This window comes from Chelonoidis abingdonii, chromosome 4 (genome assembly GCF_003597395.2).
Source record: "Chelonoidis abingdonii isolate Lonesome George chromosome 4, CheloAbing_2.0, whole genome shotgun sequence".
NCBI lineage: Eukaryota > Metazoa > Chordata > Testudines > Testudinidae > Chelonoidis > Chelonoidis abingdonii.
Genome location: NC_133772.1, coordinates 26,759,592 through 26,830,856, shown reverse-complemented (window position 1 = coordinate 26,830,856; position 71,265 = coordinate 26,759,592). Strand labels below are relative to the sequence as shown.

At 46.6% G+C, this 71,265-nt stretch overlaps 3 protein-coding genes across 4 annotated transcripts in view; 1 reads left to right on the top strand and 2 right to left on the bottom strand.

Annotated features, from left to right (window-relative positions):
- GNAT2 (G protein subunit alpha transducin 2) overlaps positions 1-9,999 on the top strand; it is an 18,008-nt gene extending 8,009 nt beyond the window's left edge. Inside the window, exons 5-8 of the mRNA XM_032799653.2 lie at positions 1,004-1,132; positions 1,479-1,608; positions 9,121-9,274; positions 9,809-9,999. Of these exons, the coding sequence (XP_032655544.1) occupies positions 1,004-1,132; positions 1,479-1,608; positions 9,121-9,274; positions 9,809-9,999 (604 nt within the window). The remainder of the gene's footprint in view (positions 1-1,003; positions 1,133-1,478; positions 1,609-9,120; positions 9,275-9,808) is intronic.
- A 4,141-nt stretch (positions 10,000-14,140) lies between these two features.
- Positions 14,141-47,976, bottom strand: GNAI3 (G protein subunit alpha i3). Its single transcript, XM_032799630.2, has 9 exons — positions 47,686-47,976; positions 30,233-30,275; positions 29,975-30,116; positions 27,683-27,840; positions 20,355-20,483; positions 17,366-17,495; positions 16,518-16,671; positions 15,437-15,635; positions 14,141-15,335 (listed from the first exon to the last, which is right to left on the bottom strand). Exons 2-8 carry the CDS (start codon positions 30,235-30,237, stop codon positions 15,445-15,447), a joined length of 909 nt encoding a protein of 302 aa, XP_032655521.2. The 5' UTR covers positions 30,238-30,275; positions 47,686-47,976; the 3' UTR covers positions 14,141-15,335; positions 15,437-15,444.
- Positions 47,977-57,898: 9,922 nt separating this feature from the next.
- Positions 57,899-68,296, bottom strand: GPR61 (G protein-coupled receptor 61). 2 transcript variants are annotated; one of them, XM_032799658.2, is made up of 3 exons: positions 68,222-68,290; positions 67,803-68,143; positions 57,899-62,465 (listed from the first exon to the last, which is right to left on the bottom strand). In XM_032799658.2, the coding sequence occupies exon 3, from the start codon at positions 62,040-62,042 to the stop codon at positions 60,693-60,695; it is 1,350 nt and encodes a 449-aa protein (XP_032655549.1). In that variant the 5' UTR covers positions 62,043-62,465; positions 67,803-68,143; positions 68,222-68,290; the 3' UTR covers positions 57,899-60,692. The 2 variants fall into 2 exon arrangements, with proteins under 2 accessions (XP_032655549.1, XP_074922097.1); XM_075065996.1 differs by lacking the exon at positions 67,803-68,143 and having other exon boundaries at positions 68,222-68,296.
- Positions 68,297-71,265: the final 2,969 nt, after the last annotated feature.

The window sequence follows — 71,265 nt, the reverse complement described above, 5'->3', positions numbered from 1 at the left end:
AGCCCATAAACACCACTGACATGCGACTATCACTGCTTGCTGCAGTAGGGGTGCCTGCCCCTCGTTACCAGCCTAGTTCCTGTTGCCTTAATTGATACCACATGCCAGGGTATTTCAGGCATTTGAGCACCAACCTGCCTCATGTGCTATTACAGGCTGCATTATTTAAGGCAAATGAGATATTTCAGACTCTGGTTTTCAGTAGCCTCAACGCCAAATGCTGCTTCTGCTCCCAGCAGTGTAAATCCACTGAAGACAGTGGTTACTCCAGACACATGCTGGTGTCAACACCATCGCAATTTGTCCCTTAAGGTTAGTTTAACTTAGTTCTCAAGGGCCCAGAGCCATGGTCTGGCACAACAGCGGCAGAGCAGAGGCACGGGCACATTACAGGGAATGCTGCAGGGAATACACTTCATTGTTTCACCCTGTTGATCCAAACATGGCCATTCTCTGACTTCATAAACCCCGGCCTGCCATGCAGCTCCCTCGTAGGCTGCAGCAGCTGCACAGTCTCATTCAACAGCAGAATGGAGGAGCAACTGTGGATGCTGGAACTTAAGGTTACAGGCTTTCCATACCACAGCATTAACAGAGCTGCTCCATCACCTCCCACCAGCAGGGTCCACCTGTCTGCCTCCATCTGTCGTCTCTTGCCTTGTTGTTAGATTGTTAGTTCTTTGGGCCATAGCAGACTCTGCTTGTTCAGCACCTGGCTCAAGGGGGTCATACTCCAAGGTGCTGCTGCAATGCAGGTAAGGTGGCTACGTGCACACTTTGACCCTGATTAGTTATGAACTGAGATTTTCTTGCTCTACAGTTAGGCTAGAAGGACATCTCCTCTCCCTCAGGCTAGCGGGATCGCTTGGACCTTCCCACTGTCCTCTCCTACGATTGCTAGCTCACTGATAACACCTTACCCCAGACCTCCTTCCCCATGCCCGATAGCTATATGCCCTATCACCTAGGACTGCCCCCAACAGCTCTCTGCATTCCTGCCTAGCTACCTGAACCAGCTGGATCGGATCACAGCCCCAGATTACCTCCCCAACGAACAGGATGTACTACGATCTCGAGTGAAGACCACGGGGATCATAGAGACCAAGTTCTCTGTCAAAGATCTTAACTTCAGGTGAGTGTATATGCACGTGTGTCCCTCTCCCCTTTTGTGGCATCACTGACCCAGGTATCCTGGTCAAATTCCAAACAGGCTAATGAGATTTATTTCAGTTGGCTGGGAGAGCTTGCCTCACATCCCATCCTAAACGGCTGTGTTTCTTGGCTGGTGTAAATCTGCAGAGCGCCATTGTGCTGTTGGTTTACACCAGGTAAGGATCTAGCCCTCTGCACTCATGTAAACAGCTGCCACAGCCTAATTCGGTGGGGGCTGGGTTTCTGCGATGGGTGCTAGGACTGCTTGTGTGTTCAGTGCTCTGGGCGGGAAGGGGCTAACAACAGCAGAATTATTCCCTCCACAGGATGTTTGACGTGGGAGGACAGCGGTCAGAGCGCAAAAAGTGGATCCACTGCTTCGAAGGCGTGACCTGCATTATCTTCTGCGGAGCCCTCAGCGCCTATGACATGGTGCTAGTAGAAGATGATGAAGTGGTACGTTCTCTCTCTTAATCCTTATCTGCTGATGGCACTGGGACCACTGCTCCTTTGCCACCAGAACACAGCTAAGTGGCTACTCTACCCTTTTTCAGAGCACCCGGAAATGGAAAAAAACTCCTAGCTCAGCTGGGCGACATCTGGGAGCCACCGCCCAGGTTTTAAGAAAATAGCATCTCCCTAGCACAGAGAGCGCTAAGGAGAGGGGTGAGCACCAACTTTTGCTTGGTATGAAGTGCCTGTATTGCCTGGAACACAGGGAGGCTCTGGCAGGCAACAGAGCCATGAATACCCTTGAATGGCAGCTTGCGGTTTACACTGTGCTACTCAGATGCAAATCCAGGAAGCAAAATAGCACTTGCCTGACATCAGATTAACCCATGTCTGAAAATAAATGCCTGCCTTCCAGCTAGTACAGCTAGCACCTAAAGCTAATTCACATAGCACAGTGACATCCCGTGGCTGGTTAAGGCAAAGGATATTTCAGGAGGCTGCCCCATGGCCTGCCTTTCAAGAGGGCACGAGAAATCAATAGGAGAAGGAAGATGGGCTTGTGGTTAAAGCACGAGGTACGAGAGCTGGATACTGTTCCCAGCCTATGTGACCTTGGACAGAGAACTGACGCCTGGATTTTCAGAAGTACCTGCACTCCCGGCTGATTTCGATAGGCATGGCGGGTGCACAGCCCCTCTGGAAAAAAACACTCAATTGTTCTGCAGCGTCTGTCTCTGTCAGTGAGGGATCGTAGCACCGACCTTTCAAGGTTAGCATGGGGCTGAATTCAGTGGAACATCTGTAATGGCGTTCTCATCCTCAGCCCTATCTCCCTGCTGCAGAGCAAGTGCAGAATGTTGGCACATCGGTTTCAGAACCTGTAAACGAGGAAGCGAAGGTGGAAAATTCAGAGGAAAAAAATCTGGAATGGCTCAGATGTGAGCCACAAGCATGGAAACCTGCTTCACAGCAAGAAACTAAAGACCCTCAGTCTGTTTAATTTGCCCGAGAGAAGGTTAAGAGGTGACTTGATCCCAGCCCAGAAGCTCCTGAGCAGGAAGTTTTCCAATGGCAGAGAATCTTTAATCTAGCAGACAACGGCTGGAAGACCCAACGGCTAGACTCATGCAGACTAGATAGAAGGTGCACATTTTTAGCAGCCAGAATGTTTAACCATTAGAACAACCTACCTGGGCACGTGCTGATGTGGGGGGCTTGGAGATTAAGCACTGCATCAGGAGAGCTGGTAAGAATGGGATTCACAGAATCCAGCAACCTGAGCAGGGAGCCATCCAAGCCGGCCAGTAGAAGAGCAGAGGCCTGGCATTGCCTCAGTGATCTAACTCCATGGGGTTGGGGTGCCATCCCCAATAGGCATATGGGAGATCCAGCTTTGAATCCCCGCTCTAATCTGGAGCAGGAACTTGGACCCACATCATCCATCTCCCAGCTATGTGTCCTGAGGAGGTGTGTTCCAGGGCAGGTCTCTCTTTACTTCTCCTGCTGAAGCTGTCCCACTTTGTCTGAAACACTTAAATTGCCCTTGGAGCAGGGACAGGACCTTGGGTCTCCCAGGAGGTGCACTAACCCCTGGGCTATAGTCTCTCTCTCCAGACCAGTGACTGTTTCAATATCCCACACAAATAGCTTCGCCAGAAGAAATGGAGACACCTGCCCCAGAGTATGCCAGAACCTGGCAGTCAGGGCACTCAGTTGAGGTGGGGGAGATTCAAGTTCATGTCCCTGCTCTGAACCAAGCAGAGGGGGATTCAAACCTAGACCTTCCAGCTGAGTGCTCCAACCACTGAGTGACTGAGTACAGAGTGAACCCGCACCATGTTTTGTGTGGGTTAGTGTGCTCCAAGCATGTCTACAGGATTGGGCACAGCAAGCAAGACAGGTGGGGTAACACCTCGTTTAAAGATCAGACCAGGCAGCTCAGCAGTCTCAGGAATTAGTGGCTTTGCACATGTCCACCAGTGGAAGCAGAGGTGCCAAGGAATTTAGGCACACTCAGGGTTAAGCAGCAGGTGAGCAGGGGATTGAGGATCTAAGTTCCTTTGTGGGTCTAGCCTGGAGTCTTTAAATCAAAATTGGGTCTCTCTTCCTAAAAGCTCTGTGCTAGCTCAGTCACAAGCTATGGGCAGGGTGCAGAAATCCCTGGGTGGGTTCTCTGGCCTGTGCTGTGCAGGTCAGACTAGATGACTTCTTTTGTTTTTAAAATCTATGTAGCTATGTCAGAGCTAGAAAAAGGACAACAGCCAAACAGCATGGCCAAGACTGCAGCTTTGAGAAACCCCAGGAGAATTACCACATCCTGTGTGGGGACAGTACAGGTGAAATCCTGGCCCCACTAACGTCAATGACAAAGCTCCCGTTGACTTCACAGGGCTAGGCTTTCCCCCCTCCAGTCAGTGGTTGCCCTGGTTGCTGAAGGTCAGATGTCAGCATAGGGAGGAATTGAGTCTTATGACAATTAAACCCACAGGAAGTGATACACCTGTAATGAACGTATGTGTATCAAAGAGGCAGCGATGGCTTGCAGAACTAGCCAGGCAGCAAGCTGCAGCTGAACAGCTGTGCCCATAGCTGAAGAAATCCCTTAGAACAGTTTGCAGTTTTACCATGAAAAACTGTTCATAACTCTGCTGCTTATATGTGCAGTTACATAACTGATGGATGGAAAAATCACTGTCCATTCACCCACTGCTTGCTTGGTGTAGCAATGCAGGGGAAAGCAGCCACAGATGGGCCTGATCCAACCCACCACTCTGAACCTGGCTCTCAACTGAAGCTGGAGCCCCATCTCCAAGGGGCACCCTTATTACACTAGGAAGCAGAGGCTGAAAAAGATTTGTCCACCACAAACCCCGATTGGCTGCACTTGAGCTCCCAGTGCGATGTTATGTCCAAAAAGGCTGATGCGATCCCGGGATGCATAAACAGGGGAATCTCAAGTAGGAGGAGAGAAGTTATTTTTCCTCTGTATTTGGCACTGGTGGGACCAGTGCTGGAACCCTGTGTCCAGTTCTGGAGTTCACAAATTCAAAGAGGATGTTGATAAATTGGAGAGGGGTCAGAGAAGAGTCACAAGAATGAGGGTTATAATGACAGACTCAAGGAGCTCTATTTAGTCTAAAAGAGAAGGTGGAGGGGTGACTTGATCAGTCTATAAATACCGATTTGGGGAACAAATATTTAATAACGGGCTCTTCACTCCAGCAGACAACGGCCTACCACGAGCCAGTGCCAGGAAACTGAAGCTTGACAAATTCAGGCTGGAAATCAGGCATAAAATTTTAACAGTGCAAGTAATTAACCATTGGCACAACTGACCAAGGGTCACGGTGGATTCTCCATCACTGACCATTTTTAAATCACCAATGGGCTGTTCTCTGCTCTAGGAATGATTTGAGGCAGGTCTCTGGCCTGGGCCCTACAGGGCATCAGGCTAGCCAATCACAATGGTCCCTCCTGGCCATCGAATCAATGAGTTTGTTGCCCAAGCAGTTCCCTTGACCTTCAGGACCTGCACATAGCCAACTCTTAAGGCCCACTAGATTTGAGGTGGGGGAACACTACAGGCTCAGCTGGGTCCTTATCTGCACATGTGAACCTTCTATTAAGATCACCAGGAGTGATCTTATTTTCTTCCCCAATCTACATTACTTTGCACTTATCAATGTTGAATTTAATCTGTCATTTTGTTGTCCAATCACAGAGTTTGTGAGCTTCCTTTGTAACTGTTCACAGTCAGCTATAGACTTAATTATCTGAAATAATTTTGTATAATCTGCAAATTTTGCCACTTCACTGTTCACTCTCTTTTCCAGATCATTACTTAATATGTTGACTAGCACAAGTCCCAGTACAGATCCTTGCGGAACCCCGTTGTTTACCTCTCTCCTTTGTGAAAACTGATCATTTATTCCTATCTTTTGTTTCCTCTCTTTTAACCAGTTACTGCTCTATGAGGACCTTCCCTATTATCTCACACCTACTTAGTTTGCTTAAGAGCCTTTGGTCAGGGACCTTGTCAAAGGCTTTCTGAAAATCCAAGTACCCTAGATCCTCTGGATCACCCTTGTCCACATGCTTGTTGACTCCTTCAAAGAATAGACTGGTGAGGCATGATTTCCCTTTACAAAAGCTGTTATGACTATTCCCCATGTTCACCGGTGTGTCTGATAACTCTGCTCTTTCCTGTAGTTTCTACCACTTTGCCCAGTACTGAAATTAGTTTTATCAGCCTGTAATTGCCAGGATTGCCTCTGAAGCCTTTTTAAAATTGGTGTTACGTTAAATCACCCTCTGTACCGGATGACTGGAGGATAGCTAAGCACAGGTTACATACCTCAGTTAGTAGCTCTGCAGCTTCATATTCGAGCTCCTTCAGAACTCATGGGTGAATCCCATCTGGTCCTGGTGACTTATTACTGTTTAGTTTGTCAATTTGTTCCAAATTTCCTCTACCACCACCTCACTGTGGGACAATGCTGAGATTTGTCACTCAAACAGGGCCCAAAGAGGACTAAAGCATATTCTGGTTTTGGTTTATAACAGATGAAGCAAGAGCAGAGAGCCTTCCTAAAATCAGACCACCACCACTCTTGGGATGATTTGTATTTCAGTAGCATCCAGCAGCCCCAACCAAAACCAGGGTCCCAATGGTGCTATATGCTGCACAGACCGACAGTAGAGACAGCCCCTGACCCAAAGTGCTAATCCTTTGAACAGAAACAGCACGGTGGAAATAACAGATCATCCTCTCCCTTGCACAGGTGGGGGCCTAAGACACCAGGGAAGAGACCTGCCCAGGTTCACACAGGGAGGGAGTGTAGGGCAGAGCACAGAACAGAACCCACATCTCCTCAGTTGCAGTCCAGTTCCTTAGCCCCAGTGTCTGATATTCCAGCTCCATCAGACACTGATGATCTAATGCCCCCCCCAGCAGGGAGAGGGTTTTATCCATCTCTGACTGCTGGAATCCCACAGAGCATCCATCCAGGTCAGTTTGCTCTGGGACGTCCATAAAGAGAAGACAAGAAGAAGAGAGAGTGAGCTCTAGGATCCAGGCTCGTTCCTGCAGTGCCAGCCATTTGGTTCCCGCAAGTCAATCTGAGGGCCGGTGGACTTTCACAGCAGCTCCCTCCCTAACATGACGCTCAGTCTCCAGCTTCCTCGACCAAGATTCTCTCCAGAGCCCCCATTTCATGTACAAACAGCATCAAGGGGAAACTGGTGCAATGCAGCCTGTGGGGAATGGTTTGGATACCACCAGTCAGGCATAGGGGCTCTCAGCCTCTCCTTCAAACAACACACGGAGGGTGAAGAGCAGAGAAAGCTGGAGATAAGGAGGCAGAAAACAGTAACACGATGCCTCCGGTATTGTCTTCTCCTGCTAGGAGCAGCCCTCTAAGGGAAGCCAGCTCATTAACACAACAGCAGCCCTCCTGCATGCAGATAGTTGTCCTTCAAACAGGGCACCCGCTTCTCTTGTGCCCTCAGGATGGATTAATGCAGAAGGGCTCCTTGGCCCTGCCGGTTATTAAAACAAATGCTTTGGAGGAGATTTGCAAATCAGAGAACATGCTCCACAGCTGGTGGAGAGTTCTCTTCTCAGTAGACAAGAGACTATGGACAGGGGAGACTGAACTCCTCCCTCTCTTTGGTTGGACTCAGAGGACAAACCAGGGGGCAGCATTTTAGACTTTCACAAGATGCTGGAAAAGTCCCTACTCTGGTACCCCTTCAGACAGGCAAGGGGCATGAGGGAGACTACACAGTCAAGCCCTTCAGAGCAGGAACAAGAGCCAGGAGGAGGAAAGGCCTAGTGGATAGGGCATGGGAAATTTGGGTTCAGTTCTCACCTCAGAGTTCCTTGTGTGACCTTGGGCAAGTCATCTGATTTACCCTCTGGCTCAGTTTCCTCTATACAGTGGGGATAGGACTTCTCTGCCTCTGGGGTGTGTTGTGATCCGTTAACATTTGGGAGGTGCTTATACTACCAGAGGTTAGAGTTGGAGGCTGCTTGTGATAGTCCCATAGCAGAGATTTGGGCCAGCGTGTACTAGTTCTTAAGGAAGATAGTCCTATCACAGCTGACTTGCAAACCAAGAGGTTAAGAGATTGATCTTGCTTTGTGAAGGGCACTGTAGTGATCAAAGAGGGTGATTTCTGAAGGGTCTACCTATCCTAAAGCACCTGCAACTCCTCTTGTGGCTGCTGCAGGAAGACCCATAGGCGATGGCTCCTTAGAGAGCTAGAGCACATACTCTCTGCCATTGGAATGCTATGGGAGATAACTGGCCATTATTTTAGTAATGGGGTCTCAGCTCAGTTATTTAGACAGTGACTTCTCACATCTGATTCTTCCCCACACGCAGCCTGCCTTGCAGCAATTAGGAATCTGGCATTAGTGTTCTGACATGTGAGGGTGCAGAGTGACAGAAGTCCTTCACTCTGGACTCCCCAGTAGCTGTTGTGACAACCCATAGAAACAGCCAGCTGCCTACAGTGTGGCAACGGAAGTTAGGGCTACCGAGCTACCTGGCTTTGAGGAGCAGGAATGTGAGGATTCTCAAGGCAAAAAGAATCCAACAACTCTAACCAAGCAGTTCAAGACTTCCCTATCGTTCGCCATTTCGATAAATATTCTTCCATAAAAACCACCTACAACCTTCTCTTTGGCAACACATGTGCTTGTTACAGCAAAAGAACAGGAGAGTTTGCAAAAGACAAAAGGTAAAATCAACTTGCTGAAATGCAGCTGGTTTGGCTGCTGTTTTCCAGCGGCTGTATCTGTACTTTCCCTCTCGCTGCTGGCAGTACTTTAAGTTCAGCAACAGTAAATCTCTCCTCAATGCTTTCCTGTGTCTCAAAAGAGCTTTATTAGTGGTATTATGGTAGCAGCTGGAGGGCCTTGTAACGGACATGGGCCCCCACTGAGCTTGGCAGAGAAGAGTCTCTGCTCCAACGAGCTTACAGTCGAATGAATTTGTTCCCCTTGTACTTTTTCAGTCATGGCATCATCTGAAAATTGGAGGCCTGTTGAAACTGCAAAAAAGCCACCATGGAAGGATGCTGATTTGCTTTGTTTGAAATCCAGTTGGTCTAAAGCTTCTGGCTAACACAGAGTCCTTACCTGGGCTACGACAAACAGGAAACATCACGGCTTTATGACTAGTAAAGGCTTCACCATTGTAACAGTATAAAGTGCTGCCCTCACCTTTACAGCTGCAAAAACTGTGGAGATCGAAAAGCAAGTACAATTAGTGCAGCTCAGGCAATGCCTGTTGTAGAGCCTCAGCCTGTTTGAGGAACAAGCTTGAGCAGGAGTCGGGACTTGCATGTGCTGGCAAGCCACAGAAACTTGAGTGGGGGAGAGCTTTCAGTATGTGTTAAACCAGCAAGGACCTGCCCATCCCTTCTTTCTGAAACCAGAATGAGTAGGGTCTTTACAACACACCCACCTCTGAAATTTCTTTACAAGTGATGTGGTCTTTTTGTCTTCAGAACCGCATGCATGAGTCTCTGCATCTGTTCAACAGTATATGCAACCACAAGTTCTTTGCTGCCACCTCCATTATTCTGTTCCTCAACAAGAAGGACCTCTTTGAGGAAAAGATCAAGAAAGTCCACCTCAGCATTTGCTTCCCAGATTACGATGGTGAGTTGGTCTAAAAACTTTACCTCCCCCTTCCCCCCTTTGTGCTAGTGTTTAGGCCCAAATTATCCTCATCCGAGTCTAAAAACAAAACAAAAAAACAAATCAGAGTAACGGGTAGGAAGAAGTGTGCAGCACAAAAGCCATGAAGGAATAGAAAATGGTTGTCTTGGGAAAAGTCATTAGGATCAAACTAGGCCTCTGCAGCTAGGAAAAGGACAGGATCTGTATTAAGCATTACCACCTTGGGATGATTTGGTAGGAACAAAGAGGTTTTGACTCAAGGCTGAACCATCCCAAGAGAAGATCTGCTTGCTCTTCACCTTGCGTAGAAAGCACATGTCACTGCCCAGGGCAGTCACTCCAATCTTGTTCTTTGCCATGTTTTGGGAGAATTTAATGCATGTTAAAGGATCACACTTCTTCTGCTGGCCAAAGATCCAGCCTAATCATAATGGGCTTTGAGGAGTTTCTAATTAGTGCAGTCTACCTAATCAGCAGCACTTAGCAGCAGAGTTATTTCCTTCCCCAAAATAGGTCCCAATACATTTGAAGATGCAGGAAATTACATCAAGAATCAGTTCCTTGATCTCAACATGCGAAAAGATGTGAAAGAAATTTACAGTCATATGACCTGTGCCACAGACACACAGAACGTTAAATTTGTGTTTGATGCAGTCACGGATGTAATCATCAAAGAGAACCTCAAGGACTGTGGTCTTTTCTAGAACTCCAACTTTCGCAGGTACTGTAACTTCAAGCAGAGAACTAAATGCCTATTGTAAGTCACAATTTAGCTACTTTACTACTAAATGGGCATTGTGAGAGATAGGAGACAACTGGTCTGACTCCTCACCGATAGTTAGGGTCCTACCAAATTCACAGCTGTGAAAAACAGGTCATGGACAGTGAAATCGGATCTCCCCAGTGGAATCTGGCTATTGTAGAGGGGACCAGATTTCACAGCACAGGGTGGCTGGAGAGCAGCGGCTGCTGGCCAAGAGCCCAGCTTTGAAGGCAGAGCTGCCACCACCAGCAGCACAGAAGTGACAGTATCATATGGTACGGTACTGCCACCCCTACTTCTGTGCTGCTGCTGGCAGTGGCGCTGCCTTTAGAGCTGGGCGCCTGACCAGAAGCTGCCCTCCAGCTGCCCAGCTCTGACGGCAGCAAAACAGAAGTAAGGGTGTCAATATCGTGACCCCCCTACAGTAGTTGTATGACATCCCCCCCCTCCCCCCCCCCACACGACCCCGTTTTGGGTCAGGACCCCTGAGTTACAATACTGTGAAATTTCAGATTTAAATATCTGAAACTGAAATTTATTATTTTTAAAATCCTATGACCATGAATTTGGCAAGGCCCTACTGATAGAGCAGATTTTCCAGAGTGCTCGGTGCACTTTTTGCCCTTGTAAACAGCTATATTACCACTAAACCACTGGTTCTTAACCTTTTCCCCTCCCGTCTTGGCTGTACCCTCCTCCTTTTTCATAGTATGGGAAGGGCAGGGTGATTGCAAGCACTAGCCACCCTCTTGAAGAACCCAAGAAACACACTACTTAAACCCTGCCAGCCCCAGCAGTGGTTGATTTCCCTACTCAGTGCATAGAAGGGGTTTTTAGCTGAATCTGGTATGCCAAAGTGGGCTAGAGGATCCATTTGGGTAGTAAAGTATTGTTTTAAGGCACTATATTACAAAACTGTTCAGCCTTGTCCATGGAGATATGGTGCCTATTGTAATACAGACCTGGCCCTGTGAGTCAGGCAAGATCAGGGCACTACACTGCCACAACACAGTATCCTTGCTAGTCTGAGGCAGTCTTATAGTCTAGTCCATAAAATTATCACTGCTCAGGGAAACAGGTCCTGAATCCTGCTCGCACTAGAGCTTAAACAGAACCTAGCATGACTAGTGTGGGCAGGGCCAACGAGATGAGCTTTGCGCAGTGTTCTGCTTTAGACAGCCTTTTAGCTATAGCCACCATGATGTTTTTTAACAAACGTGAATGTTATTTTCAGTTTGTACCAACTGCCCAGAAAATCTCTGAAGCATTCTCTGCCCATCCCTTACCTCCAAAACATCCAGCCAGCATCCTCCAACACTTTGTTTCCTGGGGAGCAAAATGAGCAGTCTTGGAGCTTTCACTTTCCAAGCACATGCATAGGAAAGCAGGGAAATTAAAAGCCGCCAGCCAGCTTCTCTACAGGCATAAAGTAGCTTGCAGAAGGGCAGAGGGACAAAACACACTGATTTCACCTCTGCATTGTTTGCTGCAAAACAAAACAACTTTCCAATCAGAGCACACAGCAGTCTGTGAATGCAGGAACGCTCACTTTACACATAAAGGAAGACAGTGTGTCATGACAGTAGCTTGGAAGGTTTAGCACTGTATTGGCAATACAAGCACCAACGAACACAGCTCCTCTAGTAGCGGTTGATTAGATGGAGAATAATTCTTGTAAACTTTACTACCACCATTGTATTTTCACACTTTGTTTGCTACTGTCTGAGTCAGATTCTCATTTAGATCAAGGCATGTTTATACAGCTCTGGCGTTCGCATAAATCAGAATCTGGCCCCTCAATATTGATATTCTGCAGGGATTTACGCAATAGATTTATGCATTGCATTTTAATTCTCTTAAAATGTCCTCCTAATTTTAAAGTTGTAAAAGTATTTAACTTCCTTTTCTCTCCCCGATACCTCCCTCAAGAAAAGAAAATGACTTCCACTTAGCATGACTGTTCTGCAGAGTCCACACTCTAATACCTGCCCCGCACACGGCTGCACATCTCCAAGAACAAGCCATCCAGCGAGGCTAAACTTCCTGCAGCCCAGCTGTCTTCCAGGGTAATTTCCTCATTTTTAATAAAATAAATAGTTTCTCTGCAGTCTGTGCGCACTTTAAAACTGCTGCTTACAAGAGATTCAATGTGATCTGAATCCAAAGAGTCATCAGGACACCAAATGGATAACTGATACTGAAGTTTTACATCTCTGCACAGCTGCATGTAAAAAACGTATTACAAACCTACATGGAAAAGGTGAAAGCAATGTTTTGTGGAATTCTAGAGAAAACCCCCCTCAATTATATTTCATGGAAATCAAAAAAAATCTGTAAGTGATGTGAACTGAAAGCGGACAATGGAACTGATTTAATTTTAACTCAAATGTTAACTAATCCCTCTTTCCTTATGTTTTAAGAAACTAACCAATTTACCAGTTGTAAATAAGCCCCCCAAAATTGTGAAATTTTCAACCCTTCCATTGGAAAAAAATTAACATTTACAGTTCCTGCAACTGGTGCAATTTGTCCCCACAGCCTTAAGTAGCTGATTGACTATTTCTGGAATCCATGAGATAGCCTGGAAGGCTTATGAGTCTAGACCCGTTCTTTCTATCCACACAGTGTAGCAGTACTGATCTCAGCTCAGACTGGGACTGCTGAGACTTTTGCACATGCTGTCTCATTGATGCCTACTGTTGAAGATCACAGGACAGTGAGAGAGAGCGTTGAATTTTAGAATTTGGCAAACATTTCACATCTAGAAGGTGGGGAGAAAAGGTCAGATACGAAGAGGAAATGGTTACTTGAAAAGATTCTCATTCTGCTATTTAGAGCTGTATCTGCTCTCATCTGTAAATAAGTTTATGCTATTACTGTAGACAAGGTTTCTTGTATCTTCTCAATGTTTACTGCAGAGAATCACGTATATGGCTTCAATTAAACTGTAGTAAAACCAAAATAAAGAAATGTGCATGGAATGGCTGGCTGTCATTTGTTCTGGGCTAGCTGCTTTTAAAATGATGATTCCTCAAAGCACGAAAACATGAACCACAGAGCTCAGAAGCAGCAGCCATACTGGCCCTTGTCCTGTAGCAGCTGCACACACAGATCTCACACTGCAGCCAACAAGCGCTCCATGTGCACAGTGGCCACAGAGTCAAGCCAAGTGACTGGTCTGGCCATGCTGTGGAACTTCCAGTCAGTGCTGCCTTGGCTGGTTGCATGGGTGCCATTTACAGTCAAGTCCCCCGCCTTCCCCCCCCCCCGACTTCACTTCACCTTTAATAGTCTGAAGCTGCAAAGTGCTGAGCATCCTTGGTCTCACTGAAAGAAGAAATAAGCATTTATAGGCACAGCCCCTTGCAGGATCAAGCCCTAATGCCAGCTTCCGCAGTTCCTTCAGGTGGCACAATGTTGGCATACAATGTCACTGGAGGGGTCAACATGCATGTATGCTTTAAGAACGGAGTGAGCTACTCCTGGCATCACTCTGAAGCTGTAATGATTCCTACAAGGTTTGGTTAAAAGGAAAGTGTGAGATATACACTGACAGTTGAAGGGGATTTCCAGGTGAAAACGAGTTGTTTACAGCTACTGAATGCTGCCACTTGTTGGAAATGTTATGCAAGGCATAGAGTATGGGGTAATGACAACTTGGACCAGCTGAGGTTTTTCCCCCAGAGTTTGAAGTGCTAGCAGGATAGTGGTGCTGTACTTCCAGGCAAACTTTCTTCAAGCTGACATGTATCCACCTATTGTAACAGGCTGGCTTTGGACATTTTTTCCATTGCATTCAAGTGAGGAACTAGGACTCTACCAAGAGACTTGCTACCAGATGTGATGAGCGATATAGGATGTCTGCTGATCTCTATCCAAGCCACTGGCAGCAGAAGACAGTATTGTACAAGACACCAGTAGGTCTAGAGGTCCTGTAGTCAAGAATTAGTAGATCTCTGCTTAGTCCCACCTTATTCGCTACTAGCTGCGCATCTTATTTGTGCAAAGAGAGCGATGTGGACAGACCACATAATATAGGAGCACATTTCCAGAAATAGTTGGAATAAACTAGAGAAAAAGACTAAACTGTTTACTCACCATTTTAATACTGCCAACAACTATAACAGGTTGAATCTGTACACATGACAAATTGGGAGAAGTATCATAATGCAATGGTTTCAGCAAAGAAATGCACTGACTTGTTAAGAATATTACTACAGTAAAAACACAAGGCAAACAGGAATTTGGCACCACATTTACAAAGTAAAGGCATGCTGTCAATACAGTTTAGAAGTCTCTGAACAGAAAAGGCCATGGTAAAATGCAGAACAAGGTACATCTTTTACAAGATTCCCCACTGCTTTAGACCAAGAAAAAAAAAACAAACAAACAAAACATACAAGGATCTAAGTGGTTGATTTAGTAGCTTTGTAGCAGCATGTATGCTCCATCCAGTTTGGAATTTAGCAATTTGTCCCTTCAGATGGAAGCATTCCTAGGTAAATCGTCACCGAAGAAGCTGTCTTTAAAGCTTACTACCCTAGTACAAATCTCAGTAATCTGGTGACTAGCATAGCCCAGGTAAACCCCAACCACAAGTTAAGACATGTTATCCTGCTGCAGAAACCTTCACTACCTCTTTTAAAAGCCTTAAGGTATCTGTAGCAGGATGGTAACAAGTTACACATCAGAAGAAACTGAAGCTATAGTCATAAGAGTTCTATGGATCTTTTAAAGAGTTGCAGAAATATTAAACTCTGACCATACCAAGCATTAAAAACAAAGAGTTCCTACTAAGAGGAATACTTTCTGCATGATCTGGTCACATCATGTGCATAGTTAAGTGATTTTTTGTTTTTTTAAAATAAGATTCATTTGCAAATAAAGAAATAAAATTTAGTAAAGTTATATAGTTTTCTTGATGGAAAAAAAATCTTAAAAACAGACTAGTAGTGGCTTGTTAATCAAAGAAAGAGAAAAGCTACATACTGAAGTTCTGGAATTTAGTACCTCAGTTTCACAACAGCTGTACACACTTGAGATTATGCAATCCAACTGCTGCCTGAATGAGCAAATCACACTTAACAGTTGTTCCATTTTGAGATCTTTAACTTCAACATCCCAGATCAATAAAAAAGGTCCTAATAAAAGAAGATTGTGCTAAGGAATGCAAGAATTTTGCATGCTGTTTTCATTCCCCTGGTCCTGTTCACGCTTGCAGCTGTCCATGAGGCAGCAAAGAAACAGTCTGCTTCTCAAAACACCACATCTTAAAAACTGAAAGAAGAACACGAGTGTTAGCGAAAGCACATTCCAACCCCACATTGAGTTGTCAGTGTAATACCAGAACTCAAAGCAGTTAGATAGCTCAGTGTTACCTTCCTCCTTAATAGAGTCCACATTCCTTCAGGTTGTTTTTAATGATAACATCCGTAACAGCATCAAACACAAACTGCACGTTCTTTGTGTCAGTGGCACAGGTGAAGTGGGTGTAGATCTCCTTGGTGTCTTTTCTTCGGTTCAGATCTTCAAACTGACACTGAATGTATGCAGCTGCCTCCTCGTATGTATTAGAGCCTTGAAAATAGGACACCTGACTTTAGCCAGCAGCTTGCAGGAGAGAGCTTGATTCAAATCCTTGAAGCAGAAGTTAAGCTTCTTGCAACCATATGGTTAAGCAAGCTACAATCTTATCTTTTGCTTCTTTGTGTCAATGGTCACTAGTACTTAATACCACTACAGCTTCACCCACTAGATTAAACTTCTAAATTGAAGTAGGATGAAACAAATGACAGGTATGAATGGAGGCCCCATCAGTTGGGCTATGACTAGACGTAACCCCAAGAGGATCATGCTAGAGGGCAGATGTGGGTCTGACCTTTAAAAGACTAGGCACAGAGGGATAGATTAGGGAGAATGACCTGCCTGCACACCATTTGGAACAGGGAGGTGGCTGCAAAGTCTACTCTAGTGGAAGAAATGGGGACTTTCATTGCTAGGGCAAATGAATGCTCTAGCATTCACCAAGATTCCTTTTATCGTGTCTCCAGAATTTCCATTGAGCTGAAACACAGTTATTCTTACACCACCAGTGAGATGCAAAGGGACCCAACTTTGGGGAGCACATGAACGGGTCAGATATCTGTTCTATCCATACGCCAAGTCATATGAAAATGTAGATAAGGGTTCCACATGGAGCTAAAGCTACTCAGAAGAGAACCAGTGCTGACCATGCCCCAGATGACCTAGCCCTTGCCCCTTCTGACCATCTTTAAATCACTAGCCATGTACTGGCCCAGCACAAGACAGAACCCTCTCCTTGCCTGTATAGGAAGTCCAGAGGACGGGAATGGCAAGGAAAAACAGGCTCAAGTGAGCTTGGATTTCTTAAGCATTTTAACTGCTTGGCTCTAGGAGACACCTTCATTCTATTTCTTCATTCCTGTTAGCCCGGCTCACCTGTGTACTCTGGGTAGCAGATCGTTAATGGGCTCCTCTTAATCTTTTCCTCAAACAGGTCTTTCTTGTTCAGGAAGAGAATGATTGATGTGTCTGTAAACCATTTGTTGTTACAAATGCTGTCAAACAGTTTCATACTCTCATGCATTCGGTTCTGAAAAGTAATTAAAAAAACAATGCATCATTCCAGCAGTAAGTTGGGAGGAGGGTTTTTCTTTGATGAGATTTAGAACAAAGCTACTCGTGTTCATAATGTGGCGTGTCACTGCTGCACAACCACACAAGTGTTAGTCGTGCTGCGTAAGGCAGAGGTCAGGTAATTCTGCACTGTGCTTGACCCTGCATTTCCCCACTCCATAATCTTTCTGAGATTGTCAGGGAGGCACGGGTTCTGAAGATAGTGTGTATTTGTAGTGGTTGTCACAGCAGCTGATAGGTCCTGGAGAAAAATCTCACTTCTTACACTGAAAAAAGAAGTCCGGTGGCACCTCAAAGACAAACGGATTTAGAAGTGGGTTTTTTTTTTTTTTTTTACTCACAAAAGCTTATGCCCAAATAAACGTTAGCCTTTAAGGTGCCACCGGACCCCTTGTTGTTTTTGTGGATACAGACTAACATGGCTACCCCTGATACTTGACTTCCCACAGTGTTTGTTATTATGTGCTCGAGAAGCTCATTCCCTCCACAGTTCTACTGCCATATGACTTAGGGGAGAGACTGCTTTCTAACACCATCTCAAACACATTACTAGCACAGAACAAGTTATGGTTAGAGTCCCATAAACTTGGATACAAAGTCTGTCAGGCAGCTTGAAGCCAACTTCCATGTATTAGTAATGACTGACATACCATTTCTTCATCTTCTGCAAGGACAAGGTCATAATCACTGAGGGCTACACAAAATATGATCGCTGTCACACCTTCAAAGCAGTGGATCCATTTCTTTCGTTCTGATCGCTGGCCACCAACATCAAACATCCTAGAAGAGTGAAGGGAAAGTGGCTCAGATGTTATGCAGCACTCACCTTCCTACTCACAGGAAATGGTGAAGAAAAATTTTTCAAAGTACTTTCAGCAAGCAGATTGCAAGGAAAATGTAGAAAGATATAAAGCCTTTCCATCAACAAGGCCAGAAGAAACTCAAATCCTCCAGTTTAGGGGATCCGAATTATTTTTTCTAAAACTCACGTTTTAATTTAAATATGAAGATTCTATGCCTTCCAGTTGGAAACAACAGTAACTCAAGTGGAAAAAATAGAACCTGCTGCTTCACCTTGGCACTCTTCCTTGTTTGTTATCTCACATTCCCTGTAGCAATAACCCATTGGCTTCACTGGATGCAAAGCACCCACTCTGCATAGGTCAGTTCTTCCAATTACCTGTGCTTGGTTCTCTGAGGTAACATGACCTGGACCTGCCATTGGGATGCTGACAGAACTTAAGAAATTGGGTGTTGCAGCAGTTTAATATATAGTTAATGAGCTACAGCGGTTTAAAAGTTTGGGGAAAAACATTTCTAAATTTTGCTGGAAGATTTTTGGCTATAAAACAAAGATATGCAAGTTTCTTAGAAAGATACAATGCCCTCCTCTCCAAAGCATTTTGAAGAGAGGCAGTATTCTTTGCTGGTTTCCCGCAATCATTAATTACACTGGGTCAGATACAAGTCAATATCCAAGAGGTACAAAACCAAAATCCAAGTTGACAATCAGAGCAAACAGGTAGTCAGACAAAGAGAGGAACTATTCAGTGTGTGCCAACAAGAACACAATTTAATGATTCTGATCAAAAGGGCCAGAACTGCAGCTCAGCAACTCCGTGCTTTTATTTAAAACACGCTGTCCCAGTGGATCACACTACGAAAGAGGGAATTTTGTATAGAGATATAGGTTATTTAGTTTGTAAAGCTCTCCATTACTTTTAGTATTATCGCAAAGATATCTGAAAAAAGAACAGTGCCTCTCAACCCCACTTCTCCAAGTTGATCCTGAATTCAGTCATGCCTTTAGAACATCTCAGCCCAGTAGGGAAGTGCAATCCCAGACTCAACATTGGGATTTCATTGCAGGATGAAAGGAAGCTACAGTAGGTTGCAAGAGAGAAGACTGCTGCTTTGTGTTTAAAATCTGTTTAAGCATTTCCCTAAGCAGGCCTTTCCCTTGAAATGAGACGCCTTGTGTCTCAGTTTCTATGGATGCCCAATTAGCCTAAGCAGGCCTTGTTAGCCCTGTATAAGCCAGTCTCCTAAAGGGAGGTATGAATGCTCAGCCTTAATGATCTAATTTAAAAAAAACACAAACCCAAAAACTTATTTAGCAATATAACAACTCTCTATCCAAGTCCATATGATCTGAAATTGCCTCTTAGCCAAATCTTGGCTGGGCCCTTCTACCCTCATCATGTACCTACTCTCATATCTATATGCCATTCATATGGATACACAGAGGGATACAGTCGTGATTGTAGGCCCCAACAGGAAGTTGGGTGAGGGCTGCAGAGCCTTAGATAACATCTGCTGCACAGCAGATAGCTGGAAACTTTCCTTATCTTCCCTATTCATAGAAATGGTGAAAATAAATGTCTGCTACGCTGATCTCAGTTTCCCAGGAGTCAGAAACAAGTGGCTTTTTAAAACAAGCACTGCACAGCATAGCAATGTTAATCCCAGTACATAGTGATGGAAGAAGACAAGTTTCCCCTGAGCTTACCAACAGCCATAAAAATAGCTCTGATGCAAAGTGCACAAGCATTTTCTGTTAACAAGTCACCGGTTAGACAGCTCAGAAGCCAAGGTGCCACTATACCCCCAGAAGTGTGCAATGAGTCAGATTTCATACACAAGTGTTTAGACTGTTCCTATGTCCCATTCAAACCTGGTTACACAGAAGGATCAAAATCATAGCTGGCAAATTAATGCTTATTTAAAGTCTTATGTAACTAAAACTTAACAGAATTCCAGTCAGGGAAGAACCTGGTCCATAATATAAACAGTAGTTTCCTAGGACAATGTTACACAGCACTAATGTCCACTGCACAGAATTCTCGCCTGTGTGTCAGTGAACACGCTCAGAATCCAAAGCAAGGCTTAGCTAGAAGAGTAAATAGGAAGCTGTGCTAACCCTACCCTTTCCCCCCCCACAACAGCTTGTATGGAGGATAAAGAGGGAACTCTGATTCATCGTACTTCAAGGGACACTGTCAAGGTTAGGCTCTGTATCTGTACCACTTGAAAGGTTTTACTTGTATTACAACACAGGGCAAGTCCCTGCCCCTGCACTCTTGCACAATAAAGGCAGCCATTTTTGCCAACACTTATGCATGCCCCCTGCTGTACTACTGTATCTTGAGTTTTGCTAAAAATGCCATGCAGGCCAGTCAGAGCCAAATTAATTTCAGCTCCCTTAGAAACACAGGAAAACAATGCACTGCAAATGACAGAGACTAAGGCTATAGGGAAGGGCTCTTATCTTATCAAATGAAGCGGTTAAATGCAAACTAAAACCAGTAGCCAATAGTGTCCTTTTAGTAGTTTTTGATCCTGTAAGCAAGCATTCAGTACCTGTGTTTGGGATTCCAACAGAAAAGCAGCTGAAAAGAACAAGAGAATGTAAATAAAAAGTCAGCAGTCCCCCAAGTGAGCAACTCCAGTAAGAACAGAGTAATTAACGGGTCTAGTCACAATTTACTTGAAAGTGCTGAATGAGAACAAGACTCCACAATATGTGCATGAGGGAAAACTGGATACCAGTCACCACCAAGCACCAGTGCACTCAGCAGAAGAAGGCAGTGCAATCTGCAGGAAGGAATGACATCCTGCAGTAGCCTGCACCATACTCACTTGAAGTACAGGTCCTTGAAGGTGAAGTGAGTTTCCACAATGCCTGTAGTCTTCACTCTGGTCCGCAGAACGTCTTGCTGAGTTGGAATGTAGGTCTGCTGGGATATTCTATCCAAGTCATTTAGGTAACTAAACCAAAGAGACAATCCAAGACATGAACCTTTTATAAACTGCAGAAGAAAGTCATGGTGAAGTGCATTAGTTCTGTTAGCACAGCCCAGACCTCCAACATACACCTCTATTCTAGGGTTTCCTATAGCCGTATACTATCCAGGCTAACATAGCATTGGTCAGTAACAGATGGTGCTCAACTAGTCAGAAGCTCAAGCTGGGCTATAGAATAAGAGTGTGGAAGACAGAGTGCAGAAACAATGATCACAGAACTCCCACTGTAATTAATACCCTTTGCTAAAGACTTACACTAATGTACCAGAAGAGAAGTGAATAAAGCCCAGGTTTCTGCTCATTGTAAAGGGTAAAAGGCAGAATGTGGCAAAACAGTAAGCCACGTTCATAGCTCTATCCAAAGCATGACAAATCCAGCCATCCACTAATGCAAAAGCAAGCAGGAATCTTTCCCTGACAACTTGGGGCCCCTTACCCACCAATGTCTGGAGAACAAACTCTCAATCTCTAGCTATTATGGGGCAAAAATACTTATGCGACCTGATGCACTTCTACCTTCCAGTGCCTCCAGGCCCTCTGAGACCAGAATTCTGAACTGCCCAAGGCCCATCTCTTCGCTCAAGCACCCCTTCTATATAGCTGTGCTATGCACTGGAGCTCCTCAGAGGCTGGTGGGCAGAATCCTTTCCTCTCTGCAGAATCACAGCCACTCTGCAGCAGCGTCACCACTGAGACCACCTTCAACTCTCAGCTTCATACAAATATCCCCTTTAGAACTTCAAGGCATGTAATGGGTGCATCTCTTCTTGTCTGGACCCACAAATCCTGTTCCTGCCTTTCATCCATTTCAGAGGAGGTGTTAACCGCAAGCTCCTCTATCTTTGGCAACCTGAGAGTAATCTATAACTGACTTTTGAACTGGCAGGTTTTAGCCTTTGCCCCTACTTCTAGCCCTGCCAGTCCTTGGACTATTGGTAGATAAATTTTCTGGCTAGACGGTCCTTCCCCCCATTGGATAATTTGTCATAATTTGGTTCTACACAGTCCTTCTTTCCACTCAGTAGCATAACAGACAAGTTGCCAACTAGTTCAAAGAGTAAACTTCTCAGCTGTCTACAAGATATGCCAGGGCACAGAATAGGGTATTATTAATGAGGTTTTAGAAAAAACTATATAACTGCATTTGGTGTAGGTAGTGTCACCTTTAACAGACTTGTGATAAGTGTATTTCTGATGAGAAATAAAGATCCTGGGAATTTCTAGTCCAGATTAGCCTAACACCACAGGAAAATGTAACTGCTCTAATCACACATACCAGAACACAGCTAATTTAGCAGCAAAGCACTAATGGAAAAGAAGCTACACAAACCAGACAGCAGAGCAAAGTGAATTAAGTAAGAGCACTGGCAATAAGTAATAAACTCTAAACCAGCTGTGTCCTGTTGGTAGAAGAATGCAAGTGCTACCTCAAGAGCTGGCACTGTAACAGCTAGGCTTTGATAACAAGCATGTGACTAGCCAGTGAATTATTTAAACAGTTGCTCTGCTTCCTCCATTAGCACACTTGTAATCTACTCACTACATTGTCAGGTTTCAGCACAAGACCTATTGGAAGCAAAACTGGTTTAGTTCTCTCATCAGCTCTTTCTACAGCAGATGGAGGAGTTAAATAACTTCAGTCACTATCTATCACCAAATGAATTCAGAAATCCCACACATATGCTTAAAACACAAAGCTACTTTAGTCCAGTAAGCACCTTGTTTCCATTAGTGATTGAAGTTTGACTCTTAATGATCAAACAAACCTGGTCCAATTGACTGGGGAGAGAATCTACAAAATACTATATTAAGACTCCATGAAAGATCTTAACCAACTCATTCGAAAAGGTGGAAATGAACAGTGCTACAAGCCAATACTCAACTGAACCTCCCTGATCAGCAGAAATGCATTTTAAAATGATCAGAACACTGGCAGCATCAAAAGGACTCTCCTGACATCAGGAAGTAAGCCTTCGCTTTTCAGTTTTCCCCATACGCAAGCAGCAACAAAAGCTCCCTCATTGCACTTCCTTATCTGGCATCAGCTGCCCATGACTTGACAGATGTCATTTGCTCTCTGCAGGAAGTGGCTGCAACCACACCCATGCAGCACTGTCCTGCAAAGAAGTCCTTTCTACAGAGGGAAGCTGCAGAATCCTAGTCAGTTACAAGCTGCTACTAGAACTGTGCGCACAGCTTCTGTATAGCACACCATGTAAAAATCTGTCAGCCTGAAAAAAAGTAGAAATGCAAGAAGAGAAAGTTGGGGACAAGAGAATGATGCAGAGACCACATTAATAATCCAGTTTTCCCACTACTATGTGGGTAAAAGTTAAGACAAACTAAGACAAGACAAATTTATCTACCATTCAAAGAACAGATGTGTTTATCCTAATATATGAGAGTCTTTCTATATCCTACCTGGTTTAACAATGTTCCCTTCCAGGGTGAGCACCCAGGGCTTTCCCTCACCTTGTTAGATAATTTCTTCACTATTTTTGACACAAACATTTGCTCCCTACCCCCACACCCTATCTTGTGGAGGAAGCTTGTTTTCATGCTTCACTATCCCCTGTAAAACTGGATGTCCTAAAATTAAGATTTCAGCTACAGAGGGGGTGAAGTTTTCATAATTAAGCCCAGGACTTGGCTCACCATTGAGGTTTCCCAGGAGAACCCATACTAGTTTTGGGGCAGCTCCAACTTGAAATAAAATAAAATCTGGCAGCTTCAAGTTACTCTGAATCCAAAACTCAGGAGGAACCTCATGGTACAAAGCAGAACATTGATTTCTCAGAGCTTCTCAGGAGACAGACAGGTTTTGGCAGACAACATCAATGAGTTGGACAGGATTCAGCTGGTGGCTACAATAGGCTCTCCCTCCTCCATATGTTCACATGAGCACCAGGGTGGTATTTTCCTAACAATGCAGTCATGTTTCCTTTAACTACTGGGAAGAACAGTTACAAGGCCAAACAGCTAAAATCTCAAAGATTCATACAAAACATTTATTATGGAAGAGGCTGTAGGATACTGAGTAGTCACAACTTGAGCTAAGGGAGGAATTGTCACTAACAGATCTCTAGGGGAAAGCAGAGAACACAAAAGACTGCCTTCTGACTCCACACTGAGGAGAGGGTATAAGAGGGCATGAAATCCCCATGACAGTACTCAGACAGTTCTGTATTTGGGACCACTGAACTACAAGCTTTCTAGAAAGGCTGTACCAAAAGGCCAACACCCATAAGATACAAGAACCAGGGAGGTACAGTATCTTTCAGTGCCTAGGTAGAAGCTCTTCTTCACAGAAGTCCTAGATATTGCTCTAGTTATAGCTCTTCTTACTCACAATCAAAGAATATCCATTCATCCCTTCCTATGCAGTCCTCAGAAGCCAGTCCTTCCTGAACTGAAGATAATAGTCAGGGAAAACAGCCCCTGACAAAGTTCTGATAAGCCAGGCATTGAGATAGAAGATTGAATTCCCTGTATGCAGAAATAGGCTGTGCCTTCCCTACTATGGTTAACTGAAGTTAGGAAGCTGTTGTGGCTAGGTAAAAGTAGAAATGGATGCACCAAACTGAACATGACCTTCAGCACCCCCAATGAAGGGAAGGTCAGATTTTATTTAATTAGTTTTTGTCAAACTGAATATGTCCCTTCAACTATCAGGCCCAGCTGGGAAGGGGTCAGGAGTTCCCTATAAAGGGCAGGGACGGCTCAGGTAAGAGGAGCTGCAGGAGAGAGGAAGGGTTCATGAAGTACGCCCTGCAGCAGGGGGAACGAAGGGAAGCTGTGTTCTCCTTTCAGCACCAGGGGGAAAGCCCTTGGGAGCTGGGTGGAGGATCTGCTTTTGTTTCACCTACATTTTCTGTATGAAGAATAAAACTGCGTGACAAAAAGGATTTGGATGTGGCAGCGAGTCCTTCCTAGGAAGGTAAGGTGCATGAGTGAGGGGAAGCAGAGGCAGTGAATAGCCTGGCACCCAACCGGGTAAGGCAATAGTGCTTCAATGGGCCTCTACACAATACAAAGCCCATTGTACATGAAGCACAACAGCACAAGTAGAAAGGTAGGAACATGCGATTAGCAACCACCTCTGAAAAGCCTGGGTTAAGTGACTTGCCGAGCATCACACAGGGACTCGGACACAGCCTCATTCACTACACATCTTTCAACTTCTGCAACAACTGAAGCAGAGGGCATTACAGACACCCACTTTTTGCTGGAAAGATTGATCCTGTAAACTGAATGAGACTGAAGTGTAGAAAATAATACCATGTGATCACACAATCAGATTGCACCATAATGCATAAGCACAATGGGGCTGGATTCAGACTCCACAGGTAATCTTAATTCTGGCATTTCCCAGCTTTGGGGTGATTAACTTTGCAACACTTACAAGAAACGAATGCTATTTTTCTGTGTAATTTCCTTTTTTTTTAAATGAAAGAACAGGAATTCCATCACATGGGATCATACTGACACCCACAGAGATCATCAGCAGGGTTGGAACCATTAGATCCACCACACAGACTTCTGACACTTGATAGCTGGACTAAATTGTCATCAGCTAAGCCGACCAGCGCTAGAGAAGAATGGGACACTGCCATTTAGAGGGCTTCCAGATATTTACTGATAGCAGATGAATGGTGAGACTCCGGAGGGGAGTGAGAGACTTCAGCTCATTTCCTCTCCTCCCACCCCATCCCGGCCCTGTCCTCTAGTTCTGTCTCTTCCCCACCTCGGCCAATCCTACTACTCCCCACACCTCAGCTTTTCAGCCAATTTCTCCCCTCCCACCCCCATCTCCCTACCCAGACTTCTCATCTGCTCTCATAGTAGTCATCAGCCTCCCAGCTCCTTGTCCCGCTCTTTGCCCAGCCAATCCCAGCTGACCCCTAGCAACCTGGCTCCTCAACAGATCAGTGTCATCCCCTTTCCCCCTCTCCCCAAAAACACACACTTCTTCTCCTGCCCTCTCAGTTCCAGTCACTTCTAATCACTACCCCCCTCGGCAACTCAATCTCAGTGTCTCCCCCGCCCCCACCCAACATACCGACTCAGTTCCCTTGCCTTCATCATCTGTCTTCCCCTCAACTCTAATTCCAAGTCTACATCCACCCCACCTCTTTGTCCCAACCTACTTCCCTGCCATTCCACCCCCCCCCGCCCCACCACAATCCAGCTCTAGTCTTTGAATCAGGCAGCTTCTTCCATGGTACACTGGCCCTGAAGAGGAGGTCAATGAGTGTACAGGAGAGAGAAGCTCCCTGCTCACAGGAGCCAAGCATGATCCCCAGCAGCCCAAAACTGCAACTGCAGGGAAACTTCTACTCAGCATGGACAGAATCTTCAAGGAATTTGCTGCCTGAAAGGAGTCTAGTGAGCATGTGCAAACTGCAATTTTTCAAAGGTTTATAATTTGGTGGATTTTCGATGTATTTTCACAGGGCTGGCAAAAGCTACATCCCTGACACAAAAGCCAGATCCCTGCCAAATTTCAAGCCCCTGCAAAAAACAAGGGGGCAATAGAGCTTTCCAAAGAAAAGGTCACCAAAAATTCCAGGCATCCAGCATGGAGAACTTAAACCCAAACAGTTAAAGTTTGGCAAAGTTGTAAGCAACTGAAAACAGGTTCTCTTAATGGGAAGTATTGGGGCTGCCAGACGGGGCTAAAATAAAGAACTACTCCTTTTGCCTGAAATCGTTTCCCATCTGGTGCAACATCAGAAGAAACCTGGTAAAAATTACTAAAATGAAAAATTGCAAGAAAATGGTTTTTCCTATACTGGTTTTAGATCCTCACAGTTAAACGTTGTTCATTACATATTTGGTAGCTTAATTATGAGTCTAGTTTTCAGGAAATACTAATCCTTACATTAACACTGAGGAGATCTCAAGTTACCTTACAGATAAGCTACAACAATTTGTCTCACTACACTGACATTTACAAACGGATAAGCTACTTTTATACTGGGAAGGCAAACCGACAAGTTAATTTATTCATGACATTAGAAATACAAGTAAGTTTTTCATGTGATAAGGGGAAGATAGCAATGACTTCTATAAATGGAGGCAGTTGATCTCTTTCCTTTTCAATGCAAGATCTACTTTGATCAGCTAAAGCATGGAGCCACAGAATCAGACATGTAGGACTGGAAGAGCTCTCAATAGAGCAGGCAACTGGACTAGGTGACCTGAGGCAGGACTAAGTATTTAGAGCCAATCCCCTCCTGTCCCAGCATATCCCATCCTGCCAATCTACCCATTTTAGGTAAACACTTCCTGAGTGTGACTTGTATTCCCATTAAATGCTTTCTGACTGTCCTTTAGAGGTGTTAAGATGAGTTCCTGTCTGCATCCTGTAGAACTTGCCCATACCGGTATTGCCCTGGCCTCTTCTTTTGTCATTCAGTGTCGAACGCATTCTAAAACAATACGCATCACCTCACCTTTTGGGGACAAAGCCAGACTTTAAGGCACCTGCTCCCCTACTTGGTGTAAACATTGCTTGTGCCAATCAGAAATGAACACACACAGGTTTTGGGCCCCGTCCCCTATGACACTTCTGTGATGTCATAGTGGGTAGTTTAGGTCGCCCTGCCATGTGCAGGCAGGGAGAGGAGAAAGAAAAACAAATCCTGTGTATCCTGTGTACACCCGTAACCGAGCCTGATCACCTCGAAGCCTCTCTCTCAGCTCACGTGTTTCAAACAGTTTCTACGTTTGCCAGTCGTTATGCGTTGGTTTGTATTTGTAAGTATCAGTTATTACTAAATGCTGCATCTTTGTTTATAAATATTGTTAGTAGATATTTTAGTCATTGTGTGTTTTAAGTTTTATTAACCCTATTAGTTAATCATACGCTGCTCCCTTACCCCTTGTACCTATCCCCAATAAAACTTTAAATTGATTAATTTTAGTTGTGTGTGTCTGCAGTTTGCATCGTGGCCCATATTCTCCTTGCATCCCTTACCTATATAGTCTATTGCCACGTGCAGCCTAGTAAATAACAGGCCTGCATTTCCTTTCGCCCCTGCAAATACGTGGCAATCTACAAGAGGAGCACCTAGGCACTGGAAGTGCCCATTGCTCTGATCACACCACAGTTATAAGTGGTGTAGTTGCTATACAAAACACTGCCAGTAAAGGTCTCTTACTAGGAAGCTGAGTCATTAAGTTGATACTCTCTTGATCTGCTAAAGCAGGCTTGGACCCCAGCATCTTGCCATAATCGTTTAATCACTCCAGCTAGCTCAGGAGTCATTACTCCTTCCTCAGCACTTCCAGCCAACACAAACAACTGACGGGCATCGTCCTGCAGGAAGAGAGCGAAAGAAAGGTTCAGTCAAACACCATTACAAGCTAAAATGAGCCTTCACCACCACAAACGCCTGCAGTGGCACCAGTGATAGGTTCCTAACTGGCAAAGCTAGATTCCCCTCCCCCTGCCGTCTACCCACTCCATTAAATCAATATTCCTCTTTCAACCAGACACACATGGACCGAGAAAGAGGCAAACTGCTCAAGAGCATGTGGTCTCAGGCAAGCAAGACGTGTTAATCAGAGGGAGGTGGTGGTCATCTGTGGCATACAGCATGCCCACAGCACCACGAACCCTCTCTTCTGAGAGGAGGATCATAGTTCCAACTTAACAGGCAATGTTTAGCGGTTTTAATGAGGTACATGGGGCAATATGAACCTTCAGCATTACATCTTGTGCATGGAACATCTCCTCAGACGTGCTGCTGGCTTTCGAAAGAATACCAGTTCTGTACAATAAGCTACTGAAGGAATTAAAGCTTTTCCTGTCAAACTACAAATTACTGTTTATTAGAGGCCATAATGTATAATACCCCAGCAGGGAAAAACCCAGTGTCAAAAGGCAAATACTGGGTGATTAAAGGTTTTAGAGCTTCGAAGAACTGCGATCTCCCTTAAGGGCTGTCAAAAGAAAGGGGAATTCCAACTTCTTATTGGGAACATTTCACAGGGAGGAAGGATAGGGACCACTCAGGATTCCAGTGTTTGTTTGCATTGGATTACATGAAACACTTGTCAGAAAAATTACAGACTCTCAATTTCCGTATTGAAAAGCATCAGCCAGATTTGCAACTGAGAAACAGGCTGACCTACTTTGAGGTTTCTGTGATGATGCAATGTCTATCAGCTCTATTTAAGGGGTAATGTTGCAAGGCCGTTTTACTCTACCAGCAATACCTCCAACTTGAAGAGCTGGTCTGCTCCCAATACTTACTTTCTCCTGAAATCAGTCCTTAAAATGCTATGCCTTGCAGCAGAGTTAACGAAGAACCAAAGTATCCTGTAGGATAATGCCCAGGTGCCAACTCTAAGGGTATGTCACTCTAAGGGTATGCTAACTCTAAGAGTTAGCCCGACTGATCAATATCTAGCCTGGGTTTATGCAATCACACTGCAAGTCCCTACCCGAGTTAGAGCCTTCACTTGGCGCAGCACTCCTCTGTGTCTCACCAAGACAGCTGGGGGCATATCCCAGGGCTCTACGGGCTGCTGTACACTGAGCTGCTCTAGGATTCTTTCCCAAGAAATTGTGGGAGGAACTGTCTGTCCTTCTGGGCACATAGGAGAATTGTACGAAGGCACTAGAGGTCTATCAACACTCAAGTGCTTTAGCCTGGATCACCCCTGCAGAATGGGCAGGATACCAGCCATAGTGAAAGCAGAACCAGGGCTCTAACCTCACTCCCAGCCATGTCAGCTAGCCCAGGTTGAAAGCACAACTGGACTAAGGAGAGCGGTTTGTGTTTGTGGACAGGGACATCCTGGGGGGCTTAATCCCACAATCACACTATTTACTTCCTGCTCTTTTGTATTTGTGCCACCTTTTCAAGTGTCTCCTGGGACTTCCTTCATTTGGTCTCATTCTTTCTTGACTTTTGTGGGTGGGGAAAGCAGAGAAGAAATGCCAGGAAGTTTGCTAGATCGGAGGGACTCAGAGCGGGGAAATTTTAATGATATCACAGAGGATTTGGAAAGGAGAATGTCAAAGAGTTATCTTTGTGATGCTCTTAATCATTTTTAAGTTGTGAAAACTCATTAGAATCTTATTTAGATTAAAAATTTGAAGGGGCATAACTTTCTGAAATACTACGGACCACTGATGCAAGAGGCCAAATATTTTAAATTAATCCATAAGTCTTTTGTTAAAAATGTAGTAACTTGAGCTGAATCCAAGTATTTTGTATTAGAAATAAGTTCAAAAAGTTGTCAAGGGCTCCCTTTTGTATCTGCAATAAGATACTCCATGCACAGTGTTACTGATAATCTGTAAAGTATTAGATGTACTCCACTACTGCTAGCTTGTGGCTTAAAAATATTTCCACCACATGTTCCATGGACTGAACTTCAGATCTTCATTAATATGATCTACATTACAGAAGCAAGCTAAAGGAAATGAGTGAAATACTCACTGCTCTGGCAACTTCCCCAAAGTCTATCTTTAGCCTTCCCATGGCTCTTATTATTGCAATGATTGACTGAATAGTATTGCTGTAGACAACCACTTTATACTGTTTGCATTCTTCCTCTGAGTAGCCATCCTCATGGATGATCCTGAAACAAAAGCAAGCCAAAATCACAAGCTAAATCAGGACAATAATGTTGATTTCTATTTCGTCTAATACAGAAATGCAATTTATACCAGTTTAAATATTTAGGCTTCTACTTACTTCATCTGCTTCACAATGGTGCTTTTACCAGACTCTCCTGCACCTGAAAAGTACATACAAACTCAAGTTAGTTTTAACTTCAAATTAAAACTAAGAGTCAAAGTGAGATGTAGCCCCACATCTAGATGTTGATTGGGATTGAAGTGAAGAACTTAATTGTGCAAACTCAACAGTTAAACATCTTCACAAGAGCTATTCCCAGCAGTGATCCACCTCCAACAGTGGCTCCCTGGAGAGACCAGGCACCGGTACACAATGCTCAGCTTGTATTCTCAGCTTGTTTATGAATGCTGACAACCAAGTGCTCATCTGTTCACAGAACAAGGAAGGTTATACTTCTGAATTTCCAAAGTTCTGACTACTCATTTACTCTCTATCATCCAGGCAGATAGGACTGTAAAATGGGGGGGAGTGCACAAAGGTACTTCAGTTTGTACACCGGCCGATCCATCACCTCTTCCTCCAATACACTAATGATCTCCCAAGGCAGTGCTCCCATTACACACGAATTTGAAGGATACAGAGCAGTGTAAGTAACAGGCATTAACAAGGAAGTTCAAAATTTTCACCATGGCAAATATACCTGCACCTTCGCATTATGTACAGAACATGAGACAGCAAAATTTGAAATGTCTGTATTTGCTTTCATTTCCCACGCCACTCTGGGCCATAGGTTTCAAGCAGCATGATCTTCTGTGATTCAGAAGAACTGACATGCACAAGACGACTGTACTCTGACTTTACTACACTTGACCTTGAGGATAATTCCTAGCAGAGCAAGTGGGCGAGAAAAAAAACTGCTGCACCAAGGGAAATCAGATGGCAAACACCGCCACAGTAATAGTCCAATGTGCTAACTTGCATTTACACATTGTTTAATTTTAAAATCAATGCCTAGGTTCTTTGTTTGCTAGTTCTGAAACATCAAAATGATGGATCATAAGCAAGTTATGATAGAAACCCAGTCTACTGTCAAGTTCCAGCATCCCCACCTTCTGCACCGGCAGTCTGTCTTTCTGGAAATGGAAGAGTTTACTGAACCCCAGATTCTATTCTGTAACAGTTTATGGAAACCTAATCTAAAATAGCAACACCACTGTGTTTGTTGTAATGATAGGATAGGACTGGACTAAAGAATTCCTTACATGTCAGATCATAATCTCAAGCAAGGAAGGTTTTCCCCCATTTCAGGACAGCAGTCTGGGAAACTTAGGACAGAAGGTTCCAAAGATAATGAGAAGTGAAAGTTTGCCTCAAGATGATCATCTTGGCTAGATACCAGGCCTCCCAGCTGTACCAGTTGGCACACACCCCTCCTCAAGCATGTGTCTTCAGGTGGAATCATTTTGCTGACTACAGAAGGGCGAAGATGACTCACCTTTCCAGAAGTTCACAGATCCAGCCAAGAGTCATCTTAACTCTAGAATGTTCTACCTTTAGATACTTTGCTTTTCATACTGGAGCATCCCACAGTGCTTTACAAGTGACATACACACCCTGCAGAAAGGCAGCCCCCCCCCCCCCGAGAGTGGAGGTGATAACCAACTCTCAGAGCAAAGAGCACAGAAGTGGAGTGGCAGGTAAGTTTTAGACAAACATTCTGGAGCAAATAATACTCTTCAATAAAAAGTGCCGAGGGTTCTAATTTTCACCCAGAGCAAACAGGACATCCGTTTAAGGTCTCATCTAAAAGCAGCACTCAGTAAACTAGAATTCTGTTATCCACAGAAGGCTGAAGAGAAGCGTGCCTAGGTTTGGACTTGTGGCTCATGAGATTCTCAGTATTTTAAGACTGATGATTATATGACCCAACCTCCTGTTCGCTTCTAGCAGAAGTATGCCAGAGCATCTGGTCTCTAGAATCTTGGTAATTATGTCAAGTGAAATCTGGGTTTTTGCATATGTTCTTGTCACTATTGATATAGCAGAAGCTTCTAATGTTTCCTCTGGGAGGCACGTGCTCCGGAATAAAAGTTCCAAAAATCTTTTGCTAGATTCAAATAGAGATAAAGAGGACAGTCATTGATAGAGAAACTGCTGTACTCAAGTTTAGTTATTACATCATTATTAAAATGTCAGAAAAGCTGAACTCCCAGAGAGAACCATGAACAAAGTTTGAAAGAGTCACTTGGTACATTCCATCTGATCTCGGTACTTGATGTCACATGCTGCTAGAGAAACCAGGAAATCTGCAGCTTGGATTTCTGAAGATTAGAGAGGTGACTTTGTTATAACAACTTTTGTATAACAGATAAAAATTACTTTGTATTGAATTTTACAGATGTGTTTCAACTTTGCTGAACTTTTTCCAGTTCCTTTTATCATGCTGAACAGTTTTTTAAACCAGGATAAAATGTTGGGCTAGTATGGAAGAGAATTAAGAGTACTTGCATGAGAATGTTAAGTCTCAAGGTACAAATGGCCATTAGTTAGAAAGAAATGGAAAGAGCAAACATACAACTACCTGATGTTCTAAACACTTATGCAATAGCCAAATACAAGCAGCTATTCATTAGTTATGAAAATATTGTGCAAACTTGAACAGGGAAAACTTGTCACCCTGGAAGCAGGATAACAGACAACAACGTTAGAAACTGAATTGGACAATTCCTGCAGTCTTTCTAGATGAGAAAAAAATGAGATTTTTTCTGCCGTGTTTGCCCTTGGCAACAGGACAAACTGAAATTTATCCCTGGATTCAACTGCTTTAAAGTCTACCATAGGTAATATAATAGCAATTTGTTACAAAATTAAGTTTCCCATTATCTGCCAGGGTAACTTTATACTCAAATTTATATTTCCCAATTGTAGTTTAGATTGTTTTAGACTGAACAAGTGGTCATAGTATTGCCTGAAAACCTTTGGTGGCCAAACACAGTAGGTACAGACCAGCTTCTACATGCCTCAGTGTATTTGACAGTAGGTTGATTCAGTGCCTAAAGCTTTAATTAGTGGTGCTTAAAATTATCAAGAGGAAGAATGGCTCTTGTGGTTAAGGCACTGAGCTTCCAGAGACCTGGTTCAATCTACAGTTCTGCTACAGCGCTCGTGTCCCCGTTGGCAAGTCGCTTCATCTTTGTGCCTCAGTTCCCCACCTGCAAAATGGGCATACCACTTCCTTTTCCCACTCTTTGGGAGACTGGGGCTCATCTATTGCTATGCACTTACACAGTGCCTTGCACAACAGAGCCTCTAGGCACCTCTGTAATACAAAACCACGGCGTTTCAAAGGGTAAGGCTTAATCCATACGGTAGTTCAGGTACATGTGTTCTTTATGAGTTCTGCTATTGAGTACATATATGTTGATTTAATTCAGATTTACTGCCTGAGGCCATACCAAGTTAGAGTGTAAATTCCCTAAAATGCTCAGAGCTGATCGAAAGATGCTACTTGTTTACCTGCCTCAGAATCCCCATCCGGATAGTAATGCTGATAGCTGTCCCACAGGACAGAAAGTTTGCTTCCAAGGCAGCGTGGGTAGTACTATCAGAATCAATTAGTCATTAGTTTGGGGGTGAGGGGAAAAGCTGACTCAGATGTATTTCATCATGAGCAGCTCTGTACTGTTGAGGCAAAGTACCAGTAATGAGTTTTCAGTTGTTCTGTCTTTGACTCAACCCAAGGCATGCAGTAATGAAAGGCAGCTCAATATTTTAAACAGTATTTCATGTGGCTCAGCCTCATTCATCACTTACACATCAAATACTGAGATACTTCCGGTTCAGTTTCAGATAGTACAGGATATCTATCTGGATCCTGCTGCTAAGGCAAACAATAAATGGCAAACAATGGGAACAGAATAAGGACTTTACACTGGGTCTCAAAGCATGTTTTTTCGCTCCAAGATTATGAGCAGACACAAAAGGAGATACTGCAAGACTGAAAAAGCACTGAGGCTAATGAAACACTCAAAAACTTCAGCTTTCACAGATGACTTTAGTAATGCTCCTTTAAGGATCAATGTGATTTTTCCTTTCAAAAATATCTTCCATTTAGTAAGGTAGCTTTCTTGTTCTCTTTTCCCTGTACTGCCAAAATGGCTGCCCATCATTTCTGAGCAGTGTGCATTTCAACAGAAATGACATCAGGAACATCTACTGTGCTGAGAACTTTGTGTGCTTCTTCCATTGCGCCTCATGCTTTCAAGAAAGAACAAAATTTAAGGTTAGGCCTAAGAATTTAATGGTTCCAATATTCTATATATTCCCTTTTGGAATTTCCACACTGGGGGCAAGGGGACACAGATTCATTTTATTTTGACAGTGATCCTCTAAATTCCCCTTACAAATAGAGGGGATATTTGAAGAATAGCGTTAATGTATTTTGAGCAGCAGTGTATACAGTTTTGAGAAAAAGACTATCCCCATCACGAAAAGCTCTGACGGCAGGAATTCTCATGCAGACTACTTTCAGATGCATTCTCAAATGATGCTCATTTCTCATTGCTATGTTTACTATTGAAGTTTCCTCAATTTATCTGAAAGCTATTTATTTTCTGCAGCACAGTCAATGCTGAGTGTGAGATACCGGTTATTTCACTGACAAAGTGGCATAAAATTACGCTATCAATAACTGCACTATAGGGCCAAGGTAGGCTGTAAGGGTATTCCAATTTAAAAAATAATGTATATTTCCTTTTGTTTAAATCTTTCCCTCTGATCCACCAAATCAGCCCCAATGTATCTCAAAAGGAAAAAAAAAGCAGTCCTCAAACTGTATTGGATGAGAGAGCATCTGTCATCTGATTCCTTCTAAAAAGGTAGTTAGAGAAAACATTTTAGGTCATCTGGTCCTCTCCTCCTCCCAGGGGCAGGATTGTCTCCTACAGCACACTGGGTCAGCCAGTCTAGCTTCAAAATTTCACAAGTGACTGGGCTTCTACCACCTTCTCTGGGATACTGTTCCCCTGAAGAAGTCTTTCCTGATATTCAGTCCAAGATCTCCCTCTCAATTTCACCTCAGCACCTGTAACAGCCACTCTGTGCCAAGTATCACAATAACCATTTTAAACCTGCCCTCAAGACAATCTTCCAGCCCCCTAGTGATTTTTTGCTCTGTGTGCTCCTTCCAATGTGGCAGTCCAGTCTTCCCGGTAATGAGATGTCCAGCACCAGATGCTATACTGCAGGTGAATAAAGAGGGCCTATTTGTGCTCTGTTTTATAACTTGAGTTTCTGTACACAGCATAAAACTGTACAGGCTGTTTCAGGTTTCTCTCTCACTTTGAATATCTGTGCTTTAGATCGGTCTTGTCTCCCCTACAACCCCAACCAAGATGTATTAAGTTAAGAAAATGCAAGCTAATCACATTTTCCACATACATTTCCAATCTCCCTAGGTCCCTCTGTTATTTGTGTTTTCAGGAGCATTCACAACTCCTTCTAGACAGATGTCTGCAAAGATTAGCATTCTTCTCACATTTCAATTTTCCTTCTTTTTCCAGATCACTTACAAGTGGACCCAATTCTGTACCAAGACTGTCGTAACCAACTCAATAAACTGATGTTTAATTTTTTTTAATTTACTTACTTTATTGCTTTCAGCCAGCTTCAGTCATTATGATGTATATTCTGGTTAAACATGACTTGAAAAACGTAACCCTGAAGTACAAGACAACCACCTCTAGATTACTAAACAAAGTAGGAATTTAAATACAACAGAAAAAACTTTTCCACTGTGATTTCTCATGACAAATAATTTTCCAAGTAGGCTAGTGTGATTGGATAACATTACATCTGATGTTCTTGTGGCTCCTGCATGCATCCTCTTACTTAGGGATAAAAGGCAGATCCTGACCAGATGTAAAAATTATAAAGCTTCCAAAAGCTTAGAGCTCAGGAAATAAGAGTCTGTATTTTACTGGGCTCAAAAATAACGAATTCGGAAGCATTATTTAGATATTTTCATTAGCAAAAATATAAGTGAGGCTGTTCCTTTTGCTTTGATTAGAACAGCTACCCAGAAGATCGCATTTCAACATGAGAAATCTAAGCTGACTCTGGTTAACCAGTTTCAGATCAGGGATGTTGTAATTATGTGGAGAACAGAAGTCTCAATTCACTTCTTCAAAATTAGCAGTATGAGGACAACGAACCCCAGGGCTCTGTTTGCATATATGCAAAAGTACAAAGAAGAGGTGACTGAAAAATGAGACAGAACTCAATTTAACAAACAATGGGGAAAAAAAACACCATAGCGATAGCAGCAAAGAATCCTGTGGCACCTTATAGACTAACGGACGTTTTGAAGCATGAGCTTTCATGGGTGAATACCCACTTTGTCAGATGCATCTGATGAAGTGGGTATTCACCCACGAAAGCTCATGCTCCAAAACGTCTATTAGTCTATAAGGTGCCACAGGATTCTTTGCTGCTTTTACAGATCCAGACTAACACAGCTACCCCTCTGATACATAGTGATAGGTTCACATCAAAGGGTAGCTTGTTTAGAACCAGTGTCATCACTGCTAGGTTATCAGGTAATCAGGAAGCCCATGACAGAATTGCTTTAGCTCCCTATGGAAACCAGGCCAAAACCTCGGGTGCTCCCACAGGCAGACATCCACTCCACCTCTACCCACAAAAAACCCAAGAGCTTGCACCAAGGTCCTTAATGGGATATTTCATACACATCCAACTATTAGAATTTGTATTGTAGGGCTTCTTTCACCATTATGCTGAGGGGTAGAACAGCAAGTCTACCTCTAGTTACATATTTCTTTAACAGCTATTTAAGATCCCACGGGGTATGTATAGACTGCAATTAAAAACCCATGGCTGTCTCATCCCGGCTGTCTCAGGCAGGCTCGTGGGGCTTGGGCTAAGAGGCTGTTTATTTGTGGTGTAGATATCCAGGTTCTAGGACCCTGCGAAGTGAGAGAGTCCCAGACCACGGGCTTCAGCCCAAGCTTGTACATATATATCGTAATTAAACAGGCCTGCAGCCTGAGCCAGCACGAGGTATCTAATTGCAGTGTAGCTATACCCATAGAGGCTAAACAAAGGCCCATGCACAGAACTCCCATTGGCTTCAGTGGGGGGCATTAGACACTGTAGCTTCGTGGTCAGCCCCATATTAGTAATAGCACCAGTAGGTGCATTTATGCAAAGGGGGACATTATCAACCAACCGCTTCCTTAAAGGAAGCCAGACGCCTTCCTGAAACATGAAGAAAAATCCAACCCTCACAAGAACCCAAAATTGATCAGTTAACCGGGAAGCGACAGCCAATCAGAAAACTGCTAAGAAACCACTTTGGATAGCAATTAGATGATTGGGTGTTTCAATATTCTGGGTACAGAAAATTAAATGTACACAATAGTATCAAATATATTTGAAACCACCCCATTGTCCTGGACCAGAAATTAAATATATGTCTTTTAGATACTGGCATTTTTTACCCAGTAAACATCATTATTGCTTTGGAAGCAATGACCAACCATTAGTCTAAAATCCTCTCTCCCTAGCAAGTCAACTCGAATAGTTCTCTTCACACAAAGGCTTACACTTTCCAGTACACTACTTTCCTGGTTTAAAATCCCCAAAGTACTTGAAGGTTTAGAAGCAGCATTCTTTTCCCTAAATCAGGGATCGGCAACCTTTGGCACGCGTTCCGCCAGGGTAAGCACCCTGGTGGGCAGGGCTAGTTTTGTTTATGTGCTGCGTCTGCAGGTTCACTGGCCATGGTCCGCCGCTCCAGGCCAATGGGGGCAGCAGGAAGTGACGGCCAGCACATCCCTCGCCTTGAGCCACTTCCCGCAGCCTCCATTAGCCTGGGACAGTGAACTGCAGCCAGTGGGAGCCGTGATCGGCGGAACCTGCGTACACAGCAAGTAAACAAACCAGTCCACCAGGGTGCTTACTCTTGTGAGCCTGTTGCCAAAGGGTTGCCGATCCCTGCTGTAAATCAACTACAGCATTTCGGATCAGTGTGACTTGCAAAACACTGTTCTGTGACAAAACTAGAAACCACGTACTACTTAAGGACTGCTGCTAAAGCAGACAAGGTTGAGGGCAGAGAAAGTGAGGCCATCAGGAGGAGAGCAAAGCAGGTCAGACAGCCAGATCTACTGTCAAATAAGAAAGGGGCTAATCAGATAGTTTGTCTGACAGAGTGGCCAGTACCCACATTGCTCCATTAAAAGCTGAGGTTGTTAGGAAGGAAGTTAATCACACCATGACAGGATGCATTCATCACACCACCATCTCTCTAAGTCAGATAGGATCTCAAGTCAGAGGCCAAAGGCAAAAAAATTACATCTACCCAGTGCAGCATAACAAGACATCTCCTCTTCTGTGAAAGTGTTAAGTTAAAAAACGGCCCCATGCAAACAGTTTATCTGCTCCAACAGTTAGTAACAGGGGAGATGCACAAACGTGTGTGTATTTCCGCAGGAAAGATTTATTTTTCAGAGATAGGAAATTAAATACAATAATTTAAGTTCATATAACATTGATTGAAAATTCACAGCATCCAAGTAATTAGAGTTAATATTAGGCAAAGAAGTTAAATATAGCAATATAGTATTAGGTCGTCCAATCTATCTCAATTTTAATTGCATAATCTAGGTTATGGGACCATTACACTGTATATGCATCAAAGACATTAAAGTTAACATTCAAAATACTGTTACTTTTGACTTTGGTGCATTCAACATTTTCATGGTACTGCTGTATTAACCTATTTTTTACTTAAGGGACTGAATGCATAACAACTGCCTCAAAGTTTTTGAAATTATACTTGAGAGGCTGCCCTGCAGGAAAACTTGGAAGCATTTGGAAGTTATTGTGTATTGTACTTGAGCACAATGGTCATGCCTGCCAATCAATCAAGTAGAACAAGAGCCAATTTGTCCATGCCAGCATAAAAACAAGCTAGAAACTTATTTAAGAGTTCCATATAATACTATTTCACAAATGAGGTCACTAAGGCAAGATGGCCAACGGGAAGCTGAAACGTGCGGAATTCAAAGATATAGATAAAATTTACACTTTGTATGTGGTGAAAAATATTACATCTTGTGACCTTTCATAATGTTTAAGTAAAATCCAAAGCAGTCTTTCAAAAAAGGATCCAGACATCTCAGGACATTACAGATTGGGAATCCTGATTTAGCAATTAGAAACTACTAGGGTTGACTGGACAACCTACTCTCTAATTAAAGGTCGCTCAGAGAAATACTGATATATGACATCATTATAAACAGATTTTTAGATAAAAACTGCAGAACAGGAAACTAATCATTTGGGGGGAGGGGGATGTCTAAACAAGATAGATTTGAATTAAGGATAATTAATACAACAGTCTTCTGTGGAACTACTTTAACCAACTCTGGGAACTGGGTCAGAACAGTCATCCCCAGACTCAGCTATAAAAGCACTAAAAGTTGTAGCCTAGAGGTTTCAACATGGTTACAGGGATGAAGTAAGGTCTCAGCTGCATTACAACTTGTTGGCCATGTTGTAATGGGGTTAAGGAACAATTGTGTTGCAACCAGTTCAGCTTTATAGTTTTACAGTTAAGACAGGGTCTCCGATGCGGATATTCTTCCATGATTCTCTGAGGATCTTATTCTATTCTAAAGCTCTGCATCATAGTAAAGTTGCTTATTCCCTTTATAGCCTATGAGCATATCAGCAAAAACAGAATATTTGATTATACCAGAAGGCTCTCTGCATTCAAAAACTATGTGCAATAATATTCAAATTGCAGCATTCATCACAGAAGCAGTTTGAACTTGTTACTAACCATCACTAGCTACAAAACCGTAACGATAAGTTATGGGAAGCAAGATGATGGAATCCAACAGAAAGTAGTAAAAAAAATAGATAAAACTTGATTTATAGCAGAATTGTCAGTTTTCATATTACACATGAATACTGACAATGGAGCACATCTCTAGCACACAAAATTAACCTCAAATGCAAAGAATGGCCTTCACAAACCTGACAGATTGCTCAAAGCCTTGTTACTCAAGCCTGTGGGATTTCAGGGCCTCATCTACACCAGGGTTTGCTCTAATTCCAGCCATCAGTGGCCAACGGGTGTAAGCTCCACTAGTGCAAATACTAGCTGTACCTATCTATGCTAGGGGTTTGCACCAGCGCAGCTACATCCATGGTCGATAACAGACCAAATCCATAAGATTGCAAAAAGCTTAGCAGGGTCTCATTTCCTCTCCAGAGAAAGATTTTTTATTACAACTAAAGCATAAGAGACCACTTCTATGTATCTTGAACTATTCATACTACCACCATCACCACCCTTGCCTTTTTGTTTTGTAGTAGTTTTTGCAGCACTTCACACTGCAGCCTTGGGAGCATTTAAAGCTAATTAAACCAAGGTTACCAACATGAAGCACAAGACATCTATTGATACTAGTCATGAAAAGCACTAAACAGATTATTTGACAAAAGATCAAACAAACATCTCCAAGATAAACTGCTTTAGCTGCCTCTTTCTCACCTACACAGGTTTACATCAAGCCCTGCTGTCAAACTTAAATGTGCAGGAGAATGAAAGGGACTAAAATGTTGCAGCATTCCTGAGTCAGTCTTTTAGTTGGAAGTACTTCAAACATCTATCCCATCACATGACTAAAGTATTCCCCTTAATGTCCTTTCACAAAGGCTTTTTTCTATTGAATGACATAAGAACGAAGTTGAAAATATTCATTCTTGAAATAACTTAAACATGTTATATGTAGTAGTCACATACACTCACCCTCTGACAACCAGATCAAATAAGGCAGTTATTCTCAACCGTTTCAGGTTGGCAACCCCTTATCTGAAGTAAAAAAAAATAATCACAACCCCCTTGCCATTTACAGTACTATAAAAATAGAGTAAAAAAGTAACATCAGTGCATTGCTAAGCCTACATAATGTGTGTCCGTTATAAGAGCAGACAGAATACTTGATCTTAAAAAGGTAACAGGGCATGGGGTGAAAAGGAGGGAGATTTTCTTCACTTTAGGCCATGTCTACGCTAGCACTTATGTTGGCAACATTTTTGTCACTCGAGTGTAAAAAAAAACAAACATATCCCTGAGTGACATGTTTTGCTGGCATAAGCGCTCGTGTGCACAGTGCTATGTCGGCAAGAAACTTCTTCTGCTGATGTAAAACCAGGTCAATGAGTGGTGGTAGCTACTATGTCAACAGGAGAGAGCTCTTCCATCAGCATAACGTGGCTACATGAGCACTCTTACAGCAGCCCAGTTGTATTGGCACAGCTGTGCCACTGTAAGGTTAGACACGGCCACAGACTAAACGAAGCATTCAGTGCTTGTGACCTCCCACTCCTGGATTGCCTTTCATGAGCCAACCTGGGGGTTGTGACCAGTTTAACCACTGAAATAAGATTAGAAATCAGATGCATACAACTGCTAATTTCAATACTAGAAACAGCAGAAAGTTATGACACTAAAAACTGAGGAAGTTGGATGTAACAGGAATGTCTCCATTCTACTTATGAAATGGGACACAGCAAAGTCACTATAGAACAGAATGCATAACAACTATCTGTAAATATTTAAATTGTAGACACTTTTGAAATCATTACGAGATTGCTTTCGAATCATACATACACAAGGAATATAAAATGCTTTCTGCCAGGGGATTAACTTGGTAGTGACTTGTTTAACTTACAGAGAAGAGGACTTGTCTTTGCGGCACTGGTTTCTAGTTAGACAAAACTTGTTTGATTCTATGCTTTGAAGATTAATGGAACAAGCATGCCCAGAAAGCTTTTGAGGGGCAGGAAATATAGATCCACCAATGGTTAAGCAGTACTTCATAAGTTGTTTGTCCTCAGCTATTAATATGATAATGATCCCAAAAATGTCTCATAGCTCTTCCACACAAATGGTTTACAGGTGACCTAAGACACAAGAAGCAAGCGAGAAGACTGCAAAGCACCACGGCACAAGTCTCATTCCAAAGCTCACAGGGTTCACCACATTTTTATTCTTATGCCATAAAGTCTGACAGTGGATTTACTCTGATTGGCAGATAGCCTGATGGATCAGGATTGTCTCCTCAACCTCTAGAAAATTAAAGCCTCTCACATTGTGATGATTAAATGTTTCGTAGGTAAATACTTCAGCTCTTAGGGGCAGGAGGGGGAAGGGTAGAAAGCGGAGGGAGTATAGAATAGGAAGGCACTATGGAGGGTACATGACGTTTCCCTGGATCACCCAATGAAGTTCTGGAGGTGGAATAACTTGTAATTCATGAATCAGAATGTCTTAGACAAGCCTCCTCACAATCTAAGTTTCTATACAGTACCTAAATCTCAACCCAACTTGTATTAGATGACTTGGTTACATTAGTGCACTGTAATTTCCACTGTCTGCCCTCCAGTGTTATGCAGAGTTTGAGAATTCTGCCCTATGAAACCCTGGATGTCCTGTTTTTGAGATACTGTCCAGAACTGATCAGCTGTGGCACTAAAGCACTTGACTTCCTAGTTTACAAGGAAGTAGTGGCAAGGCATTTTCAACGAATGGCCCTCACCCCTGGAATTCATCCTCCAGCCCTTTGGTCAGAAATAGCCAAAACCGTTGACCTTCATGGCACAACACAAAAATTATCATCTTGAGCTCAGGGAAGGGCTAAGAAATAACTGGTGGATCAGGTCTCCAGAGAAGGTGGGAGGTGTTCTTTGTAGAATGTCTCTTGGGTTAACTGGTTACATAGTTTAGGGTTGTTTTAGGATGGGCTTGTGTTTCAATTATTTTGTATGGATTATGGTTTTGAATTATGTTCAAGTACCATAGAACTAGGGAGTGATAAGAGAATGGTAAAATGCACATTATGCATGAATAGTTCAAACAGGGGAAAGACGCATCGGAAAAGATGCCATCTAGCAGAATGTTCCATACAAATGAGTGATACTGACTGGATTCAATAGAATTGCCTTCTACAGCCAATAATGTATTGGTCACTTGATATGACATGAACTTTTTTTTTTTAAAAAAGCAGCAATACAGTAAATGTATACTGTATGGCATAACTTACAGCTGAGCCCCTTCATTTTTAGTTTAAACTCATTTTTACCAAAAATTTCCCAGGTTTTACAAAAAGTATTATTCAGTTTTTTCCAATTTTCACCCTACTTTTGTATCATTCAAATATAAAAAAAAAAAACTTGTTTTATTAGGAAAATATCATACATTGCATGAGATATCTGCATTACAATAATACATTAGTCTGTGTGTATATGCAAAGCTGCCTGTTGAAGGAAGGTTATGCTTAGCCTAGAAGATGCACACAAACAGGCAGGCAGGCAAGTTCTGAAGTGCGCATGCATCTGAAAGTACAGATGAATCTCACGTCCACCACATCCACATTTTAAGCTGTTAGCAGATAACGGTTTAAAGATCTGACACAAAAAACGAGAAGAGAACAAAATCTCTATTGGAATAAGTTTCAGAACACAAGGAATTATTCAAGTTTTAAAAACACAAAAAGAGGAAAAAAGAAGGAAGTTGAGTGTATGCGCTGGAAATGGTGTGGCCCAATTATTAAATGTAAATATAGACATATTAGACTAAGTCTATAATAGTAAACTGTTTATTCAAATGAAAAGTTTTATTTGGGGATTAGAGATGCATTGTTTTCTTAACTCTGAGGTGGCATTGTGTATAGAGTTCTGCTTCAGTTCTGCAGCAAACCACACTGATGAACGGAATTCAAAGCATTAATCTCCTGAATACTTTATTCCAGTCTTTCTATCCATCAAAATAAACCTAGATATTTACCCCCCAAAAATAAATAGTTTTGCACATGCATTTTCACCTGTTTTTGTTATGGTGGTAATAAACACTGATAAATTCCCAGGAAAAATTAAATAAAATAAAAACTGAAAATGAAGGGCCCTACTTACAGCACTGGTAAGAGTTAAACTGAATAGGCAAAACTCATACAATTTCCATACCCTCCCACACTTCGCTGCTCACCATAACAGGAAAATCCCACAGAATTATATATCAGCTAAATTGCATGTCTGTTCCTGCACAGTAGCGTTTTCCTGGAGGCACTGGTAACAAACGAATAGAAAGGAGGGAGTATTGTCTAGAGCACAGGTCTGAGCAAGAATTCCTAGGTTCTATTCCCTGCTCTCCCACAGGTTTTCCACAGTCTCCCATATGCTAGGAGATTGACCTGCTTTTGACAATAACTGTCAACAATGTTTTCTGTAATGTTGCTGAAGACTGATATCCATCACCAGTTAAAGCCATTTTCAGCACTGGTTCAAAGAGACCCATTAACAGCAGTCAGCAACAAGACGATTACTTATTGCAGACAAGGTCTTGTGTGATCTTGGGCAAGTTACTACTCTCTTCTTATGTTTCCTTATGTCTAAAATTGGTGTAACACTTTGCTACCTAGCAGGCAGGGTCATGAAACAAGTATTATTGGTAAAGTAATTTGTATGAAAAGTGCTACAGAAATGCAAATATGGTTATATAATTCATCAGGTTACACTGATGACCCAAGCACCACCATGAAATGGCTTAGTGAGCAACACCCGACAACCTAGCACCCTATTTTCCTTCCACTTCTGGGCTGCTCTCAATAAGTGCAAAACCAAATCAACTGCAAAAAAGAAAAGCAGAAACCCAGAGGAACAAAAACAGCCTGTAGTAACAGGATGTGTAGTCCAAAAATTCTAGAATCTCTGTCTTTTTAAAAGGGGCGGGGAAGAAGTCAAATGCAGTCAGAATCTTGGAATATGGTGTAACCCACATGTTGAACGATGTAGCAATTTACAAATGTCATAATATTGACCATTCTGTTAAAAGGCTGAGGCAGGGGAAAATGACTAGACCCTGCCTATGTGAGCTTTCCCAACCTACATAATTCTGCAGAGAAGTGCAAAAAACTAGGCCACTTATTTGAATAGATGCTAGGAAGATTTATATGGAGTCTTCTCACCTTCATTCAAAGTATTCCTGAATTTTAAAAAGAGGATTACAGAGTGGGTTTGGACTTTACATAAAGCAATACATTTCTTCTGAACTATTGTGCATCAGCATTGAGTGGCTTGCTCCAGTTATTAAACACTCCAAAGGTCTCTTACAATTTAATGAAGTGAGTTACTTTGGTTCATTCTAGACATTTTTAAAAGAAAAACGCTATCTCAAACTGTTTAAAATTCATGTGCTATTTGTCTAGCTTTTTGAAATGTTAATGAAATGACTAAAGCATGCATTTTATCCTAGCAATTGTTGTTTTAGCTGTATGTTACCAAATACATAGAGTGTAAACATCTTTGTAGAATCCTTTAATTCCGAGAGACCTTACTAAGCTAGGATTTTTTAAAAATATGAGTTATATGGAGACATTTTCAAAAGCACAAATGACTGTCAGGCCAATTAACAGCCACTGAAAGGCAATAGTAGTTAGGTGCATAACCACCATTCATACTTCTGAAAAGTCTCTCCCACTGTGTGTGAACATTGCTACGTGTTCTGATTTGTACAGCTTCTCTGTATATTACTTAGGCCTCTTATGTACAGGCAAAACTGCTGACACCACTGCAAATTCCTTTCAAAGTGGCATTTCAGTGTTAGTTGCATTCCAGCATCATGGCACATTAAAAAAACCTACGTACACAGTCTCAAAAAGGTTTCTAATCCCATTAGAAGTCTCTTCTCTATAGATTTTGCAACTCCTACTTACTAACAAAGGAACAAACCCTCAAGGAAGACGACCTATCACCACATACAGCCAATCCAAATTTTTTCTGTGCACACAAAGGACCAAGAACCTCAGTGCCTCAACACAGTACACACAGGTGAAAAACAAGTTAAGCAATACACATATTTCTCTCAGGATTCCCATGGCTGTCTTCCCTTAGGAAACCAGAAATCTTAGTGTAACATTTCCACACACATGAGAGAAGCTCACTAGTATACATACTTCTAAGCAGATCAATACCCACACTAGAGCTATATCACGTCTAACTAAAATTGCAAACTTCACAAAGCAACTGATGATGAAATATAGAAATCAGCTAATCCACCTTCCACTTCAATAAATGCAAGGTTGTTCCTGACACTTTATTCTGTAGCTCATTTTAAATGACTGGGACTGTTGCTGTTTCACTTAGGAGTCCATTACAATTTAACTGATTTCACTCTTCAGCAATTTTCCCTAATAGGCCTTTTTATCTCAGTATTCTTCATTAAACTGCTATGCGCAAGTCTCCAGTAGGGTTAATAAAAAACAGACAGAACATGGCAATTTATTTGTAGCCCCAAAATATTTATCTGTTCAAAGAACTATATTGAAAAAACAAGCCAGCAGTCTCTAATAAGTAAATACTGGATTGCAAGCAAATATTCTTGCAGTACCTTAAAATGTTACCACCAGAAAAGTCCCCGTATATAAAAATAGCATCTCCTTCCTCAGAGGATATGCTTCCTGCACATGTCCAGGGCTCTGACTCTGGTGACAATAAAACATTATACTTCACTCCTGCAAGCGCTGCTGAGACCACTTAGGCCATGTTTGCACTACGGACCTTACTGGGGCACAGCTGTGCCACTGCAAAATCTCTTGTGTAGAGATTCTATGCCGGCAGGAGAGAGAGCTCTCCTGCCAGCATAATTAAAACATCCCTAACGAGCAGCATTAGCTACGTTGACAGAAGATGCTCTCCCGGCAACATAGTACTGTCCACATCGGCACTTTTGTTGGTGAAAGTTATGCTGGTCAGGGAGATGTTTTTTTCACATCCAACTGACCAAAGTGTTATCGATAAAAGCACTGGTGTAGACATAGCCTTAGTCATGAAAGGAGCCTGATTCTATTTTGGCTGGGGCTCCTATCACAACGGCTGGTGAACCTAGTCTGACCACTAGCTACCAGGCACGAGCACCTGCTTGTGAAAAGGAGCCGCTCTCACCTGGAGAAGGGGCACACACAAGGCCATTTCCGGGGAGTCACTTTCAGAGCAGACCCACACGAAGGATCAGCGCCCGTTTCTGAAGCCCTCTCTCTCCAACAGAGAGCTCAGCTGCCAAGTCCCCCCGCCCGAGTGCCCAGAGAGCCATATCTTGTTGCAAAACGACTGCAGGAATCCGCAGGCTCCTGGGGGGCTGGACCGGGGGGGTGTCTCCCGAAGGCCACCCCGCGCCATGCCTAGCACAGCGCAATGAGGCCGGGCGGTCCCTATCTGCCTGATTATGTCCGGCATGAGGTTTGCTGTTGCACGAGGGCTGCAACCGGTCCTTACCTCGGGATATTATCGAGAGAGAACAACCACCCCTCGGCCAGACTGCGGCCCCGGGTGGCCCCGTTCGTCCGGCGGCCGCAGTTCGAGCGCTGTGCGCGACTGCCGGCCCCGCCCCCGTCCGCGGCCACGAAGGGTCGGCGAGAGCACATCCTGCTCCGCACGACGAATAAGGCGACCGGCCCCCCTGGCCCCTCCTCACAGTGCTTAGCTCGAGCAGCAGCTCACCTCCGCTGATGGACCCTTCTCTCTCCTCTATCTCTCCCGCAGTTGCCCTGATGGTATTCGACTTCATCTGAACAAATCCCGCTGCTCCACGCCGCCTAGGCTCCATGTCCGGCGCTCAGCGAGCATTGGGCGCCTGGCGGGCCGGGACCGGGTGCGCGGCCGCACCGCGCGTGGGGCTCGGTCGAGGGTCGGCGGCTCCGCGACGCTCCTCTCGCTCTCCTCAGCCCGGCGGCCCGAGAGCGGCTGTGTGTGAGGCGGGGCCGGACATCCGCTCCGGGGCCTCCTGCCCGCTAGCGGCGTCTGGGAGCGCGGCGCACCCTGGGAAATGTAGTTCTGCAGACACGGCCCATGCGCTTAGAGCGTTGTATGCTGGGATCTGTCCGGAGACGCCCCCGCCGCATTGTATGTTGGGACTTGTAGTCTTATGTGCTGAATGGAGACATCGCATGGCTGGGCCTGTGGGCAGCAGTGGGAGGCTGTGTGCATGGCAAAGGATTGCAGCAGGGTGCTGCAATCCCCTGTGGGCTGGTGTCTCTCGTGAGACTAGGTTTCCATTATACGTGCCTGCACTATTCAATGGGGTCCATATAGGGCCGGCTCCAGGCACCAGCGAAGGAAGCAGGTGCTTGCGGGGGCCAATAGAAAAGGGCAGCAAGTCTGGGTCTTTGGCGGCAATTCAACAGTGGGTCCCTCAGTCTCTATCTACCTCTTTGAGCTGCCGCCAAAGAATGAAGCAGCGCAATTAAACTGCCGCCAAGGTGTCGCCAATCGGCTTTTCTTTCTTTCTTTTTCCCATCATTTGGTGCAGCAAAAAAGCTGGAGCTGGCCCTGGTGCACCCTGATCCTTCATGGGCACGACCTACCCCCCAGTGCCTAGCCAGTGTAAACCTTTACTGCTGACAGTATTGTGTGCCATGGGACACTCCAAGCACCAGGACCTCACCAGTGGCTCTGTGCTGCATACCACTCCCACTTGTAACCAAGCTGTGATAGTGGGGCTAGAACCCTAGCTTTTCTGGCTGCAAAAACCCAAGTCCCTGCAGCTTGAGCTAATAGCAAATTGCTTTTAGCAGCTAGCAGCATGGAGCTTATGGCAAATAGTGCGTCAGTTCTGATTCCATCCTGCAGATAGCAGTATTAAATGTATTTCACTCCAGTACATGCACCCACTTCAGTTCATTACAATGATTACAGCACCACTAGGGGATGGATGTAAAATGCAGCTGATGTGTGCGCAAGTCATGGGCTCTTCCATGTAGCAGAGAACAGTCTAACACCAGGGATTCTCAAATTGAGGGTTGGGACCTCTCAGAGGGTTGCGAATTTATTGCATGGGGGGTCGTGAGCTGTCAGCCTCCATCCTAAACCCCGCTTTGCATCCAGATTTATAATGGTGTTAAATATAAAAAAGGTGGTTTTAGTTTACGGGGGGTTCTGCACTCAGAGGCTTGCTATGTGAAAGGGGTCACCAGTACAAAAGTTTGAGAATCACTGTCTAACACCATCCAATGGCTGGAAGTTGAAACTAGACAATTCAAACTGGAAATAAGGTACACATTTTAACAGTGAGAGTAATTAACCAGTGGAACAATTTACCAAGGGTCATGGTAGATTCTCTATCACTGCCCATTTTTAAATTGAGATGGGCAATTTTTTCAAAAAGCTCTGCTCTGGAAATTATTTGGGGGCAGTTCTCTGGCCTGTGTTATACAGGAGGTCAGATAAGACAATCACAGTGGTCCCTTCTGGCCTTGGAATCTATGAAGTCTCCAGCTACACAGCTGGCAAGGGATATGCATTAGCCCTTTTACATAAGATGCCAACATGAGCCATAGACTCAACACAAAGTAGGGCTCTGAGCTATAAAACATCATCTGCTGCTTGCTCTTTGTCTGCCCAGCTCATTGCGCTCCTCACATGTTTTCCTTTGGAGTGCGTGACAAGGGTATACAAACCCCACACTGGTAAAGAAGAGGTTAAGCAGGTGCTCTGAGCCCAGATGGCCCAGGATTAGTGCAAGCCAACTTAATAGGCAGTAGAGGTTAAGTGACCTAGGCCCTGAGCTTGTCGGATGAAATACACCAGGGACCCTGCTGCCTGCAACTCTGTTTGTAGAGACTTTCCCAGACCAAGGAGAGACTCGAGAGGTCAGAGACTTCACCTTGATTTCAGTTATTTGATGGGAAAAAAAAAAAGGATCTACAATCTATCCTGGAGGACAATCCCTCACTTTCACAGACCTTGGGAGACAGGCCAGTCCTCGCTTACAGACAGCCCCCCAACCTGAAGCAAATACTCACCAGCAACTACACAACAGAAACACTAACACAGGAACCACTCCCTGCAACAAACTCTGTTACCAACTCTGTCTGCATATCTATTCAAAGGACACCATCATAGGACCTAACCACATCAGCCACACCATCAGGGACTCGTTTACCTGCACATCTACCAATGTGATACATGCCATCATGCACCAGCAATGCCCCTCTGCCGTACACATTGGCCAAACTGGACAGTCCCTATGCAAAAGAATAAAGGGACACAAATCAAACATTAAGAATTGTAACATTCAAAAACCAGTAGGAGAGCTCTTCAATCTCCCTGGACGCTCAATGACAGACTTAAAAGTAGCCATTCTTCAACAACAGACTCCAATGAGAAACTGCAGAATTAGAATTAATTTGCAAAGTTTACACCATCAAATTAGGCCTGAATAAGAACCAGGAGTGGCTGGTCACTACAAAAAGTAATTTTCCCCTCTCTTGATAATCACACCATCTTGTGAACTGTTGGGAATTCATAGATTATTAGGGTTGGAAGGAACCTCAGGAGATCATCTAATCCAACCCTTTGCTCAAAGCAGGACCAGTCCTCAAATTGCCTCCTCAAGAATTGAACTTACAACCCTGAGTTTAGCAGGCGAATACTCAAACCACTGAACTATCCCCCCTGATTGATTAGAGTGTGTTAGCACTGACCCCCTACTTGGTAAGGCAACACCCATCTTTTCATGTGCTGTATATTTATACTTGCCTACCGTATTTTTAACTCCATGCAGCTGATGAAGTGGATTATAGCCCATGAAAGTTTATGCCCAAATAAATTTGTTAATCTCTAAGGTGCCACAAAGACTCCTTGTTGTTTTTGCTGATTCCGACTAACACAGCTACCCCTCTGAATCGAGATATTTGATGGTTATTGTTTTATCACTGGGAAATGGGACTGGTGAGGAAGCGACCCAGGGAGGCAGCAGAGTAGCACTTTGGGCCCAGGACTTAGCTGCCGCCCTGGATTGGAACCTGCTGAAGAGGGCTGGCATGGCCTGGGTTCCCCTGCCATCCCCAAGGTCAGGGTTGTGAAGCGGACATAAACCCTTCCCATGAACAGGGAAGAATCTGAGCAAGGGAAGACCTTGAATACCTATGTCCTAACCTACAGTGCTACCCCATTGCAGGATTCTATGTGGACAGAAAAGAGTGACCAAGCTGGATTGGGGGAACGAGATGGGCAGACTACTGCAGGGCCAGAGCAGCTGTCCCAGGGCTTCCACGAGGGGGCTTTTTTGCCTTTGCGCTGGGCCCAGCCTCCCAACAGCACTAGGGGCTGACGGCACATTAGCTGCTTGTGGAGGGTTCAGGTAACATGCTGCAGATGTTACATCTTGGAGGGACTCTTATATTGTTGGTATGAATTTGATGCCTGGCCTGAAAGCTCTTGGCAGTTCCAGGACATGCTACTCTCCCACAGTGCCCCCTTTTCATGTCTCAGTCTTAACCAGGGCCGGCTCTAGGCACCAGCATTCCAAGCATGTGCTTGGGGCCGCCCTTTTCGAGGGGTGGCATTCCGGCCCTTTGTGGGCAGCTTTTTTCAAGGGACAGCACTCCGACCTTTTGTTTTGGCTTGGGGCAGCAAAAAACCTGGAGTCAGCCCTGGTCCTAACCCAAAGGACACCCTCAAAAGGAGTATTCAGTCTCTATTAAATCCGTAGTGGCTGTGCCGAGGTTGCCACCCATTAGTGCCAAGCCTCATGCCAACTTTCATGATGAAGATGCCTATCTGTGGGGAGCCAGCCTGAGACTCACCAAACTCACCTCTGCTGGGGAAAAGAACCACCCTGTGATAGCAGCACCTCTGAGTCACTGCCAAATGGGTGCATTCCAGTCAGTGACCTGGAGGCGAACGGCTCTTCATTACCCACTCCCGAGCCACATGCTCCCCCAAGCAAGGAGCCCAATGCCCCTTGCCAACAGCTAGCACTGATGGCGTATGCCCACCAAACCAGGATGGGAAGAACATCTAACTCTTCCCCAGCCCTGATGTATAAACCCGCCTGGCTCTGCATTAGGGGACAGAACATAGCCCCTGTTTCTCTTCCCCAGACAGAGGGACTCTTGAAGCTGCTCCCAGAACAACCACCAAACACAGGAAATATTGTGGCTGCTACTGGCCTTCCCCATTCTGTTCACCAAATAAAAAGTCACCATAAAGGGCATTCTGCTGCCCTCTTGTGCCTGTTACTCTCCATAACACTCAGTGCAGTTGGAAGAAAACCCCAAGGCTGTCTCTGGATTCCATCAGAGGCAAGAGAGGGGGGTGCCTTTTAGGGGTGCACCAACAATGGGTCTGGTGCATCCCTGGTGTAACTGGATGGAAGCTGGGAGTGTGCAGCCCCTCTGATAACCAGGAATTTGTGTAGAGGCTTAACCATAGGCCCACTGGTTTGGCCGTGGCCAGTAAAATCCCAGCCCAGGAGGGGCCTATTGGCTGGGGATGCATGTACCAGGTGGAGTGCTGGCCTTTGGTTCAGGTAGCCAGGGAGAGAGCCGGAGGCTGCAGGAGAGTTGGGGAGGGTGGAAGAGGGAAGGAACTTAACCTGTGTTTGCACCTTGTCGGTACTAGAAGGGTTAAGCAGCACATGGAGCAACAACCATGTGTGAAGGACGGGGGTGGGGGAGTGTTTAGTTTTAACCCTTGACCTAATGGCCTATCCTGTGCTTCAGCAAAGCAGAGGTAAGTGGCCCAGGGGGCAGCCCTGACATCCCTTTTGCCCCTGCGGGCTCAGTAATGAAGTGGTTAACTCCCATTTCCTCCCTGATTCAGAAAGCTGCCAGCAACCCTGGTACTGGGAGGTGGGTTTCAAATGCATTTTACACCTGAGGGGGCAATGCCAGCCCTGGCTTACACCCTCCCGAGCCTCACTGAACTCAATTGGACACAGTCGGGGGGTGCTGCAGGGCTTGGGGGACTGGCCATGGGCTTGTATCCAGTAGGTTCCATTCTGTAGGCTAGTGAAATACATTGGGGGCTCAGGGACACTTCCTGTGGCACTTGGCAGTCTCAGTTCAGATGGGCCCAGAGCTGGCCGGACTCCCCCTCACTCCATGGCAGGGAGGTTGCTGGGGGCCAGGACGGGGGCGGGAGGGTGTCTTGCTCTTGCTGCTCCTGCTGTAGGAATGAGGAAAACTCCAGTCCCCAAGGCAGGAATATCAGATGTCAAGATGGGGATGGAGAGTAAGCTGTGGCCACGCAGGGCTCAGGCAGGCTTTCAGAGGACAGGGACCAAATGACTTTCCAGTTGGAGCTCCCCCTATATTACAGGAGCCAACCCTTCCTCTGTGTCTGAGCCAGGATCCCCCGGGGAGGAGGAAAGGGCAGAGGGTCTAAACTCCACAGCCATCCCAAGAGAAGCTGCTTCATTCAGATTCGAGGCCAGCATCTCTCCCTTGCACCTGCAGAGCCTGGTGCTGCCGTGGCTCCCATGTCCCTTCTCCGTTACCCATAGAGCAGCTTATCGCATCGATTGCAAGACACAAGCTGCTCTGCCCTGCCCAGGTGTGGGGAAAGCGCTCTTCAAAGCAGAGCTATTTCTGGAGGCTTCAGGTTCCAAGGGACGAGCGCGTGAGCCAGCGTGCACAGGGAGGCTCTGAAGTGCGTGAAAGGTCAGAGTTGCTGGATCCTGCAGCAGAACGAGAGGGAAGTGGGGAGGATGGACTGTGCAGGAGGTGCTGGGAGTGTGTGCATGAGATCACATGCATATGTGTACAGTGCCTAGGCTGGTGCATCCAGAGCCACGCTCCATTCAGGAAGGACTCACTCGTATATGGGGTGGCTCGGCCTGCAGGCCCTAGGGAGACTCCCCAGAAGGGATCCCAAGAGCAGAGTTGCCAGGACATTTGATCTGTCACAAGGCGGTTGGGGTTCAGCTTTCTGGTGCAAACACCGTGCTTGCTAAGTGCTTTCCCGGCCAGAGGGCTTGATCCCAGAGGGGCGGAACTGAGCCGGGTGCCTCAGAGCCTGACTGTGCACCATGATGCCTTGTGGCTCAGAACCTGACCATGTACTAGGGCCAAAGGCACCTTCTACCAGAAATACCCAGCAAGGTTAGCCTGGGGAGGAGACCAAAAGGCTCCAGGGGTGTATGGGGAACATGTGGGACTCAGGCCCCGTTAGATGGAGTTGCCTCCACCCCTGTGTGAGGCCACTGAGCAAAATTGGCAAAGATTGGTTTTTGAAAAGGCCACTTGCCCAGGCTGCAGCCAACAACAGGAGATGAAAGCTGCATCCCTCAGATGTCTTCCTCCTCTGGGATCCCCAGCTGGGCATGGAAGGCTTCTGCTGGCAGTGTGTCTGCTGGTGCAGCACAGTGACAACTCAAGCCCTGCAGCTCCCTAGAGTTATTATTCATCATACAGTGAAACAAAGAGGCCCCAAGCAAGGCCATAGCCCCATTGTGCTAGGCGCTGCACATACAGCCCCTGCCTCAAACAGCATGGACAGGGGGGAAGGGAGCGGAAGAGTGAGCCAGTAGCAGAGCCATGGTTAGAACACAGCTATCCTGCATCCCCAGGCCTGGGCTGCCTCCCACGGTGTCTCTGGCCAGGTCTACACTGCGACTTTAAATCGGTTTAATGGCCTATATACCGATTTAACGCTGTATCCGTTCACATGACGTCGTCATTAATATCGAGTTAAACGGCTCCTTAAATCAATTTCGGACCTCCTCCCAAACGAGAGGAGTAGCGCTAAATTCGATAGTGATAACTCGGATTAGGGTTCGTGTGGACGGAAATCGACGTTATTGGCCTCCGGGCGGCATCCCAGAGTGCAGCACTGACCGCTCTGGACAGCAATCTGAACTCGGATGCAGCGGGCAGGTAAACAGGAAAAGCCCCGCGAACTTTTGAATTACATTTCCTGCTTGCCCAGCGTGGAGCTCTGATCAGCACGGCTGGCGATGCAGTTTGAAATCGAAAAAGAGCTCCAGCATAGACCGTACGGGAGATACTAGGTCTGATCGCTGTATGGGGAGACAAATCTGTTGTATCCAGCTCCGTTACAGAACACGAAATGCCAAAGCGTTTGAATAAAAAACTCCAGGATACACAGCGCTGCGTGACAAGCGTAACGGGAAGCCAGAGACTCAAATGGACGCTCATGAAGGGAGGGAGGGGGTACTGAGGACTCCAGCTATCCCACAGTCCACAGCAGTCTCTGAAAATTATTTGCATTCTTGGCTGAGCTCCCAATGTCTGTAGGTTCAAACACAGTGTCTGGCGTGGTTCAGGGAACAGCTCCTCAGTTTATTTCCCCCCACCACCACGTGAAAAAAAAAAGGGAAAGATTGCTGTGCTATGGCGTTTGCTCAATGCACTCCGCGAAAAAGGCGCCAAAGGGTTGTCTGCTGCCTTCACAAAGGGAGGGGTGAGGCTGTACCCAGCACCACCCGGGGCAATGTTTTCTGCCCCATCAGGCACTGTGCTCTCAACACGGAAGTGGGAACTATGGGATAGCTGAGGAACAGCTACCCACAGTGCACCGCTCCTGAAATCGATGGTAGCTTTGGACCATGGACGCAAACAATCGATTTCAGGATCCCACTGTGGACGCGCTAAACCGATTTTATTAGATCTGTTTGTAATATCGGTTTAAGCTAATTCGAAATAATCGTGCAGTGTAGACGTACCGTCTGTCTGTCTGCACTATCCGCTGGCACAATCATTCGCACCAGCCCAATGCCTGTTTCCTGGGGATCTCAAAGCACTTCACACTCATTAGAACCCATGTCACTCCTGGGTGCTAGACCAACTGGCTGAATCGTACAGCACTCTGGGGAGGAGTGTAAATGAGTCATAGAGTTCTTAGGGCCATGGCACTCCAGGCCAGAGGGGACCCCCAGATCTCTGTCCAACTGCCTGTATCACAGCCCAATGCCCAAAACGAGACCCAGCTATTACAGCCGAGGCTCCTGTAGTAGCACTGCCTATTGTTACAAAGATACAAAGAGCGCCATGACTCACCCAGAAAGACTTGGGCAGTGTTCCCCTACTCTAACCACTAGACACTACTGCCTTCCGTCATGATTACCCCGTTTGTGGCTATTGGACACTGGCTACCAAGCATGCAGGTGCCAGTTGCCAAACTCCCCTTCCAAAGGCAGGACCTAGCTCCTAGGTGCCCTGTGCAGTCACAGCCCCCAGGTTCCCTGAACAATGAGTGCTTGGGAAGGGAGCCTCAGAAACTAGCACACTGAGCAGGGAGCTGCCTAAGCCAGCCAAGCTGACATGCAGAGGGGAGGGGCAGGGCTTAAGCCCAGATTCACACTTCCAATTCATCTGGGCCTTGGGAACTTGACTGAGGAGCCAAAGGGAGGAGCTCCTCTCTGCTCTGGATCCCCAGCTGGAGCCCCTCCGGGAGTTAAACATGCCAGCAAGTCAAGCCTTTCTTAGGAACAAGCAGAGACCCCACCCCATTCCAGCCCCGACACTCACCTGTCTTCACATCTCGTCTCTGCTTGATTGGAAGCTGGGACTTGAGCCCAACTTAGGTCTGCCAGCTGGCTGGTGACTGGTCCAATCCTCAGGGTACACTGGGCCGGGGCTGTCTGATGCTCAACTGCGTATAAATAGTGTTCACTGGGCCAGAGACTGACAGTATAGCCCAGTGGTTCGGGCCCTCAGCTAGGCTGGGGAAGGGTCTGGGTCAAGTGCCTGCAGGTGAGCTAGGTGGGGAATGCCTAGTCTGAGAATTCTGCCAGGGCTCTGAGCAGCTCATTCGCTGTGGGACAGTGCCGGGACTCGGGCAGGTCTGTGCATGCCCACAGAGACACCTAAGGCCCTTTGTGAATCTGGGTGAAGGGCTGCAGCTCTTCCTCTGCCCTGGGGCTCTAGCCCCTGGCACATTTCAGTGGGGTGGTCTCAGGGGAGCCCAGCAGCCTTCCTGCCAAGAAACATCACTGAGTCCCACTGCTCCAGGAAGAGCAAGGGCCAGAGCTCATGGCCCACTAGCAGCCCTCTGCCCACCAGGGTCCTGCGCATAGGCGGCTAGGTGAATGGGTGAGGAGGCAGGACTCCTGAGTCCCATTCTCAGCTCTGCTATGAGCTCGCTGTCACATCACCAATTCTGTGTCTTCGCTGCCCCAGCTGTAACGGGGCCAGTACTAGCACTTACCCACCTCTGTGATGTGCTTTGAGATCTCTGGAGAAAGGGCCCCGGCTAGACAGAGTGCTGTCTGCTCTGCCAGCCTGCTCCGCCCAAGGATTGCATCTAAATTCAGACTTCAAGCCTGCGGCGAGGCAAGTCAGTATCCTCATCCCTGGTACACAAAGGAGGAAACTGAGGCATGGAGCAGTCTTGAGCCTAATTTTCACAGGTGCTGAGCACCCAAAACTTGAACGGGGGTCAAGGGGAGCTGCTGGGCACTTAGTACCATGGGACAATCAGGCTGCTTCTTTAAGTGTCTCAATGTGGATTTGGGAGTCTAGCTTCATGCCCATTTGGGGGGCTCTTGGCCTAGTTACCGGCCCAAGGTCACATGGGGCACAGAATACAGTTCATCTGACTCTGGATTTGTGACCAGAGCCCTGTGCTGAAATCACTGCCCCTGCCCCGTCTTGAGCTCAGCTACAGCTGACAAGGCCAGGAGAGAGAGAGACTAGTTTCCATTAGAGCAAGACCCATCTGGCCACGGCTAAAAGCTCCATCGGAGCAGGATGACATTCCTGGCATCCTGTTCAGGACCCTTTGTTCTGAGCGGCAGGGCTCGGAGCCCGCCAGGTCCCACGCAGGCAGGGAGCCATGTTTCATAATAAAGTATTTTATTTGGTGCTCCGGGTTGGAACCGTCCTACATGAACATCCTTGAGTCCTAGCCCTTGGGAAGCAGTGACTGAGCTCAAACGGTGCTGCTCAGCTGGGTGTGCTGGCTTGCCAGCTTGGTGCACAGGACCCACCTGGAGAAAGCGCTCCCTGCCAGAGTGAGCCTCTGCAGGCTCTGAGGTCAGGATACCCTGCAGCTGAGGGTAGTGCATAATCCCATGGCAAAGGTGGCTTGGCCTCTTCTCCTGGCTATTTCCCATTCTCCAGCCCAGCTGGGAAAGGCTCACTGATTACATGGGGCCCCGTCCCTGTTCTGTCCATGCCCCGGGGTAGTTTTGCCAGAGATCCCAGCAGGCTGAGGCTGGTTGGCTGAGTAGATCTTTGTTCACGGACAGAGATGTGAATGCCATTCTCCTCTCCAGCTCTCGAGAGCACAGATGAGACAAAACCAGAACCCCTCTCCTCCCGCCCCATCGCCCTGCACTGAACTGCCTGGGGGTGGAGGAGGGTCAAATAAATAGGACCGGAATCAGAACCACTCCCTTGTCCGGTAAGCCCAAAGCTTGACCACTGAGGTCTTGCCAGACCCCAACTCTTCCCCCCACAGTTTTGTTTGACAGAGAAGAGTAGGGTCAGATCCAAGCAGAAAAGGTGTTTGGATAAATGCAGTTTGGATCCCACTCGCCCCTAGCTTTGGCCGTGTGACAGGCGAAGGCTGAGGTTCAGCCTGGCTCTGATCATGGTTCCTAAGTCTCTGTCAGTGATCAAAGATCCCATGAGGGGGCCAACCAGCGGGGATGACTTAGTCCTGCGGCTGCCCCACTCGTGTCACGTGGGCTCCTTGCATTAGAGTCCCCTCTGCCACGGGCAGACAGACCAAAGGGGGTGGTTCTGGAAGGGAAAAGATGATAAATGTCAATACAAACAAATCACTATCGCTGTTCCCTTCCCCCTACCCAGCGCTCAGGCCAGCCTGCCCTGGGGCACTGCTTCCCATGTAGCAGCGGTTCTGTTCTCTGGGGCGAAGGCTGTATCTGGTGTCTGAGCTGGGCTATGCACGGGCGGGGGCTCCCCTGGGGTTCAAGGGCAGGGGATCCAATCCTAGGCCATGGAGCAGCACTGGGGGACAGGGTGGGAGAAGAGTGCGGGTTGGGGGGAGCACTTGAGGTGCTGGGGATGGGGGAAGAGACCCACAGCCCACCTCCTGCTGGGCCGGTGTCATCAGTCATCACCTTTGGAGGAGCTTCAGACAGACCAAGGGGCCTGGGCCAGGCTGGGGGCTGGAAGACCACGAGGTAGGGAGAGAGATTGTGCTGGAGGCTGTGCCTGGGGGGAGGCTGTGTTGGAGTCTGGGGGCTGGGTGGGAGGAGATGGGTCTGGCTCCTAGGAAACCCCGTCTCACGGCCTGATCAAAGGTCACTAGTTCAGCTACATTTCCTTGAACAGGATCGCGTGAGTCTCCACCTGCTCCTCCCACAGGCACGTGGCTCCACCGTGCCTTGTCCAAGGCCCAGCCAGGAGCGTCCAAGCCCAAGGTTGTGCTCCCTTCGTCCTCAAAGGGATCTCAGTGGGGTCAAATCAGGGAAGTGGCATGGTGGTGATGGTGGTGGGGATCCCAGCTGCCCCCCTTTTCCTACTGGGATTAGGGTGGCGAGGTGCTCAGTTTTCGACCAGAAAGTCTAGTCAAAAAGGGGACCTGACGGTGTCCTGTCAGATCTACTGACTGGACACCCAAAGTCTGGTTACTGTGGGTGGGGGAGGCGCTGGGTCATCACCTGCACCAACCACTACTCAGCCGGGGCTGCATCCTACCTGTGTCAGGTGGCTGAAGCTCCCATTATGAAGCTTAAGGTCAGGCTTGACAAAGCCCAGGCTGGGATGATTTAGTTGGGGATTGGTCCTGCTTTGAGCAGGGGTTGGACTAGATGACCTCCCGAGCTCCCTTCCAACTCTGATCTTGTATTCTATTCCAGACTCTGCAGGAGAGTCCCTCCTGACTCTTGGGGAGGTGGGGGAAGGTGGGAGGGGAAAAGCAGTGAGTGATAGGAGGGAGGGAGAAGAGGAGTGAATGAGGGCAGAGGAGGGCAGGGGCAGGGTTTGGGGGGAATAGGTAGAGCAGGGGTGGGACCTTGGGGGGAAGAGGCAGGGCAGGGGAGGTTCCGGCATTCCTGCTGGAGTGTCTATTTTTTAAATATTACCAAGGTGGTAACCCTAACTGGGACGGAGGTAGATTCACACAGTTAAGAACATAACATAAGAACATAAGAATGGACACACTGGGTCAGACCAAAGGTCCATGCAGCCCAGTATCCTGTCTGCTGACAGTGGCCAGTGCCAGAGGGAGTGAACCTAACAGGTAATGATCAAGTGATCTCTCTCCTGTTATCCATCTCCACCCTCTGACAAACAGAGGCTACGGACACCACACAGTTGAGGGGTAGGAATCAGATCAGAAAGGGTTAAGAGGATATTGAATTAGAGACCAAAAAAAAAATTAAAATAAAAAAAAATCAATGCTCTTTTCATAGACTCATTGAAACATAGAGCTGAAGGGACCTCAAGAGATCAGCTAGCTCAACCCCCCGCACTGAGCCAGGGCCTTTTGGAAACTTACAAGGGACAAAATGGAAATTCCAGGGCATTTTTAACCCAAGAGGCTGTTTCTGCTCTAAGTGGAAAAGGGACAAATCATAGAAATGCTACGATATTGATCTTAGCCAGCCAAAATGACTCAGCCACCAGAACCAGCTGCTTGTCAGCGTGGGCACTCAGGTGGAAGGGAGGACGCGTCAGTCCCCACAGTTGTGTTTATTAGGAAATCATGCCCTGTCAACTGCTGGGTTCTGCATTATTCCACACATCAGAAAGACTAGGTTGTCAAGTGCAAAGGTCTGCTACGGCTCGGGCTTGGGCACGGCCCGGATGTAGCTGTCGGAGACCGTGATGTGCTGGTCAAAGAACTCCGAGGTCTCCTCTGCAATCTGCCCGGGGATTCGGAAATCGATGCCAGGCGGCTCCCTTTTGGGAGAGGGGTGGGCAAGAACATTCCTGCTTTCTGTGTTGCAACCAGTCCCCTGCAGGAACTGCAAGAAGTTCTCCTCGATGGACCCTTCACGGCTGGGCAGCCGGAGGTCCTCTTCTGGCGGCTGCTTGAAGAAGCAGGTGAGGTGCCTGCTGAGCTCCCCACGGATCTGCCGGTTGAGGCACCCGTAGAAGAAAGGGTTAGAAGTGAAGCAAAAGTAGCCAATCCAGGTGACTACACTCTCCACCTGCCGGCCAGGGAAGGACTGAGAGCTCAGCACTGAATAGAGATGGAAGGAGAAATAGGGCATCCAGCAGAAGAGGAACTGCCCTCCAACTGCTAGGAGAATGATAGCAGCCTTCCCACCCCCAAACGTTCTCTGAGGGGTAGTCTGAGGGGCACCCGAGCTGGTCACCATGGTGGACCTGCTACTGAGGGATTCTGATCGCTGCCGTGGCGTATCCATCCAGGTGGGGAGTGGGCCATGGTGCATGGCAGCCACCCTGGCCACCTTGAACATGCTACAGTAGACCACTAGGATGATCAGGACGGGCAGGAGGAAGTAGAAGATGGCAAAGAAAACCACAAAGAACTTGCAGTAGGAGCTCTGGCTCCACTGCAGTGAGCAGCTCCGGCCGCTGTAGGCTGGGGAGACACTGAAACGATCCAGGGAGAGCCAGCCCAGGACAGGGATGACGGACATGACCACCGCCTTGATCCACACCCCCACCAGGACACAGACCACCAGGCCAACAGTCATCTTGACCTCATAGCGCATGGGGTGCACCACATAGTAGTAGCGCTCCACGTTAATGGCTGAGATGGAGAGGATGCACATGCTGATGAAGCAGACGCTCAGGAAGAGGTAGACATGGCACATGGCCTCGCCGAAGATGGTGCTGTTGAAGAAGGCGGAGCTTGACAGTATGGCCAAAGGCAAGAGGGTCAGGGCTGCCAAGAGGTCCACCAGACAGAGGTGGAAAACAAACACAAACTTCCTCAGTGCTGGTGTCTTGATGATGACAGTCATCACAGCCACATTGCCCACGATGGCCGTCAGGTCAATCAAGAGCATGAAGAAGAGCCCAATGGATTCTGAGGCCATGTCCCTGGTCTTGGTGTCCAGGGTGGAATTGGGATGCATGATGCTCTGGGACGTATGGAGCAGTCTTCCTGGCCTGGAGGAATTCCACGCCCACTGAGTAGGGAGTGAAGGCTCCATGGAGACTGGTGTCGACTCCCACGGCACCTCCCCTCACAGGTCCATCATCCATCCTATTCTGGGTCCCCTAGAGTAATCAGAGAAAATTAGCCAGTGGAGAGGGAGCAATCCCAGTCCACAGACTCACATTCTGGCTGGCTCTTCCACCAGCTGCCAAGTCCCAGAGGACAAGTCCATGCTCCAAGAGCATTTACACTTCCCGATGCCGCTGGGTTACACTGGCCATCCTGCTGCTCAGCTGCACTGAATTTCACATCCTTGTCTCTGTCCTTCTGGATTGTGCTTGGGTCAGTGATGCCCACTGGTCCAGAAAGGCCATCGGATTGCACATGGGGCTGTGCGCTGGCTAAGGGTCTCCCACTTGTTTTCAGCCCTCCTGGGATCTCATCTTGTTGCTCGCTTTTCCCCAGCAAAGCTTAGTACCTACAAAGAAATGTAATTCCACGTTAATCACTGCATCAGCTAAGCCGAGAGCCAGGGCCAAACCCTGGGCTTGTGCTGACAATGGGAATTTTGCTGAAAGGACAGACACACCGGAGCACGTGCGTACACTCAAGCATGTTCGTAAGTGCTTTTCTGAATCAGGGGCGCAGATCCGAATAGACACCGAGGACGGTGCTTAGGTTCTGCCCCCCAGAGTTCTATCTGATGCTGCTAATCCATGAAACCACTTTGATTTTGGGAGGACTCCAGCCTCTCTGCTGCTCCAAGGGCTCCTCCCAGCTTTGGACCTTGGTTGCCAACTCCAGAGGCATCTCCTAAGCTCCCAAAATGGACGGGGTAAATCCTCTATCATTATTAGGGATTGATCGAGATCTTCCTGGGGGTGGTGAGGAGGGGGACAGATTGCCCCATGTCTGCCTATTACTGTGGGTTTCCTGCACCCAGGGCTGGCTCCAGGTTTTTTGCTGCCTCAAGCAAAAAAATAAATAAATAAAGAAGCCGGAGTACCGCTGCTGAAGCAAAGGTGCTGCCCCAAAGGGCTGGAGCGCCGCCCCTTGAAAAGTGCTGTCCCAAGCACATGCTTGGAATGCTGGTGCCTAGAGCTGGCCCTGCCTGCACCTTCCTCTGAAACAGCTGGCACAGGTCACTGTCCCAGACAGAATCCTGGACTAGATGGGCCCTCGGTCTGATCCAGTCTGGTGATCCCCAGGTCCCTACATTCCCTTCACCTCACAGGGGGGCCTGCTGACTCTGCAACAATGTCATGGGAGTTTCGGGTTCTCTAGGGATTCTCCACCGACCCGTCACACTGGGAGCCCCAGGGCTGCCTCGGAATAGTGCATGGCTGCTCCATACCCCAGATCTCAGGAAAGACAGAGGAAGGATAAGCTATGCTCACCCAGAGAAAGAAACCATCTACAGAGGGCCAGTGGCGTATCCGGTTCATGGTGGCTGATGCCCTATCAACCTCCTCCAGCCATCCCCACCTTCCTGCTCTCAACTAGCCCAGAAATTGGCCAAGATCCTTGGCTGGTGTAATCAGCACTGCTCCACTGAAGGGCCATAGCTCTATATTGATCACTGGAGCAAAGTTGATTTAACCAGGTCCTAGCCCTGTGGCACCAGCTCTCACTGTCCGCTGTGGCAGCTGGGTCTGTGCCTGAGCTCGCCAGATCTCATCTAAGGGGCCAGTATGTTTCAGAGTGCTCAGGATTCCCTGGTATATGAGCCTCCGGTGTATTGCCGGGGGTCTGTGATGTTGGGGATGTTCAGCGTATGCTAGGGGATCTCCTGTTTCTCGGGCATCCATTATATTTGAGAGGTAGGCTCATTATTCGGGGCCTGGGGTGTTCCATACCCCCTGCCTACCATCCTCAGTGAAGCAGGAATCTTGGGAGTTCCCCATTATCAGAGGTCTAGCATATTTCATGGGCTTGTGTATGTCAGCAGGTTCCCATTCCTGGCCATCCCAGTGCTCGGGACTTTCCTGTCACTCAGAAACTGGCTGGTGTTGTCCTCACACAGGGAGTGGAAGTGTCCCCTGTGGAGCCTCCACCCAGTTTACAAAATATACCAGAAAAATAACCTCCCTGAAAGGACAGGAGTTGGGATTGTTCCCGTCAGATGCGGAACTAGTACCTTACAATCACACAGCACCTTCCATCCCAAGGGAATGCCAAAGCACTTCACAGGCTTTAGCTAGGTAGGAGTCACTTTGCTCACAGCTGAAATGCAAATGCTTCTGGAGTGGAGCACAGCAGCTGTTTAACAGCACACCACAACACTGCCCAGTTGCTGAGGACAGAGAGTGAAGAAGACCAGGTCCACTTGAAACTACAAGGGGAATTTAGGCCATCCGAATGTAATTACCTAACCTGGAATTTGGCCAGGATATCAGGTTCACATCCTTACTTTTGGGAGAAAGCATGCTAAGATCTTTCATGCTCACAACAGAGATTGGAGCCCCACTTTCCGAGAGGTATAAAACCCCACAGGACTCAGGGGATCTGATTCTTCAGTGCTCCATACTTGATACAGTTATTTCTACCAGGGCATCTTGCTGCTAGAGCTTCATAAATGGGCCTCAGTATCACTGAGAATCACAGTGCTGGGCACTTTACACATCTCTGTAATAAGAATGGCTCACTGGCGTGCTACCCCTCTGAATATAACAGCAGTTCCTATCAATGGGTCATATGGGATAATCCATGCAGCAACCGCCGCTTGGAAAGGTCAATTCTCTACAGCGATGGGAAAACCCCTTCCGTTGCCGTAGGAACCATCTACACCACCGTGCTACAACGTCATAGCTACCTCACTGCAGCACCAGTAGTGTAGATATGGCCTAAGCCTCAAGCTTAGGAGGGAACTTACTGCCACCAGCTGTGGAAACTCATGTGACTCCAAAGGGTCTGGGGAAAGCCAGTCGAAGGAACTTTGATGGAATCATATTCCCTGGAAAAATTCAGTTCCATTGAAATTTAAACACTCTGTGAAATCTGGTCAATTTTGCTGCAATTTTATTGGGGCGGGGGAGTTGCAGCAATGTTGCAATGTTCCATTTTAACGTTTTCAGAACAAAACATTTCAATGTTTTGTTTTTAAAGAACCTTTCATTTTTGCTGGTTTTGGTTGCTACGATATTCTAATATCACACAAAGTTAAAAAAAATAAAAAAAATCAAAGCACAAGGGACTGGAAATGAATTTCTTTTCTGAATTTTCCTGAGTGGAGAATTTCAAAATGTTCAGTTTTCACTCTGATTCGGAATGAAGCCAGATTTTGAAATCTCAAAATCCTTTGCAGCACAGAACTCCCATTCTCCACACAGATCTAGTTCTGGGTGCTCAGATGCCAGCTTCAGCGGAGCTATATATTCTGAATCTAATGGTGTGGGAGAGCTCAGACATACCAGATCCTCAGCTGGTGATCATTGGCTTTGCTCCATAGACTCCAGTGGAACTAAGGCTGAAGATCTGGCCCTAAATTTTGATTCCTAAACACAGAATTGCTCTGATGGAAAACTCCCCCATAGGTGAAGTAGTGGTTAATGGATCTGCTGAAAGCAGCACCTGGGGAGGAGGGCACCTACAGTGCAACATTTCAACAAACAGCAACAACATTTGCAGCCCTCTGAATAGTTAGATATTAACCACTGATGGAATTCAGTAGCGTAACTCCTTGCTTAACGCTGTTGTTATGTTCCTGAAAAATGCTACTTTAAGTGAAACAATGTTAAGCGAATCCAATTTTCCTATAAGAATTAATGTAAATGGGAGGGGGCAGGTTCCAGGGAATTTTTTTTTGCCAGACAAAAGACATTATATACATATCCTGTATAAGTTTTAAATAATTTTAAACAAAAAATTTAATACTGTACCACCAATGATGATTGTGAAGCTTGTTTGAGGCAGGGGCAGGGTGTTCACCCAGTGCTCTTGCTGAGGGGTGGGGTTGGGGCGCCGGGGCTTGTCCCTCTCCACCCACCCGGCATTCCAGCCAGGGAGCGGGGTTGGGGCATGGGGTCTTCCCCTGTTCAGCCCACCTGGCACCCCTGCCGGGGAGTGGGGTCAGGGGTTTGCCCACTTCCAGGCTGGAACGCTGGCCAGGTGGAATGGGGCAAGCCCCTGCACCCTAACACCGCTCCCCAGCAGAAGCGCTCGGCAGGCGGAGCCGGGTGAGCCAAACTACCTTATAATGGAACATTGCACGACTTTAAATGAGTATGTTCTGTAATAGATCAGCAACCTAATAACGAAACAGTGTTAACTGGGACGACTTTAAGTGAGGAGTTACTGAACTACAGCTGTTACCAGCTCAGGAATCTGCTGATCAGTCAAGCATCCCTAAATGGGGAAACAGCAATGCACTGCCTGGCTTGCACCACAGGATTGACCTGGAAAAAAGGATGGTTGGATACTGTACAATTAATGTTACTGCCAATTAAAAATGTCAGGCCTAACTCTCAGCAACATAAGTCTTCTCTGTACTACTCTGGCAGTGGGAAGGGATCTGAAATTGGGAGTAATTTACTCCAACTGCAATGTGAAGGAGCTAGAGCATAAATGAAAAGTGGGCACAGCACCAGCTAACAGTAGGCTGGACAATTGGGGTCAGCCCTGACTCAGAGGGAAGAGCGCCCCCTATTGACTCACCCACAGTACTACCAGCAGCAACACAATACCTAGCACCATACTGTGGCATTGGGGTCAGCACTGACTCCACCCATAATGCTCCTTACCGCCCATTGCCCCCAGGGGCCGTGCTGGAGCAATGGAGTTAGCCCCCTACTGAATGACTCACCTAGACCAGCTGTGTTGAGTTCACAACAGGAAATGGGATCTCAGCACAAATGGGCCATTGCAGTTTCCTACTGGGGCTGCGGGCACCCAGTGCTGGCATTTGCAGGCTGTAGCTGGCACGAAGCAGGGAGTAACGGGAAGTGCATGCAATCCAGATCACAAAGACTGCGAGGCAGCGCTACCTTTGTGTGATCCACACTGGGAGCTTCTCCCTCAGTCCATTTAGCCACCCACGACAATGGGGGACGTCCACCAGCCCTCAGGAGCCCGTTCCCCACCAGAGGAGCAGCATGGTAGTAAATGGGCGACTCTGTCACCAAGCACCTTTCCTGGCAGATGAAACCTGTTCAAATTCAGCAAATCTCTCCCCCATCCGACACTGGTGGATGTTCCTGAGGCATGGCGCTGTGGGACAGGCAAGGCAAAGGCACTGGGATAGTAACACTGGGAATGCTCAGATCCTAGCCGGAGCGGGTGCAACTACAGCGAACTCACTGGAGTCACACCCACTGGCACCGTGGCCGTAGTGGTACTGATTGGGATCAGAGGTCTATCAGTTCTTGTGCTTCAGGGTGCCAGCTGAGGGTCAGAAAGAACTCCCTTCTGGGGGAATGGTATTACACAGTTAGGTGAACTACATGGGGTGCACTATGCTTCATCTGCAGCATTTGTTGTTGGGAACCATGAGATGCAGGGTCAGTGTGAGATGGCTGGCTGGTGTGTTCTGTGTGCTCTTTCCCCTGCCCACCCCCAGCTCCCTCCACTCTCATTGCTGCGATCTTGGTCCCGATCAGCCCCTGAACACAGGATGCTTTACTCGCCCAGGCCTCTTGGCAGGCTGCCCTCTACCCAGCGGATGCCCACCATGATGCTGTACCCAGCTCGCGTGAGCCAACCTGATCAATCCAAGGGTGACCCTCCTCCCCTGTTCCTGCCCAGGCTGTCCCCACAGCCTCCCATTGGACCCTTCACTTCTATCCACACACCCTTCCCCTTGCAGGGGCAGGATTCTTACCCTGTGCTTTCCACCTGCGCAGCGAGCCCCAGCATCCTGCCAGCAGGCCCTGGCCAGGGGCGGAAGGGAAGAGAGCCAGGCTAGGCGAGCAGAGAGGAATCCAGCCTAGCCCTGCTCATTCCTTCGCCCTGGTGCTGCTAAACTGGCTTCCAGCGTGACCCTCTGAAGGGCTGCCTCCACCCAGCTCAGGTCCTCGCCCTTCCATTAAAATGGATCCTGGAGTCCCTGGTGGCCAGAGCTCAGGTGTCCAGTTCCGGTTCTGCCCCAGTCCTTGAGGTTTCAGTCAGGAGACTGGACTTGGCTCTGTGCGTTTCTCCCATCGACCAAGACACTCCAGATACCTGGGGATGCAGAGAGAAATGCTGCAGCCAAGCCGGACCCAGCCCTCTCCTGTCCCCAATCCAGGCATCAGCTCCTACCTTTCCCTGTACAGCTTGCCAGAGTACTGGGGACCTCTCAGCTGATGCTCCTCCACTGGAGATGATGCACAGAGCCACTGCAGTGAAGGGTGAGAGGCAGCCGGCAGCTTGGTGATCATCAAGGTTTCTGGGTCCTAAAGGCCTCCTTATTTGCAGTTTGATATACCTGGTCCTGCCCCCGTCCACGGCTCACACCGGGGATAAGGAGTGCAGGTCAAGGCCTTGCCTGCAAAGCATCCAGTCTCCTTCTAATGCCAGGCCAGCCCCACAGCGTTCCCAAGAGAGTCAGAACCATTGCCTTTAACAGCTTCCTCCAGGCTGTGTCCGGCTTCTGCCAGCAGCACCTGCACCAGGAACAGCATATCCTAGCACCGGGCTGGGGGCAGAGCATGAAACATACCCCCACTGATGACCCAGCATGCTCAGTGCTTTCTAATGCCATTGCAGAGATGGGGCGTGTTCAGGTGGCAGAGGACAGCACTTCCAGGAACAGATACCCCTACTACCACATTGGGCAATGGAACATGCCCAGACCATGAAGGTCAGAAACTCCAGCAGCACAGCTGACTCCTCTGATCTCAAACCACACACGAGCGATTTAAAAATGGCAATAGCATGATCCAATGGGTAGGGCACAGACCTGGGAGTCAGGACTCCTGGGTTCTAGTCCTGGCTGGGCCACATATACCCTGCAAGTTGCATTCCCCACTCACTCTCTCTCTGTGCCCCAGTTTCCCCCTGTGTGACAAAGGAGCAATGATACTTGCCCTCCTTCATAAAGCTGGTTGCTAGAGAAGACAGATGTATTGTTACCTTTCCTGTGTAAGGGACGGGACCATAGGTGAGATGCCATGGGGCTTACACAGCCCTGGTGGCCCAGCCCAGGGGCAGACACAGTGTAGCTGGGGTAGGTGAAGCTTTAGTGGGTGAGAGAGGCACTTCCATTGGGAATCTGTATGTCGTGTAGGGCCAGCCTGGAAGAAGGCACAAAGCCCAGGGGGTGAAGGACACAAGGGAATCAGAAGAGAAGGGTTGGAGCTGAAATGATGAGCAGTGTCAGGGTCAGGAGCAACCTCCAGGAGAGGGGGAAGATGGGCAGTGACCCCCCCCAAGGAGTGGGAGCTGGGGACAGCAGAAAGGGCCCTGTCTGGAGTGGAGTGGAGGAGGCAGAGAGGGGAGTGGGGAAGGCCAGGGAGAGGCAGAGCAGGACTGAGTTGAGAATGGGAGTGGTCTGTTGTCTCAGTAGCAGCATTGGGGAGTGAGGGAGGGACAAGGAGGAGTCTGGGGTTGGGGGGCTAGATGGTGACAGGAAAATGGGGAGAGTGTTTGGGGGCAAGGCACTGTGTATGAGTCTAACCCTTGTGGGCCAGGGGCCCTGGTTTCCAGTCAGGGAACACCCAGCTTGGGCAGCAGCTGTGGGCTAGTGGACTAAGCACGGGGCTGGGGACTAGGTCACAGCCATGCCATGCCTAGGGGCTCCAGACAAAGATCAGGGCCCCAGCATGCCAGGCACTCCCCAGACACATGGAGTTGGAGATAGTCTTACTTTGAAGAGCTCACAAGCAGGGAGAAAGGAATCCACCCCATGTTACGGAGGGGGAATTAAGCCTGGGGAGCGAAAGGCCTAGGTTCCCAAAGGAATTTTAGGTAGCACAGCACCTAACTCCTAGACACTCTGCTGCTCAGGGGAACTTACCCACAGCCAACACATGGGGAGAGTCAAGTGGTCAGAAAGGCATTTGCAGAAGCCAGCCAGCCAGGGTGAGATGCTGACAGGGTGGGACTTAAAGCCTCTATTCGCACAGGGACTTAGTGCCTAACTCCCCTTGGTCTCGGCCTTAGGTCCCCTAGTGACAGGGTGGTGCCTACCTCCGCTCAGGCTTCCCACCCCTGACCCCTCTCCTGGTCCTGACCTCTCTCCTCTAACCGTGGCCCCAAGTCTCCTGACGAATCTGTGGTAGAGGCAGGAATTGAACCAAGCTCTCCTGAGTTCCAAACTGCTGGATTAATGATGGGACCATCTCTAGGCACCTGCACAGGTCTTGTCCCCTCCCCTTGTCTCTGTTTCCCCTAGGGTTGCCAACCCTCCAGGATTGTCCTGGAGTCCCCAGGAATTAAAGATGAATCTGCAATTAAAGATTATGTCATGCGCTGAAACCTCCAGGCATATGTCCAACCAAAACTGGCAACCTTCTCTGTAGCATGGAGCCGACAATGCACAGGATTAGCAGCAGCTCTGGGAATGGCACATGGAAATGGAGAAATGATGCTGATTAAACCATTCAGACAATAAATTCTCTGGTTCCTCCAACCTCTCCCAGAGCACCCTGGCAGTTGGGCAGGGGCACCCAGCACAGGTATGTCTCCTCCTGCCTGGAGCTGCAGTCAGGGGCTGGTTCTGAGGGGCACAGTATCTGGTCCTGCTTAGCTTCCTTCATGGCACTAGCATGACTTTTTTTAGCATCTGCTTCTCCCCTGGGAAACTAGGCTGCATCATGGCATCTTCCCCAACACAGCCAGTAACATGACCCCAGCAAGCAGACTAGTCGTCATTTCAGCCTGGCCTTGTATTCATTTTAATAGGCTTGGTTTGAGGGCTTATGCTGCTGCTTTTCATCTGTTCCCTCTTTGCCACCAGCGAGACTACAGCTGTGAGTTCCCTCAGACCAGGGCCCTGGCAGGGCTAGCCAGGACCTCAGGGCTTTGATCTTCCCTCCCAGCAGTGTCCTCAGCTCTGCCAGTGCTCAAACATCTCCCTTGCAGCAGTGGCCCTGAGTAGCTGGCTAGGCCACTAGCAGCCATGGTCAGAACAAGAGAGAAGGCCGAGCTTGGCAAATCCTTTGTAATTGCCTGCGTTGGCTGCACGGGCTCCTCGGCTGCTGAGTAGCAGCTTGGAGAAGGTAATGCATATTCAGGCTGCAGCCACCGCTGGTCACGTGCACCTATTGCTAGGTTACAAGAACCCAAAAATAAATCCTTCCAAACTAGATTAGAAACAGAGGGACCTCAGATGACCTGTGTTCCCAGCACCATAGTAGGGGAGC

What these genes read in the sequence shown, in the direction of transcription:
- GNAI3 (XM_032799630.2), bottom strand. An exon ending in TTGGGGAAGTTGCCAGAGCA is followed by an intron (nt 27,841 to 29,974) that starts GTGAGTATTTCA and finishes CTCTTCCTGCAG; the next exon opens with GACGATGCCCGTCAGTTGTT. An exon ending in CTGCTACCCAGAGTACACAG is followed by an intron (nt 15,636 to 16,517) that starts GTGAGCCGGGCT and finishes CCTATTTTCAAG; the next exon opens with GCTCTAATACATACGAGGAG.
- GPR61 (XM_075065996.1), bottom strand. Translation starts at nt 62,042, where the DNA reads ATGGAGCCTTCACTCCCTACTCAGTGGGCGTGGAATTCCTCCAGGCCA.